This window comes from Rattus norvegicus, chromosome 13 (assembly GCF_021556685.1).
Source record: "Rattus norvegicus strain SHRSP/BbbUtx chromosome 13, alternate assembly SHRSP_T2T, whole genome shotgun sequence".
Lineage (NCBI taxonomy): Eukaryota > Metazoa > Chordata > Mammalia > Rodentia > Muridae > Rattus > Rattus norvegicus.
Window position 1 is genome coordinate 100,215,982 of NC_141546.1, and position 72,089 is coordinate 100,288,070.

The 72,089-nt window shown below is 42.7% G+C and overlaps 1 protein-coding gene and 1 non-coding gene across 2 annotated transcripts; one reads left to right on the top strand and one right to left on the bottom strand.

The window, feature by feature from the left end:
• Positions 1-3,681: 3,681 nt before the first annotated feature.
• Positions 3,682-34,955, bottom strand: Lyplal1 (lysophospholipase-like 1). The gene is made up of 5 exons (NM_001105986.3): positions 34,826-34,955; positions 31,566-31,665; positions 17,403-17,572; positions 5,170-5,285; positions 3,682-4,520 (listed from the first exon to the last, which is right to left on the bottom strand). The coding sequence occupies exons 1-5, from the start codon at positions 34,917-34,919 to the stop codon at positions 4,293-4,295; spliced, it is 708 nt and encodes a 235-aa protein (NP_001099456.2). The 5' UTR covers positions 34,920-34,955; the 3' UTR covers positions 3,682-4,292.
• A 1,077-nt stretch (positions 34,956-36,032) lies between these two features.
• Positions 36,033-36,094, top strand: LOC120096370 (U7 small nuclear RNA). Its single transcript, XR_015636398.1, has one exon. It is a non-coding gene; the product is annotated as a U7 small nuclear RNA (small nuclear RNA).
• The last annotated feature ends 35,995 nt before the right edge of the window (positions 36,095-72,089 follow it).

Here is a 72,089-nt window from a genome sequence, read left to right on the forward strand (position 1 = left end):
TTCAAATGCTTGAGACCAAGGGAGATATTTGTTATTCAAACCTCCACAACCAGCTACTGCAAAAAATGTCACTTATGAGTACTGATTGATGCGTTTGTCCAGGGGAATTAAAAAGACTTTAGAGAACAGTTTAATGTTGTGTCCATTTAATAGATTGATGAGTGGTATTAGGTTCTTGGCCTGTGATCGTGTAAGCCATGGCTTTGTGGCTCACTTAACAGTATCAGGCATGAGTCCCATCTTGTGGAACAGGACTTAAAACCAGTGAGAGATTGGTAGGTTTCTATCATGATGTTCATGCCACTCTAGGATACCAGTGAGCATACTGTGCCAGGCCAGATGTCATTCTGATTTGCAGGGAGCAGAGTTGGGTCAGACTGCTTGTTAATTCAACTGTGCCATTCATAGAACCTTCCAGTACTCTGAAAGCTGCCTACTGGGGATGAGGCTTTATGTTGATACAAGGTTGATTTTTCTGTAGTACCCTGTGATAATTATGTGTTCTCTTCAAAATATAAAGTCTTAACATCGAGTTCTGGAGAGCCATCAAGAGCAATAGCCTGTAGGTTGATGTCATTATGCAGGTGAAGGCAGGTACAGGATAGAACAAGGCCTGTCATTGGATGAGAAGAAAGGATGGGCGGGAGAAAAGATTTAGAGAGGGGGAGGAGACTGGAGCGAGGGAGAGCAGCTGGAAGAAGCAACAGGGAAGCAGACGTGAACAATCCTCGCTGCGCATCCTTACATAGGTACAGGTTGTTATGCATGTTCTTAAGGGATGGACGTGCACAGGATTTTGTGTGTCTAGATGAGCAAACTGTATCTTATCTAGGTGGGCGGTTTATATCCTTATCAATTGATTGGAAGTTAGTTGGGTGGATGTATTGTTGTGGTGTGAGGCCACACTAGCACGGCCCACAGAACGCGATGGTAACAGCCTGTTGAGGGGACAGTGAGTGAAAGCAGCTGACAGAGAAACAGCATGAGCGCACAGATCTGTGCAGAGTGGGAAATTTAGGAACCAGGTCGAGTGCCTTTTTTAATTTTACTGCAAATGACTTCAGTCTTTAACAGACATTTAATTTGCCTGTGTTTTCATCTTGGACTTCTTAGTCTCTTTACCTGTGAAATGCAAATTCCGTTCTCTAAATTTCCAGACTAGGACATTTTGTTATACAGTAGAAATGGACTAATGGCGAATACCTAATACTTCATGTGCAAAGAGGGGAGTTCATACCCTTGTTAGCCAGACCAGGAACAACACTGAAGCCACCTGGTTTACCTGATAGTGAGGGTGAGCAGCATATACAATGCCTCCAAAGGAGAGTCATCAACCGTGTCCCTCCTGTCACCTGTCAGGCTAACCAGAGATCATTCAAAGATGGTACCAGGGGCTTAACAGTCTTGCTCTCTCCAGTTCCTGTTATAGCAGCTGTGACCATTTCCTAAGACCTTTGGTCCTTTCAGAGGGCTCTGAGACCGACTGTAATTAGCAAGCACAAATGATGTGGCTGTTTTAGTCAGGGTTCCACTGCTGGGAAGAGACACCATGACCACAGCCACTCTTATGAAGGACGGCATTGAACTGGGGCTGGCTTACAGTTCAGAGGTTCAGTTCCTTATCTTCATGGCGGGAATGCATGGCAGCATGAAGGCTGACATGGCAGGAAGTGACTGAGACACACTTCTTCCAACTAGGTCTCTCCTACTCCAACAATGCTACGCCTCCTATTAGTTTCCGTGCTATGAACCTATGAGGTCCATTCTTATTTAAATCACCACACTAACATTACCCTCTGCCAAGTTTACAATGGAAATGAAGCTGATCTTCTGAAAAGTAAGGGAAACTCACCTCCCAGAGTTGAGTAGTTCTTTTAAGCAGCTGAACCCAGCTCAGAATGAAGTGTGGTTTTCTCCCTGCATGGAACTGCTCCAGTGCCCTGTGCTCCTCATCTGTCTGTCCCTCTCCTCTCAGAAGTTAGCTGTCTGAAGGAGACAGATTATTGGGGACCATTGGGGCACAGGGGACAGAAACAACTTACATCTGTTATAATAACCAAGGGAATGTTGGGAAGAAGAGAGTCTCACTTTGGGGGCTTGCTGGGTACAGGTATTTGTTCCATAGTTCCATGGAGAGAATGTATACCCGTATTTAACTGCTAGGGTGGGGTAGGTTTCCCAGTCAGGGAGAGAAGAGGATAAGTATGCCTGTGTGGCTTCACTGCTACTGCTATGGCTTCTATGATTAAAGCTGGAAATGCTACTGCGGCTTTATGGGCTTCTATCAAGAATATGTATAAGCAACCAAAATGATGTTACTTGAGAAGACCCAGGTATAGCAAAGTGTTGAGACTGCTGGGTCTTCACATCTTCAATGAGTCCCTGAATCACAAAACTCTGCAACTGAGAAAGTTATCAACATGGCAAAGGGAGGAGGCTTCTACTCAGAGGTATCCCATATTTGGACTCTGATTCCCTATAGTATCAGTTATTCCAACTTTTGAAATGAGGCTATCTCTATCTATCTATCTACCTACCTACCTACCTACCTACCTACCTACCTACCTACCTACCTACCTTACTGTTGGGCTTATGCTGAATTGGAGTACCTGACCCCTGAAGAACTGTATCCTACTGCCCAACTAGAAAAATCCAGCTCACATTCAGTGACTGGTAAAGAGAAAAGGATTCAAAGGACCTGTTTATCAAGTGGAACTGGTAAAACTGGTTTTTAATCATATAAAAACCAGCCCTTCTAGATGCAAAAGCTACACCACAATCACATAACACTGAGACTCCATCTCACCCAGGTAAGGGCAGCTGCCATCGAGAAAAGAAATGATCACCGATGCAGGCAGGACATAATCACTCCTAGGTGAAACAGAGACTACTTAAGCCACTATGGACATCAATACAGAGCCTCCCCTAATCACAGAGCTCCCGTGTGCTCCAGTGAAACCATTGCCGGGCCTCTGCCTGAGGGGTCTAAATCACTGCCAGAGAGAGCTGCGCATGAGTGCATCCCGAGGTACCATGCACAGTGGTTAAGAGATGGAGCCAGTGCATAGCCCTGATGGATAAAGGATAAAGGGATTTCGAGTATTATATGGATGTGAAAAGGAATTTTACTAATTTTCCATAAAGTGATAGAAAGTGGCGAGCACGCTAAATGTCACGGGCATGACATGCAAAGAAGAACTAGTGCATCATGTTCTCTCATATGAAGAGTCTAGGTTTACATACAGACCAATGTGAGAGCAGAATGGGACTATGTGGGGGCAAAAGGAGATCCAGAGGGGAGGGTGGAGAACCTGAGAGGGAAAAAAAGATCAGTGTAACATGATCGTGGGTTCTCTTACATGTAGTACACACACAAAGTACATATACACACATGTACAAACAAGGTACACACAAACACACAATGTACACACATAGAAACATGTACATAGAATGAAAGCAGAAGGCTAAGTGGACCAGTAGAAAGAGGTACAAGGAGGTTTTTGAAAAATGAGCAATACACACGTGTGGAAACCACAAAAGACTATTATCATACACTTACCTTAAAATACTTAAAAGATCTTTAAGTGTCTATAACCAGTTATCTAAAACACAATGCACAGCTATTGATCTAAATTAAGTCTACCTGTAATAAGATTAAATTATTCATTATAGGACTAGACATTTTAATAAGTCTTCAAGTCAGTAAATTATTTATTCATACTTTGTCATTATAACATGGCAGTAAATCACCTTCACAAAGATAATTCAGAAAGAGATTGGGGAGGGCAAACTGATTTTCACAAATCTGGGAAAACCCCTTAGTGTAGGATTCTGTACCACATCATTGGCACCAAGCAAACAAAACTCAAAACACTGCATGAACACTACACAACCACTAGAGTGGACAAGATAAAAGTCGGGCAGAACTCGGCATCAAGAGCCACCACACTGCTGCCTGGAATGGGTGGCTTCAGGAGATGCGACAGCGGGTCATCCAGCTCTCCACCCTTAGGGAGATGTTTACACTTCACAACAGCCCTATTTATGATAGCCTCACACAGGGAGTCACCCAAACCTGTGGTGAATGGACAAGCAAATCCCAGTGTGCCCTCTCAATGGCACCTGTGCAGTGACAAAATAAACAGTTGACATTCACTTTGTGATGATTTTCAAGACAATTCTGCTGAATAAAAATAGATAAGCAATTTCATTTGTATAACACGGGGGTGCTGGCTGTTTCAATGATCTTAACTTTTGTGAGGATAAGATAAACTATCTGGGTCAGGACTCATTCACTCTGCCCATCTGTCTCTCCTGGCAGCTTCGTGGCAGTTTAGCCTCTCCAGCTCAGGTCTGCTGAGCTCATGGTAAACATCTGGGAGACTGTGAAACGTTGTGCTCACTCCCAGAGACTTCAGGTTTGAGTTGGTCTCCTCACCCCACGCATGAAGAACTAGGTCATCCGCTGTGCCGTGACACTGGAAGAGCTCGGGGAACGCGCGGCCACCTTGCTGAAGATCCTAAAGGAAGACATGAGACAACCGGGTTAGGCAATCAGTCAGAGAAGAACATGCGTAGTTCACTACAGCGCTGTACGTGGTACAGAGCGAGGTGTGCACCGTACGCCAGTGAGAAGGCTTCTGTGAGGGATGTGTGGGTGTGTGCACTCCGTTTACACCACCGAGGACTCTTCAAAGGCCAGTGAAGCATTCCCATAAGAACTGGATGGAAAGGCAAGGACAGACTTCTTTGTGGGGAGAGTAGGACGAAGAAATAGAGGTGAGCATAACTGGAGAGAAAAGCCACATCCTACTACCCTGGTCAACTTTCAGTCATGAAGCTGTAGCGCATTATAGAGCTGCAGTGGCTTTATAATTGATTTTTGAGTAGACTTGTAACGAGCAAGTCCGACCGTAGCCTTTCCTTCTAGTTTGGTATAATGGGTTCATATAACACTAAACATCTTCCTCTCTGACTGTCCTTTCCATGGTGTGCTAGCTGAACACAGAGGCCTCCTGCACTCGACATGACTCACCTGGCCATGAGTTCCAGGCACCATCGATCTGTGTCAACTAGGCACCACATCTTATTGCTTAATTTCAACTTTAGTTTCATTGTGTTTGTTTCATGTTACATTTGCTTATTTGTTTTATGAGTTCCAGAACTTACCTGGTAAACAGCAGAGGCTTTATTCAGAAAACCAGAAAGAACAAATACTCCTGCCACTCCTGGGTGTTTTCTGTAGGCTAAATGCATCGCCATGCAGCCTCCCATAGAAAATCCCCCTAAAGGAAGGAATACACAGGCTCATCAGAAGAGGAGGGGTGCACACATGGTCCCAAGGCCCTTCAGAGTAAAACAGGTCAGTACCAATCTTTCACGAGCATTTTAAAGGCTCTGGATGTATGAAGGAAAGACTCCTAAAGAGAACTTCAGTCTCCATCTCAGGCACTGCTCTTTGGCTGAAGAGACACCATAGCATGGCAGCTCTTCTAAAAGAAAACCTCAACCTGGCTTAGAGTCCCACAGGTTAGTCCGTTATCGTCAAGGTGCAGAGCATGGTGGCAGGCAGGCAAACAAACATGGAGCTGGAGAAGCAGCTAAGAGCTACACTCTGATCCTCAAGAGGAGAGATGGGGACAGGGTGTGGGGGAGTGTGCCTGGGCCTGGTGTGGACACTTCAAACCTCAAATCCCACCACCAGCCCAGGGATACAGTTCTTCCAACAGGGCCACATCTACTCCTCCTCATCCTTTCAAATTGTTCCACTCTCTGGTGACATAAGAGCCTGTGAGGGTGATTCTTATTCAAACCACAGGTCGTCTTCAGGTCTCAGAACAGGTCCTGTTGTGAGTGAATAATGCCAAGGCTGGTGGTAAAGAGATGTATTATACAAAGAGACAGACTTAGGAGGGAAATCACATACATCAAGAAAAAGCAGACACCTGACTTAGTTACGCTTCCAGTGTCTACTTTAGTTTGGGTCTTATTTATAGGAGCCCTCACACCACACCTGCAGTTAACACGTTCCTCTCTGTACCATTTGCTGTGCTCCACCAATAGTCATGTTTCTGCTCTCTTCCCCATAACAGAGCCTGGTAACGTCTGCATTAGGAATGAATGATGGTTAGAAACAATGGGGAGCTAGCAAAGCTTTTTTGGAATACGATATTAGTTTGCAAACTGAGGAGATAGAATAAAATAAACTCACTCATATGAGAAAAAAATCATTTACTTAATAATTTTACTTGATCCAAGGCCTGAGATAACTTAGCCAGCCCTTGGTGTTGGAACAGAGTCTTATTATGTGACCCAGGCTGGCCTGGAACTCATGCTTCTCCTGCCTTAGTCTCTTTTAGTGCAGAATACTGCACTCGTGGCTTGAACTAGGCAACTTAAGGCACACAGAGACCCTGCTATTTCAGAGCACAGCTGAGGTAACATATGTATCACGGATTAGGGATGCTGTGTTGGGAGTGAGGCCTTGCATGGCCAGAGCTCAGAGCTCCACAAGGGGTCCTAGCCTTCAATGAGAACTGGAGCCATCTCATTTGTATCCTATGAAAAATAAACAAAAGGAAACCACACATTTACAGGCTTTAAAATTACATCTGGTACACAATTCAGTCTCCTAATTTTCAGCCTACTGCCCTACTTCACATAATAAAGTACTATCTGAAACTCATTGGAAACCATTATGTGAATTTATGAGATACTCCCTCTCTACATCAAGAAGACTGAGGCCTGAGGAGGCAGGTATGTAAAAGTACACTTTATCTGCCTGAAGCAACTGTTGTCTTACTGACTCCATCTGCTAACCTAGGCCTAGTCCTGGAAGCGTCTAGTCTCTGTACAATCTAATCTAGGCCTAGAATATTTTGTCTATCTTGTTCTCTCTCTGCAACTGGTCTCCACAACTCTCCCAGTGAAACTGCCTCTCTCTGTGCTACCCCTCAAGTCGCTTCCCTTTCTTCTTGTCTTGTGAGAGCTGGATGTATCTTATTCTGTCAAATCTACCTCTGATTCATCACTTTGTCTGCCACTCAATTGGACATCACTTTCAAACATGGTGTTTCCGTCTACAGATTAACTTTGCTTCACTGTTTGTGATTAAAGGTGTATGCTAAGGGCTGAGCCATACCACAGCTAGAAACAGGTGTTTCCAGTTCACAGTCTCGGGGTTCACAATGTAGTCAAACATCTTGCAGCACAGGTGGCCTGCTTAAAGGTGTGTCCTTAATTTTGGGTATAAAGTAAAGCTTCTGGGTTGCAAATCACTGTGACAGAACTAATGAACTCCCTCTCAGCCTTCGAACCTGTTCTTCCTCTGGGGAAGGCAACTGCCATTAATTAGGGCCCAGGATTCAAATATATATAAGAAGGCTAGCAAATTGCGAAGTTTAGATTTCTCCTAAAAGGCACAATCTGCAAATAATAATCATGCATGATAAGGATGAATATTATGCCTGTACTTTTATTTCTCCAGGAAAAAATGAGAGGAGCTCACCAGTAGCACGGCAGTTTTGAGGTTTAGTGACTGGACCTGCGCAGACAAGAGACACCTTAAAGGATGATAGGACCAGCGCCATCCCCAGATGCAAGACAACAAAGGAAGTTTTCGGAGCAGCTTTGTGCAGGAAGAAGGAATGTGCACACCTCTAGCTGTGTGTCTGTACAAGGCTGCATCCTCCATGCGTCTCCTTTGGACATACAGACTCCACACAGACCTGGTCAGCATCCCCAGCATGTGAACACTCGTGTGCAGAGTGGAGCCAGGGACTTACTACTTCATGCGGTTTGTCGTGGTTCTAGCTTCAGGCCTTGCCCGTCTGAAGTCTCTGCACAGTAGCTGAGCAAATTCTCCTCTGCTGGGACACTCTACTGTGCTGGGGGCTACGAACGTCAGGAGGAAGAGGCATCTCTTTCCTCAAGTGTCAGAATCCGCCTGAGAGTCTGCAACCCACTGAGAGGCATCCCTGCCCTCCTTTGCGTATACTCATTAGCTCTTTAAACACCCAGCCACGTACAGTGCCCGCACAGGATGGCAACTGAATCCTTAAGTCTGTATAACCAAATCCACATTTGGTGGTAGGCCTCCATACTGCCAGCTCAGAGAGGGAGGCAGGATGATCAGGAGTTCAAGGTCGACCTACGCTTGTCTCAGAAACAACCAACCAAACAAAAATGTGATGATTTAATATCTTAGAAAGCTTCTCTTAACATTTTCCTATCTTAAAATTTGGATTAAAATGAGGATTAGATTGAAAAGGTGGGAAACTAACTTCTAGTCTGCCTGAGACATAGCCTACCTAAATGTATGAATGAATTCACTAGAATCTAGGACTTACTTTCCAGGAAAACTGGAGAGCTACAGTACATAGGCTTAACAGTTTCCACCAGGCTTCTACACAGAGTGTGACGTTGGTCAGCACTAACTCTTGAGTCTTCAAAGGCTTCAAACGTTTACATTTCTCTTAACTATACAAATCCATTCTTCGATGGGGAGTGATGATAACTCTCCCTCAGGAGAGAATCACAGCTGTCCTACCCTCATGGACTGATGCTGGGAATGCTCACTTCTAGCTCTTCCTTTGTTCTCATCCATTTATAGATATTGTAAAGGCAAACGCACTGCTAAACACATGCTGTGTGTGTGTAGGGGTCAACAGACACACAGAGATGTACACAGAGAGACAGAGAGGGGAATCTGGTGGGTACACAAGGCTCAGAAGAAGAGGGAGGAGGCAGGCCATCTCATTGACACAGTGGTAAATCAGTCATAGATGGAGGTTTAACAGTTCCCCTCTAGCAAGGCAATATTCCTTCACAGGAGGAACCATAATAAATCATACTAGAAACTGTTCCTAGCATTAAATTTCTTGCTGGAATTTATTAAGTGGATCTTTATTAAACATAAAATTCAAAAGCCAGACATTGTGCACACGGCCACTTCTGCGACTGACACTTTAATAAGGTCTTCAGTAAAGAGCATAAGGACTTAGCATTCACTGGAGAAGAAAGATCCCCCTATGCTTAGAACAGGGCTGGGCACAGCAGGATCTTCATAAATATTCACTGGATAAATGAGGTTCATGTAAACTGAACTTTGAAAAAGATACTTCTGCAAGGAGGCAAGTTTACTGTCAGGAAATGACATTTCTGGCAACTTAATTTGATAGGATAATAAAGCTGTTAAAACTATGTATGGTTGAAGCTGGATAGGAAGGGTGGCCCTCAGGTAGAACTGAAGCACTTGGGAAAGGGCAAGGGAACTGAATTTCACAGCAACTTGAACAACAATGCTCACAAAAGAAAAGGAAATCTGGAATGGGGAGAAAATGACTAGACTGGAAAAGTAGACTAAAGATAAAAAAAAATGAAAAAAGAATATGAGACTCAGTCATGGACCAGTAGAAAAATCTCATCACATATGTCTGATGTCTAACACTCTTTAACCATGAATTGGATATTTGGGGACCTCAGCTGTCGGTGAGTAATTCCACACTAAGCATTATGGGTTAAGTACAAACATGGTGGTGACTGGAGAAGGATCAGTCTTCTGTGGACAACAGGACTACACCAGGGCTAAGCAGCTGTTCTTTCCTGAGAAACACAAGTCCCTGAATCAAATTTTTCCCCAAACACTGTTCATGAGTGTTTCAAAGACAGCCACTGTGGCGTGGGAACCAAATTTTTGTGTTTAATTGTTAGGTAGCTTAAATGTGAGCGTAGAGAGCCATGGCCGGCGGTGGCAGCTGAACGTTACGAGGGATAGCATCTAACTGTACCAGAGAAAACAACCTTTTTAAAATCCAACTCACCGATTCATTAAAAGATAATCCCGAGCCTAAGATAAAGATCTAGAAAATAAAATACAATAAATCAAACAAAGAGGCCCAAATATGCTTTAAAGTGATTATAAAACTTTACACATTAGGCCCCATTGACAGTTCATTTGCATTAAGTCAGAAATCTAGTGAGTTTGTGTGACTTCAGTGTCCTTTGATGAGACTGAAAAAGAACAACCAAAGAAAGAGGCTGGGGTGGGGGTGGGACAAGAGGGGAGAAGAAGAAGAAAAGGGGGGGGAAGCACATAAAAGTTTCCTCTGAGCTTTTCACCCATGTTTCTATTTATCACAATGGAGAACATATGCATATTAAAATGTCATTTTAAGTCCCTAACCCATTTAACTGTCCAGTGAGGTAATCATAGCTCCCCACTTGCTAGCTTTGACAACACTGTCACCTTTAGCGTGGGTCCCTGTGAAAAGCAACTTTGTATATTTTCTCTCAAAGAAGAAAACTGAACACAAAGGACCGGTTATGTGAGTCGATTTTCCATCTAGAAGTCTAAACTCCAGCCCACAATATACTACTCAGTAAATAGAAAATAGTAAATTCATTGTCGGTAATGGTTATGGTGGGTGTTTATAGTTGCTGGTGAAGTATTTAAAGTAGTAAGAGGCAACAATTTAACAGAGACTTACGATTAACAAGCTGAATAAAACATGTTAAAAATAATAAACTTGGCTTTATGAACTCTTTGTATAAAATAAAACAGAAACAATCTATAAAAAACTCTATACTGGGAAAATTAACATGTTCTATCTCAAAGCAAATTCCTTAGGACAAAAGCATGAAGTTTGCTATTAAGGGGACAGAGTTTTTTTTAAGGTAATAAAATTCTCAGTCCCTCTATTTCATTTACATGGTACTCTGCAAACACGAAAAGGCTCAAACATCCTGGGAACCGACATCTCATGGTCACCGTCTTCCTTTCTGCACTCCCCCCTACAAAGCTCCCACGTTCTGACACTTCCACTCCTCTACAGACGCGTGCTAGGGCGCCAGTCCCAACTAAGCCGTTGGAGGCCTGGTAAATGTTGCTAGAAGATTCTGAGTTGTTTTTAATAAGTAAAAATACATTTATCCGCACATATATAGAATGAACAATATTATCATTTCACATGTTTGCCCCAGGAAGGCCTTGGGGGCTCAGAAAATGATGTTGCTAGGCTGTATCCTGGGATTCCAGATGCCCCTCTGTTTTAATTTTATTTAAAAGCCTATATTTTAAATCCTATTATAATGTTAACATCGAAACTACAAGTCATTCTGTAATGTGTTTCCTCCATAGACAAAGCAAAAAAAGAAACCAATCCTGAGATTCTTAGTATCCAGGAGGTTTTCTAATGTTTTAACAGCTGAATACGCTCTACATTGGATCCATAATGTGAGAAGCCTTTGCACGTGATTACGAAACCTATGAAAGTTAAAATCTAAATTCATAATTTGATGAACACTCGTTGAGTGACTTCTATGTGTAGTGAATTTATGCAGTTTTATGATTGGACCATAATTATTTAATTGTGCCATTCATGGTGAGTATATAGGTCACACATGTAACATATGTGTGGTTATGTAAGAACATACTTCACCGTACTGTGAAATTTTGATCATACACTTATAGTACCAAAATTCTGGTAAGAGTCAGATTCTATACATCCTGGATCAAAATTGAACCTAAATTATATCAATATCTTCTCTTAACAAGTTATCACCACCTAGTGGCCATAAACAGATTCTGATCATGGTAGAAAGCGCTTGACTAAATTGTGGGGCTTGGGTTCTAGGTTTCCTCTGTGCTGCCCATAATCTCTGAATTTTAATCCCTTCCCTGGTGGAATGGAAACAATTATATCCTAATTTCCTCACTGCAAGGCTAAGCAGGACAGCTGCATATGGAAGGAAAGCTTATGAAGACCTTCCGTACAAACAAGAGTGTCTACGACGGCTGCTATGTGCTAAGCTGGAGTCACCATCATCTCTAGACTTGGCAAGCATAACGGCGCACACTGGAGACTCTCGCTCTCCATTTTGATTTCTCTTCTTCAGTAAAAACATACGAAGTCCACGATGTAAATCTGAGAGGTATGGCCTGGCTATGAAATGTGCTTCTATTTTACACATGGGCACTCATGGTGGATGTGTGAGAACTGCAGAAGGCAAGCCGCGCTCACTGTTGGGCTACCTCACGGTACAGGAGTTAGAGCTGCTTCTACTGAACACATCTGGTCAACTTTCAGAAAGTAACTGGGAAGTTCAGAGCTGCACGCTTGTGCTTCTTCTAAGTTTCATCATAACCTTTATAGACTCATATGCTAGATATGCTAAAAGCGAGCAAACTAAACACTGTCTTACATCCTTAAGTCACCCGACGAGGATCTGTGAATGTCTCCAGAGACCACTCTTGCACTGACGTACCTGGGTATGCAGATGTGCACCCCTGGCAAAGCTTTATCTACTTCCTCCTTTACAACGGAAGCTTATTCATGCTTCCTGTTAAGGCAGTAACGCGGGTCTTTGCATAAAACTTGGAAAACGCATCCCTCATGGCTCATTCCACAGTCAGCTGAAACCTCCTTTGGAGCCATCGTTCTCTGTCTTCTCAATGTTCTGGTGTCAGTTCATTGGTCCATGACTCCTTACCTGGTTGTTTCCTTTCTGCTGTCCTAGTAACCTGCACATGTCACCTCCACATTATGGTTGGTATTCCTCTATAGTGGACATCCCATCACGGCTGACATCCCTCTGCAGTGAACATCCCATCATGGCTGACACCCCTCTGCAGTGAACATCCCATCATGGCTGACATCCCTCTGCAGTCAACATCCCATCATGGCTGACACCCCTCTGCAGTGAACATCCCATCATGGCTGACACCCCTCTGCAGTCAACATCCCATCATGGCTGACATCCCTCTGCAGTCAACATCCCATCATGGCTCACATCCCTCTGCAGTCAACATCCCATCATGGCTGACACCCCTCTGCAGTCAACATCCCATCATGGCTGACACCCCTCTGCAGTCAACATCCCATCATGGCTGACACCCCTCTGCAGTCAACATCCCATCATGGCTCACATCCCTCTGCAGTCAACATCCCATCATATCATCCTTTCTCTATGTCTCACTTGGTGATGATAAGTCCTAGGGTACATGCCACACTTTTCCTTTCTTCCACAAACAGGTTTCTCTTTTGTTTACCAAATCCTTTCCTGCTTTATGATCAGGTAGAGGTCTATTTTTCTAGGAGGAAGATGTTTTTAACCACTAAGGTCTATTTGCTGCCTCCGTACTACCTGCCCCACATCTTCCACTCATGTCGCCAATGATACTTCTACATTCGAGTGTTTGACTTCTGTTCCTAGCCCATTAGAGTTTCTGAGAAATGTTACTACTCCAACACTTAAGTTTTATGAACAACCTGGGCATAAAAAGTTAGTCTACATACCACTCCAAGGCAGATGACTCCCTGGGAGAAGCGGCAGACCACATACAGTACAAAGACCTGTTTCTAACTAAGCTCAACACAATAAGATAGCATCAATCAAAATGACACACGAGGAAAGGATGGACCTTTCCTCACCTCCTCAGACCTGGAGCAGCATTGGTTACAAAGTGTCAGAGGTTGAAGCTATAACCTCAGAGACACATCTGATTATACACATTATCCCATACATCAGAACCCTGGCCATTGTTACACAGGAAGGATACGGAAGCCGTTTTATAGCTAGTACTTCCTTTTTGTATCGAAGAGATTTCCTACTGTACAACTACCTGCTTTGACAACATAACTTCAATTTTCAATATGGAGTGTGTATGTCACCCAGACACAAGTGAATGCATGCTCACTTGACTATATTTAATAAAAATTCTTTTGAATCAAAGTGCACAGTCCTGATTGCCCACTAAGTCCTTCTACCACAACGTTACAAAAAGCACTGAGATTTCAACAGTTGGTATACACTCTAACAGATACATTAGAGTAAAGCTAGCAGAAACACATTTTGTAGTGATTTGTGTTTAAATGATCACTGAACAATGACAATGGTAGAGGGTAGAAAAGCACGTATACACCAAGGGACAAGGAAATATCCACAAGGAAGAACTGGTGAGCCATCTCCAGGTCTCTGAATGGCAGGCAGTGTCATGCCAGGACAGCCACTCAGGCTTCTAATGGCCATCAGAGTAGGTGGTTAAGAAGGACAGACAGACAGGGTCCTATCTGCACTTCTGATATCCCCCACGCGCTCCCTCTCAAGCTAGGAAAGCAGTTTCACGGAAGTTGACTGGCTCGTGTTACAAATTCTAACAATGTACTCTTTCTGTTTTAGATTTTCATAAGTTATATTATTCTACAAATGTTATGCCATCATTATAAACTTTAAATTTTATAAATGTATTTATAAACTTTCCAAAGACATTTTTTTCTTTTCTCATAAATTCTATGGAGTCCTGATGAAATACTAATTTAATCACAGACTGTCTTATAATTATATATGAATTAACTTTTTAACAAATTTCTCTTTCTGCTTCAGGAAATAATAAAAAAAATCATTCTATGGAGGAAAAAGAAACTAAATTCCAGGTAAATCAAGTATTAAATGTAAAAATAAATTACAGAAAAATAAAATTAATTTGAATGAATGTTCATTAAGTTATAGAGAACGAAAGAAAAAGGTTATAAAATGGATAAGCTAATAAATTTTGTTAAAAGTCTTTTTTTGTTAAACTAAAGCAGAACTGAAAGTAAAATAGCAAATTAAATGTAAATTAAAATTAGTTATTAATACTTATTTAAACTTCTTATGGAAAAACCCACTCAAGACTGGACCCTTCAATACAGATGTAGTAAGTAAGAAAGAGTTCTAATGTAGATGGTGGAATTTTTTGTGAAGAGATTTTGACAAATACTATGAAGTTTTAAAAAAATACTTGGGTTTTATGGAAGAATTATGGCCTTTAAATGTTCTTCTAACTTTTTTTTTATCATGGGGCATTACATTGAGTAATAGACATAGATTCAAAATATTCCTTGTTTCTCTGACCTTAACAAAATTCACTGTCTTCATGGCACTGAAAAATGCCAGAGACAGGCTACTGGGCTCAATGGCGCATAGGAAGGGCAGCCAAGTGATAACCGGCAGAGGTGAGCATTTGATGAGACATGCGCTCCAGCTGATGGCTCCCCAGAAGTGCGCAGGGTATTGTTCTAAGTTTCTCCTCCCAGAGGTTCTGTGGTCTTATTTTACAACCTAATATTCTCAACCCAACGTTATCCTCCGATTCCATTACTAATACTGGTAAAGTGGAGGACTGGTTCCGTGCTTAGTGTAGAATGCATATCTAGTATTATTTAACGCTGCACATGTGGGTGCTTTGCCTACATGTGTGTTGATTGCTATGTGCACGCCTGGTGCCCATGGAGGCTGGAAGATGGCACCCAATCCCCTGGAGCTGGAGTGGCAGATAGATGTGAGCTGCCATGAGGGTGCAGGGAATTGAGCCAGCGCCTCTGGAAAAGCAACCGGTGCTCTTTTAACCAATGAGCCACCTCTGGCACCATACCTAGCTTGTCACTGCTTTGGAGAGAACATTGTCTAATGCACAGAATAGTCCTAAGAGGACCTACTAGGAGTCAAGAATGAGCCAAATACGTCCTAAGTGCCATTTCCCTACCAAATAGTTGTGTTCTCTCCACTTTACAGAGAGCACAGGTATCTACAGTACTTGTGGGCTGGTCTAGCCAGGCACGTTGGACTTCAGTCTTGGACACATCTGTGTCATTCCTATCCAACTATACCACTTCAGACTCTTAACCTGGCCCAGTTGGGCAGCTAACTTCGTTATGGTGGCTTGTGTCCAAGACCTAACCAGCAAGCCTGACCTTTTCCACTTGCTATTTACGGACTGCCTGGACTGAGCCTGGACTGCACAGTGTAATGGCTAAGTTTTAACAACTGACACACCTCCTGTGTCACTGCCATCATCCTCTGGTCCTCACCTAAGGTCCCCAAGTGCACGTGACCTTTCCTTCATCTAAATTCCTACAATTATAATTACTCCAGTCAGGAGTTTGCTCACCAGTCATCTATGGAGTATACATTTGTAATGTACTCGGTGCTAGACCTCGTGCTAGATGTTCAGGGCAGGGAGTGTGATGGGGCACCGTCCCTGACCATTCCTTTTGGATACCTGTGGGTCACAGCGGGCCCGGGTGCTCATCACAGACAGCGGGATCTGTTACTTCCTTAAGTAACTTAGAGGAAGGAATCTGTGATACCCAGCTTGCTTTATTTGTCTGTCTGTCCCTTTATGTATCCAGAAAATGTCCTGCCACCATGGTAGGGACATAGGGGACTAAGCTGAAGACCGGATGGTGGGTCTGTGACTGCTCCCTGCTGTTTGCTGAGGTTACAGGCTGAGTTGTGTCTCCTCCGTGCCCTCCCCAGGCTTCCCTCTCTTCCCTGTGGGATACTCAGTGCTAACCACGAAAACACAGGAGAACACGGGCTAGGAGCCTGGGGGTTAGAGAGATGGAGATGCTGGCCTGGATGCCGTAGCCATTCTTAAACTGAAGTGGAAAGCAAAGGCAGGCGAGGGATCGCATCCCCTGTGCTATGGATGCTATGCATCCCCTGTGCTATGGGGCCCTGGCTACTGACTGACAGCTCGGCACCGGGAAGGCTTCAACGGCTGCCGAGGGACTTTACAGTACGAAAACTGCTCTTTTTGTCTAGTCTCTGGGAGATTTCTCGGTATATTTTGATGTTATTTAGCACATGATGGACATATTTAATTTATATTGTACTGGCTACAAGTTTGTACACTGTGCAAACCATTTGTACAACTGACATTCTACACATCTTGTCTTACGTTTGCACTTATTAGAGAAGTAGAGAATTTTGCAGGTTTGCGTATGTGATAAGTTCAGACAGGGAAAGTATTCGATATGGAGTTTACAAGAAGCTTTGAACGCCCTTGGGAACGGGGCCCACTGTGACATACTTAACACAAGGTTACCAGTGTCTTCTGACGCCTACCGAAAGGCTGTGCTCATGAGTCTGACGGCACACTGTCACCATGCGCCCTATTTTATCTCGGTAGGAGCGGTTTAATCTTATGGGCATGAAGTCCCAACTGCATGAAAGGAAAAACTATAATGGTCATGGATAATCTCAGATGAAAATTAGAGAAATCGTTATCATTAAAACAACAGTGAAATAGCTGGGGTGTGCTGGTACATTCCTGTAGCCCAGCACTCGAGAGCTGAGTGCAGAAGAACTGGAATGTTGATGGAGTCTTGGTTCTATAGTAGTACCTTGTCTAAAACAAATAAACAGGCCAAAGAGAGTTATTATTAGAAATGAAAATCAATGAAAGATTCATGAGCTGTTTTTTATGACTCTAATATGTTTGAAAGCTGCACATGTAGCTTATCCAAAGCTGCGAATGGGTCAAGCGATATTCACGCACTTGTAAACAATGCTACAAACACAACTCAGAACATATAATTGGTCTACAGTGAAATACATTACCAATGTCGTAAAGTCCTCACCTATTAATATCCTGCTTTTCTCGATGCCATTTTTTACTTCGTCATCAATCAATCCGGTGAGCACTTGACACATGCTATCGATTGATTCGAGGTGCTCTGGGCAGTCGTTAGATATTTTAAATCTGTCAAACCACACATTGGAGAACCCTCCCTTCAGAGGAGTATATGGCCTGATTAAAACAAAGGAAAACAACAGGAACAATTTTAAAAGTTGGCTTAATTTCTGAAGGATTGGTAAACGATTTTTTTTTTTTGCTGAACCTTAAAGAATTTATATGAAAAAATGCCCTATAAATATGTCATTAACTTTCTTTTCTAAAGCTGGTTCACCATCTTTACTCAACTGTCTACTTGGTGTACTTGTTGACTTGGGGGAGGTGTGGGATGGGCTATGTGGAAGTCAGAGCACAACTGGCAAGGGTCAGTTCTCCCTTCCCACCTTGAAGATTCCAGGGGTGGAACACAGGTCTTCAGTCATGGTGACAGTGCCTTTACCTTTGAGTCACCTCGCAAGCCCATTAACTATTTATTTTTAGGAGAAAGAACAACTATGGTGCCATAATTCTTTGTCCATTCATGTACATTAATGCTACACAATGAACTTCATGTTCTATACACATACTGTGAGCATTACAAATATTCCAATTATAATGTGGTTAAAGATTTCAGGTCTAAGTTCTATGTTAGCAGAGGTTTAAAAAGTGTGTGTGTGTCTGTGTGTGTGTGTGAGTGTGTGTGTGTGTGTCTGTGTGTGTGTGTGTGTCTGTGTGTGCTTGTGCATGCACGTGCATGCATGTGTGTGTAATGAAGACAATTTTGGAGATGCTGTGTTGTGGGTCTAAATGCTCTTCGGCCATAAGGTCCACAAGGGCAGTAGGAGCAGAGAGGACAGCAGTGGGGTTCAGAACCCTGTGAGCATGAACAGGGAATGACCACAAGAATGACCACAATGGGAACAGCTATCAGCACACAGATCAACTTTACTTAGGGTGATTCAGGGCTTATAAAGTTTTCGGGGACTAAGAGTAAGAACATCCAGGCTGGGCAAATGTCATTGGCTGAAGGTTTAGGGTACCGAAATGACTCCTTAGCATGGGGAAACATTTCAGGAATCCTAGGTGTTGGTTAAATTGATTTTTATAAAAAAAAAAATTAGTTCTGTAATCTAACTAAGGCTATGGGAAATTGCTCAGGTAGACACATATGTACAGGCTTAGAATTCCCTAACAGACTGGATATGTAAACAGGACACAGCATTTTGCTGCATACAGGAAATGCACCTCAGTAACAAATATAGACACTACTTCAGAGTAAAAGGCTGAAAAAAAAAAATCCAAGCAAATGGTCCCAAAAAACAAGGGAGCAGCTATTCTAATATTGAATAAAATTAACTTTCAACCAAAGTTATCAAAAAAGAAAAGGCAGGACACTTCATACTCATCAAAGAAGATGAACTCTTAATTCTGAACATCTATGTTCCAAAGGCAAGGGTACCCACATTCATAAAAGAAGCCTTACTAAAGCTAAAAGCACACATTGAACCACACAGAATAATAGTGGGAGATTTAAACATCCCATTCTCATCAATTGACATATCATGGAAACAGAAACTAAACAGAAACACAGAGAAACTTACAGATGTTATGAACCAATGGATTTAACAGGTACCTATAGAACATTTCATCCTAAAACAAAAGAATATACCTTCTTCTCAGCACCTCATGGTACCTTCTCCAAAACTGACCAGATAACTGGTCACAAAACAGGCCTCAACAGATACAAGAAGACAGAAATAATCCCATGCACCCTATTGGATCATCAGGGACTAAGGCTGGTCTTCAGTGACAACAAAAACAAGAGAAAGCCCACATACACATGGAAGCTGAACAATGCTCTACTCAGTGATAACTTGGTCAGGGAAGAAATAAAGAAAAAAATGAAAGACTTTTTAGAATTTAATGAAAATAGATGCATAACATACCCAAACTTATGGGACATAAAGAAAGCAGTGCTAAGAGGAAAACTCATAGCTCTGAGTGCCTCCACGAAAAAAATTGAAGAGAGCACACACTAACAGCTTAACAGCACATCTGAAAGCTCTAGAACAAAAAAAGCAAATATGCCCAAGAGGAGTAGACAGCAGGAGATAATCACAAACTCAGGGATGAAATCAGCTAAGTAGAAAGAAAGATAACTGTAGAAAGAAGCAATAAAACCAAGAGCTGGTTCTTTGAGAAAATCAACAAGACAGATAAACTCTTAGCCAGACTAACCAGAGGACACAGAGAGAATATCCAAATTAACAAATATTGGAAATGAAAAGGGAGACATAATGGAATCTGAGGAAATTTTTTTAAAAAAAACATCAGATCCTACTACAAAAGCTTATGCTCAACAAAACAGGAAAATCTGGATGAAATGTATAATTTTCTAGACAGATGCCAGGTACCAAAATGAAATCAGGATCTGATAAACCATCTAAACAGTTCCATAACCCCTAAAGAAATAGAAGCAATCATTAAAAGTCTCTGAACCAAAAAAAGCCCAGGACCAGATGGGTTTAGTGCAGAATTCTATCAGACCTTCAAAAAAGACCTAATACCAATACTCTTCAAACTATTCCACAAACTAGAAATAGAAGGAACACTAGCTAATTCATTCTATGAAGCCATAGTTACCCTGATACCAAAGCCAAACAAAGACCGGGCAAAGAAAGAGACTTTCAAACCCATTTCCTTTATGAATATTGATGCAAAAATAATCAATAATATTCTCACAAACCAAATCCAAGAACACATCAAAATGATCATTCACCATGATCAAGTAGCTTTCATCCCAAGGATTCAGGGATGGTTCAATATACGAAAATCCATCAATGTTATCCACTACATAAACAAACTCAAAGAAAATAACCACATGATCATTTCATTAGATGCTGAAAAAGCATTTGACAAAATTTAACACCCCTTCATGATAAAAGTCTTGGAAAGATCAGGAATTCAAGGCCCATACTGAAACACAGTAAAAGCCATATACTGCAAACCAGTAGCTAACCTCAAACTAAATGGAGAGAAACTTAAAGCAATCCCACTAAAATCAGGGACTAGACGAGGCTGCCCACTCTCTTCCTACTTAGTCAATAGAGTACTTGAAGTCCTAGCCAAAGCAATCGGACAACAAAAAGATACAAATTGGAAAGGAAGAATTCAAAATATCACTATTTGCAGATGATATGATAGTATACTTAAGTGACCCCCACAAATTCCACCAGAGAACTCCTACAGCTGATAAACAACTTCAGCAAAGTGGCTGGGTATAAAATTAATTCAAACAAATCAGTAGCCTTCCTCTACTCTGCTTAAGGATAAGCAGGCTGAGAAAGAAATTAGGGAAATGACATCCTTCACAATAGTCACAAATAATATAAAATACCTCTGTGTGACTCTAACCAAGCAAGTGAAAGCTTTGTATGACAAGAACTTCAAGTCTCTAAAGAAAGAAATCGAAGAAGATCTCAGAAGATGGAAGGATGTCCAATGCTCATGGATTTGCATGATTAATATAGTAAAAATGGCCATCTTGTCAAAAGCAATCTACAGGTTCAATGCAATCCCCATCAAAATTCCAACTCAATTCTTCACAGAGGTAAAAAGAGCAATTTGCAAATTCATTTGGAAAAACAAAAAACCCAGAATAATGAAAAGTATCCTCAACAATAAAAGAACTTCTGAGGGAATCACCATCCCTGACTTTAAACTGTACTACAGAGCAATAGTGATAAAAACTGCATGGTATTGGTACAGAGACAGGCAGGTATATCAATGGAATAGAATTAAAGACCCAGAAATGAACCCACACACTTATGGTCACTTGATCTTTGACAAAGGAGCTAAAACAATCCAGTGGAAAAAAGACAGCACTTTCAACAAATGGCGCTGGTTCAACTGATGGTCAGCATGGAGAAGAACGCAAATTGACCCATTCTCATCACCCTGTACAAAGCTCAGGTCTAAGTGGATCAAGAACCTCCATGTAAAACCAGATAAACTCAAACTAATAGAAGAGAAAGTGGGGGAAAGGCCTCAAGTACAAAGGCAGAGAGGAAAATTTCCTGAATAGAACATGAATGACTTATGCTATAATATCAAGAATTGATAAATGGGACCTCATAAAATTGTAAAGCTTCTGTAAGGCAAAGAACACTGTCAATAAGACAAAATGGAAAACAACAGATTGGGGAAAGATCTTTACGACTCTCCATTAGATAGAGGGCTCATATCCAATATATACAAAGAATTCAAGAAGTTAGACTCCAGAGAACCAGAGAATCCTATTAAAAATGGGGTACAGAGCTAAACAAAGAATTGTAAACTGAGGAATATCAAATGGCCAGGAAGCACCTAAAGAAGTGTTCAAACATCCTTGGTCATCAGGAAAATGTAAATCAAAACAACCCTGAGATTCTATCTCACACCAGTCAGAATGTCTGAGATCCAAAACTCAGGGGGCAGAAGATGCTAGGGAGGATGTGGAGAAAGAGGAACACTTGTCCATTGTTGGTGGGATTACAACTTAGTTCAACCCTCTGGAAATCAGTCTGCAGGTTCCTCAGAAAATTGGACATTGCACTACCTGAGGACCCAGCTATACCACTCCTGGGCATATACCCAAAAGATGCTCCAACATATAACAAGGACACATGCTCCACTATGTTCATAGCAGCCTTATTTATAATAGCCAGAAGCTGGAAAGAACCCAGATGCCCTTCAACAGAGGAATGGATACAGAAAATGTGGTACATCTACACAATGGAATACTACTCAGCTATTAAAAACAATGACTTCATGAAATTCACAGGAAAATGGATGAAACTAGAAAATATCATCCTGAGTAAAATAACCCAGTCACGAATGAACACACATGATTATGTACTCACTGAGAAGTAGATATTAGGAAAATAAATCTTGAAATACCCACGACACAACTCATAGACCATATGAAGTTCAAGAATAAAGAAGACCAAAATGTGGATGTTTAGGTCCTACTTAGAAGGGGGAACAAAATACTCAAGGGAAGTAGAGGTTGAGAGGGACTTGGGAAGAATAGAAGAGGGGGAGAGGGAAAGGGGGTGGGGGCAGGATCAGATGTGGGAATAGACTGGGGAGATATACAGAGGGTCAGGAAATTGAACAGAGGTGTGTAGCAGTGGGGGATGAGGAACTGGGGGTAGCCACCAGAAAGTCTCAGATACCAGGAGAGCAAGAGGCTCCCAGGACCCAGTGGGGATGAGAGTAGCTGAAATACCCAACAAAGGGGAGAGAGAACCTGTAGAGACCAAATCCAAAGGTCCCGGGTTAGACACAGGTGAGGGATGGGGCCACCCACCCATCTCAAAAATTTTAACCCAGAATTGTTCCTATCTAAAGGAAACACAGGGACAAAGAGTACAGCAGAGACTGAAGGAAAGGCCACCCAGAGACTGCCTGACTTGGGGATCTATCACATATGCAGAGACCAAACCCAGATACTACTGCTGATGCCAAGAATTGCTTGCTGACAGGAGCCTGATATAGCTGTCTCCTGAGAGGCTCTGCCAGAGCCTGACCAATACAGATGTGGATATTTGCAGCCAACCATAGGACTGGGCATGGGGGCCCCAATGGAGGGAGTAGTTAGGGTAAGGATTTGAAGGAGCTAAAGAGGTTTTCAATCCCATAGGAAGAACAATGATATCAGTCAACCAGACCCCTTCAGATCTCCCAGGGACTAAACCACCAACCAAGGAGTACACATGGAAGAACCCAAGGCTCCAGCTGCATATAAGCAGAGGCTGGCCTTGTCTGGCATTAATGGGAGGGAAGGCCCTTGGTCCTGTGAAGGCTCAATTCCCCAGTATAAGGGAATGCTTGGGTAGTGAAGCAGGGGTGGGTGGGTGGGTGGGTGAGTGGGGGAGCTCCCTCATAGAAGCAGCGGGGAGGGAGGGATGGGATTACTGGTTTGTGAAGGGGAGACTGGGAAGAGGGATAACATTTGAAATGTAAATAAATAAAGTAACCAATAAAAAATTAAAAAAAAAAAAAGAATTCCCCAGATAAGGTCAGAGAAAGAGAAGCCCTGCTAAAGAAGGGAGTCTCCATATTGTGTGGAGCCCCAAAGATATCCAGTCATGGTAGACTTCGACTTTAATTGGCAGGATTTTCCCACACTTTGTGGAAATCATAAAATATCTTTGGTAAAACATGGAGAAGGAAGGGCTGCTTGAGACTAGAGACAGGCCGCTGCCCATTCCTTAACAAACTCTCATTTTCTCACCTAAACAGCAAAGTTTGTAGTTTGCTTTATGTGCAAAAATGCCACAGACGAGCTAGACAGCAACACCAGGACTGAAAAGCATCTCAACCAATCACAGTGACTCTCATCTTACCTCTTCCCGTCCTCTCTTAACTCAGTTGTGCACTTGCTTTACAAGCCGTGTAGGTAAAAGCATGGAACTTGTAGCTTAGAGAAGTGAAAGGCAGGGACAAAAAGACACCAGCCAGACCAGGCCTGCTTCTTTGCCCTCTCTGAGACCACCACAGGTGGGGACAAGCCACCACTTCCCACGCTGGTAACAGCACAGCAGACAAAGGGACCTTCAACCTGGAAGCCTGGTTGTATTTAAAAATTTCCCGGGAAAAACTGAAAGAAATCTAGAATCAAGGAAGATGCCTGACTAAAATGTAACAAAATCCCATAAATGTAACAAAAACCCATGCACCTCTAAGGTAACAAAACCCCACACACCGCCTTCGGATTATTAACAGAGCCCTTCAGTAGATGCTGCTTTGGAATGAGCCTTCTTGTATCATGATACATGCACTGAACATCCCTGTCAACGCAGAATACCAAAGTTCCCCTGCCTTCTGCATGTATGGAATTGTTACTGATATGGGAGTGTGTTATTGTATATTACTAAGTGTATACATACATATTGTTTCAGTCCCTATATATGATTTTGGTTTCTGAGAAAACAGATTCAGTTTGATTTTTGCTCATTTCCTCACCTCTGCTCTTACAAGACCCTTTCTCCGTGGTAGCAAACAATCTTAGCCAATCGGAACTACACCCTCAGTACTTTCACATATATACTAAGACATAACCTTTCGACACCACTCTTCTCCTGAGCACTATGGCCTTCATCCCTCTGGACAATCCTCCCTGTGCACCTTCTCGTGGTGAAGGCTGATCTTCCTCAATTCCATCGGAGTCACCGGGCATTTTGGTCCCTGCCAGCCCGACCAGCCCCCTTCCCTATGTATCAAATAATTACATAAATAAATGTTGTTTATGCTCACAGATAAAGCTATTTGACAATTGAATTGCTCTTTCTCCCCATAATGTAGATTCCAGACTCTGTGGACAGGGTCCAAGCACCACCTCTGGGATGACAAGGGGCGGGGCACTCCCTTTCCTAATTGCGCCCCCACCTCCCACCCACAAACCCATTCAGACAGCAGAGTGCTCCCATCCATCAGTGCTGGTTAACCTTGCCTATGCTAAATCATCATATCAATGGAAACAATGACTGATACCATTCATTCTTTTTTTCTAGCAGGATTTAAAGTTTTTCTCATTAATTCAGAAGAGCACTTCTATATTATTGGCAAAGACTTGCCTTCTGTTTCAAGAGATTTTTTTCCTAAATGTATTTTTCGCATTTAAAGTATCCTTTAAATTATTTTATAATTTAATTGGAATATGATGACATCATTATAAAGTATTCTTTTTATCAGATAAAAGAATTCACACTTGAAAGAATTAGAAAGGTCTTCATTAAAAGGTTCATGTTCTGGTTTCCCTGATTTAAATGCTTTTTCCAAGCACACAGATCTTCACACAGAAATAGTCTTATCTAAAACAGTCTTATCTTGATAATCTTGTGTTTCTATTTTTCACTTTTCAAAAGTTAGGGAAACCTTTTCACATGTGATATGACTCAAATTCAAATTCATTTTATCCAATTTGGACAGGTAACTGTGTAGAGAGAGAGGGGGAGGGGGGAGGGGGATGACGGAAGGAAGCAGGCACCATTCTTAGACAAGTGGAACCTTATACCTAAGGTACACTCTATATACAGGGAATGAACTACTTGTTTAATCTGCTAGGAAAGTACAAATTCTGTACTAAGCTTAGGAAAGTCTATAAAAGCATCTCTCAAATAAATTCCAGCATTCCGTGACACCGCAAGGGCAGACTCCTCTGCTGATCTATGCATTTGTCCGTGGGTGCTTCCTGTCCCCTCTTCTTACCACCATCACACTGGACGTCATATACTTACTACATTAGGCAGTCATTCTTTATTTAGTCAAGAAGTCATTCAAAACATTTAGAAAGTTTAAAATATTCATAAATAACTCCTTTTTAAATGTCTCTGGAGATTTTTAGTTAATCTACGTTATTATCCGAGGTTAATGTTTTAAGAGAAAAGCTACGGCGGAGCGCAGGCTCCTGTAGACCGAGCCCTTGGGCTTCTCCCGGCTGTTCTCTATCCAGGTCCTCACTTTCTGTGGGAGAAACAAAAGTGCATAGCTCTGCTCTCACCCCACTAAGTCACCTGACCCCCGAAGCTGCTCCGCTCCGCTCAGGAGACATCTCAGGTACAGTGAAGGCAGAAGGCATCCAGGCCTTCCTCCTCCCAGCCCACTGCACAGGAAAGCAAGGGTTCTGTTCTCAGTCACTGTCACACACGGGGAAGCACCCGGTTCATTGAGACTGAAGTCACAGTGAAGCCCAATTCTAGAGCTGGTACCCAGCCCTCACTCTGGAGTTCCAGTCCGACTGTTGACCTCTAGAGTTCCGTCGACTTCTCTCTCCATTCCCTGCTACTTCCCTCACTGTTTGTCTGTCTGTCTAAGCACTTAAATAAGGATGATATCATAGGCTAAACTGTGAATCATTCTGGGAACTCGGCCATTAATGGGAAAAAATGATACTCGCTAACTCTGTCCCCTTTGACAATGCTTTAGTTGATTAATCTAGGTAGATGCTCCACTGGGTAGAGCCCCGTGTAAATTCCCATATACTTGTCTGTACAGCTTCGGGACTCTCATTTCTCTAAGAAAAAATTAAAACTTTCTGTTTAAATGGGATCGTTAAGATAATTTAATGAGATGAAGAAGACTTTAGAACTCTTTTTGCTAAGAAAACAATCGAGCGTACATAAATCTCCAAGGATGTTAGAATAACCTTTAAATAAAGCATAAAAGATTGTTATTTAAACAGCTAAAAGACTTGGCACATGTGTTATATTCATTCACTTTCTTCCTCAAATAAATCACTTTATTAGCTGGTATAAAAACAGTTCAGACATTACCACAATAAACAAATATGTTCGGCAAAGAACATCTGTGCGGCTCCTAAACCAATCAATCAGTCAGCCCGTCACACTGGTGAAGCTCTGGACTAGAATACATGTCCAAAGCTTTTATTTTTTTAAATAAAAAGGCCCTCAATTGAATACCCACTTCTGTTTTAATCTGTATTCCCCTAAAGTTGTAAGAGCCAAAAGATTATCTGCATCCTTTAGGATAGCAATCTGGCTCTGGTCTCTCTTTGTCCCCATTTCTGAATTCCCCCAGCATGCTCTAGGCTTGAGTGCCATTGGACCAGCTCGGCAGTGACTCGGGAGCATTACATCAGTGTCCTCGCCCAGCCAGGAGCTCCCCATCATTCCCTGTGCTGACTCTAGGCTCCAGTCAGATGACGTCATCAGACATCCTCTCCCGGCCAGGTGCTCCCCATCATTCTGTGTGCTGAGCTCCCACCGACTGAAAAGTCAGCTTCTAAAGGGATCCTTTGACTCCTCGTTGTGGCTTCTATTCTGCAAGGACTCTGTCTCACTAATGTCACCGCTCTTCACAGCATTCATCCCTATCTGAGATTATAATGGTTGCCTTGTTCAATTCAGTCCATACATGAGCAGTGGGCCTCTGGCCTCCTCATGTACACAAATACAGCTGCATGTGTATACCCTTATATGTGCATTCCCCTTGTGAGCATGTGTAATAAATAAGTATCTAAATCTACTGTAGAGTATACGTTTACTGAAAATGACACGCACTCGTTTTTAGGTGGGAAAATGAACAATCCACATGTAGAGGCACACGCAAGTCTGACGGGTTTTAGGATTTTTTCAAATTATCAACAGAATTTATATCATAAAAATTATAAATGGACTATAAAACATTGTTATTTTTTTTAATGGAAGTTCTGTTATTAAATCCAAACTAAGAAAGCCTGTGGTTGTAAACACAGTTAAAATTATGCCATGGAGTAAAAATATTTATTGGGTACTTCCAATTAAAGAGTACAAATCAACATAATGAAAAATACTATTCTAGTTTTCCATTTTAATTAATACAACAAACTATTGTGGACTTGCATTTAATATACTCCTGCCTACCAATTTATAGCTAAGGGAAAGGAGCACTTACGAACAAAAGTGTGACTAATGATTTAATGAAAACACAAGGATAAGCCATTAGAGGCTACGCTGGACAGCATAACAAACAACTATTCCGCTCTTAGATTCTCGGTGGCACTTATGACTATGAAAAATAAAATTATACCCTTGTTTGCCAGCGTTCTGAACATATGTAATGAAAGACATGAGAACCGTAAAAGGGAAGGGAAATGAGGACCTTGTAATTGGAAGTTCTAAAGTTCTGTTAAAGTGGTAAATATTTGCTCTAAGACGGAGAAAAGTCTGTAGTTTGTATTCTGCCTTACTGCAATCAGGGAACAAGATGATTAAATTGAAATATTAAAATGTTTAAATAGTGCAAAAAATGAGAAAAATTGAACACAGGAGAAAAGACAACTGATTTGTAGTCAAGCCTATAAAGTCAATGTTACATTAAATATAAATGGCTAAACAAATCATTTAAAAGACAGAAACTGTTAAATAGATTGAAGATATAAACAAAGCCCAATTGCACGTTGCCTACAACAAACACATTCTAAATACAACTGATAGACAAGCTAGAGATAAAAAGACTGAAAGTTTTCCGTGAACACTAATCAAAGTAGCAAAGTGACAGAAAATAGAAAGTAAGTGTAGGGAAGCTGCTGTGCAGTATACAATTGTTATACAAATTACGCTTTGGGTCGTTATGAGAAGAGTGATGGTTTTGTAAGAAAAAGGTGATTATTAAAGTCCTTTGCTCATGACTCCCAGAACCACTTAAAAATAATTATCGACCATATATAAAATGTACGTTAATACTATCAGCCACCTTACACTATCCCAGTATTTTTAAATGCTGTAAATAACAGCATCAATGAAGAGTCACCATGGTAAAATTTATGAAAAAATTCTTGCCATAAAGTCCTGGCGAGAAGCCAAAGACTGGAATTATATAGGATATTTTATCTGATAGGAGTGAAATGAAATTAGAAATCAGCAACCGTAAGACAACTGAAACAACCCTCAATGTATGAAATTACCAACAGACACCTAATAGCTTCCTGGTTAAGTGTCCGGGAATTTTTTTTTTTGGGGGGGGGGGTCGAGTTAGAACAGTAACCACACAAGCCCTTACCATAGTCACTGACATTTGCTGAGAGGCCAAGGCCTACACTCTTCCTTTGCATCCAGGCTGCCTTCTGCGTTAGCTCTACAACTGTTACCTTCCTTACTCTCCGAGGATTATCTACTCTGGGAACAAGCTTCCAGGCTCCTACAGAGCCCGAGACTACAAACGGTGGGCTGGAGAGATGTGTCCCAAAGGTGTGTGGATCTGAGTGCAGGAGTGTTGGCCCTTGTCTGTACACCCAGGGCTGGGAGTTGGGAAGAGGTCAGAGAGGGGCTGCTAGGGTCTAGAGCTTGCTGGCCTCAAAAGCAGTTTAGTCAAATGGCTGAGCTCCTGGTTTGGTGAGAGACTGAAAAGAAAAGGTAGAGAGCCTTTAGCCTCTAGCCTCCAGGCACACACACGTCAACATGCACACACACACACGTCAACATGCACACACATGCAGCAATAAAATAAAATGAACTCCAAAGGGTAAAGCCCAATGGAGATGTCCCAGTGCAGAGACTGCAGGAAAGCCCCAGCCACGACCAGCATCAGCTGTTGGCTGTGTGACTAGGCCCTCAGATGAGGGATCCAGTCCCCAACAGACAAGTCAGGAGCCCCACCCAACCTTCAAGCTTTTGCAGGAGAAGCCCCAAGAACAACAGAATGCGATTGAGTCACCACTGTCGTGTCCTCTCTGAATTCCTAAACCACGAAATTTGTGACCTTAATAAAAGTGTTGCCTGGGGGTAATTTGTTACACAAGAATTACACAGGGAACACGAAGGTGATAGAAAACCTTCCAACAAAAATAAAACAGAAAAAATAAAACATTGTGAGATTTGGCTAGAGTCGTGATAAAATTACTGCTCTGATATAAATGGGAGGGAAAAAGAAAATGGGCAGACATAAATGAGACAGAAAATGAAAAGTAAGAGAAAATGGTGCTGGGTAAGATGGAGACCACCGGCCATTCCAGCACTCAGGACACAGAGATGGGTTCCAGGCCAGCCTGGGCTACATGAGACTCTTGTCCAAACTAGAACCAATCAGAGAAAAGAACCAAGCCTAAACTGGCTCTAAAAAAGATTCATGAACTGGTGACCCTGGCAAGTTAAAACATACACACACACACACACACCCCTACTACTACTACTACTACTACTACTACTACTAATAATAATAATAATAATAACAATAACAACATCAAATATTACTATGAGAACTGAAATGAAATACATGAGCAGAAATTTAAACATTAAAAATAAGTATCTTGAAGTCAGTGACAAATTCCAGCAGATACAAATCACTGACTTGAAAATACATAGAAAATCTGAAAACGTGGATTCCACAAAAGAAAACAAATTCATTGCCAATAACTCACCCAAGAGGACCTGAGGTGCAGGTGAGCTCTCTAAGTTCTATCAAACATTCAAAGACGAGGGACACAGGCCTCTAAAGACCGGGACGGATGAACTTTCCAGACATTGGAAGAGGCAGCACAAGCACCACCGGCAGCCCCGAGCACATGACAATATGGAGCATAAAATACTACTGGTTTAAAATTTGAAGAGCAGGGATACAGAATTCATGTTACAACCAGTAATGCGTGAGAGCCAAGGCATGAAAACCATTACATTCTTAGCAAGAGATGCAAACAGACAGATAAGTTCTTAGAATCATGTCCCTAATGTCTTTCTTATTATTTAATCACTCACATTTATGATTAGCCTAAAACGGTCCTTCCAGTGTCCACAGAAATGTCAGCATTCCCTTTTAACGCCCTGGAAACTAACGACAAACGAGCTCTTTTGGAACTTGAGGTGCCAGGGTTAGGGAACACCCAGGAGGGCCCCACCCTTTCAGAGGAGAAGGGGAGAAGGGATGGGAAGGGACTCTGTGAGGGGGTGACTGGGAGGGGACAGCATTTGGGATGTGAATGAATGAGTGAGTGAAGCAACAGAAGAAACAACAGAAGCAAAAACAAGACTAGACTATGAGACATCAGACTTGGTTGCATGACACGAGACAATATTTGGTTATGCAAGAAATAAATTTGTAAATAAGGCCATGTGGATGGTTATTTGATATTTATAAAAAGCAGTTCATTGCCTCAAAACTCCTTCACTCCTGTCTTTATAATTTCCATTAAATGCACCTGCAGGCATCCGTGCCTCATGTCTATCCCGGTTCACTGATTCAAAGAACCTGGGTACTTAGTTAACATCCTTTGAAATTTGGAAACAATGTTACAAAGTTCCTTTCCGGGAATGGGAACCCAGGTCAGAAAGACTATCTTGGCCCAGGTTATTAAGTTTTGGGGTGTGTGAGGTGGAAGGGGGTGTCTGAGAGATGAGCTTTATGCAGACTCACGGGAAGCAGGGTCAGTCAGAACAGCTGAGTTATTCCCAGAGAGGAGCGGCCGGCCACCTGGGAAAGCTTGGCCAATGAGGCCAAGATCAAAGTAAAGTCTGCATTTTTACAGGTGGGAGGTGAGGCCCCCTAATTTAAAATCTCAAATACGGAGTCAAAGGTAAAAACATCAAGCTGGCACACTGATATATTTCATTCCATGGAGTTATACCTCGAGGCCAAATTGAGCGTAGCGTACCTGGAGGGAGCCGTTGGATAAATAATCTTTATGTGCTGGAATGTTAGGTCTTGGTTTAGTACCTGCTTGATCCACTGTCTCAGTCCTTGGCCAGAGTCACCTGACAAAATTACAAAATCCACCGTCAGATAAACATCTTCACAGCACAACGCATTTGAAGGTACTGGACATCTCAGGTCACTGGAGGGCTGGGACAGAGAACCCAAAGAATCCCCACACCACAGGTCAAGGAGAGCTGCTCTTACAGCGGAATGAGTTGACTAAGCTCACAATCTTCATTACTACACGTCTGGAGGCCATGTTTATCAGTTAGAAGGCGCTCCTCATGCTGAGTTTCATTTCTCCTTGTTGACAGTAGACATAATAACTTCTTAGAGAGCGGAATTGCTTTGAGCTGTTGTTTGACACTCTTTGTTTCTCATCTTACCCTTAAAAAAGAATCCCAATGTGACTTACACCGCTGTAGCCGGCATGATCTACAATTTTCCCGGTGAAAACAAGTCTTCAAGGGGGTGGGTAAGGCATTCACTGTACTTCAAATTTAAATGTGAAGGAATCGGATTTTTAACTGTGCAAGACATACTTACATAACCTAATATCACGAGTCTATATTACTCAAGGCCGGAAAGGAAATACTGTAAGAATTAATGTATGCTTATCTGCATGAAGACAGGGAAAGAATCTAAGTGAGCCTTATGTATCACTCAGGAGAATGGGTGAAGGGAGGTGGAGAAGGTAGTGGTTACTGGATGAGGCTTCCACTTCCTGGGGTTTAAGTTCAGCAAGATCTGACTGAGCCCTCTCATAAACACAATATAAGGAGAGAAAGTGACCAAGACACACACAGAACGACCTTTATCAGCCTTAAGGATCAGTGTGGGGCGCAGACATCCATTTAGGAAATCACAAGTATGAAGGAAATAATGGAGCTAAGGGACGCATGTGGGAGGCTGAAGCCAGCAAAGGGACGACCATCCACATCCGTCACCATAAAAGGCACCGTCCCCCCCACCCCCCCAGTTTGGAAGTAGAAAAAGGTTCAAGTACACGTGGTGCAAAACAACATTCATCTGTCCACTCACAAAGTTCTCTTTCTTAAAAACTCGTACGCATTCTACAAGTAGGAAATTCTCAAGAAAAAAATTAAAATGACAAAAAAAAAAAGTTTGTAACCTTATTCCAAAACCGTGGTAAAACTGTGTAATTAGTTTGTTTATATTTGGATTACCTAGAAGCCAAATACTTCCTATTCCTGTAACCCGGACACAGGCTCAAGGCCACTGTAAAATTGTTACCCCCTAATCTAGAGGGCCAAGGCCTTATTCCAGCGAGGTCTCTGATGCTGTAATGAAGCACAGAACCGAACCAACTTGAGAGAAAAGGGGTTAAGTTACTCTCCTAGGTAAGAGTCCAGGACCGAGGGAGGCCGGAAGTTAAGTAGGAGCAGAGGCAGCAAGCACAGAGCACAGCTGACACTGGCTTGTCCCTGTGGCTCATGCTCAATCAGTTTTATACAACCCAGAACCATACGCCTAGGGGAGGCAATGGTGGAGCCTCCTAGTCAGTCAAGACCATTCACCACAGACATAGCCACAGGCCAATCTGAACTGGGCAACTTCTCAACTGAGACTCTCTTTTCTCAGGTGACTCCTGATTCCAGGTGACAATAAAAATTAACAGAACAGGTCAACTCCTAAAAATCCTTTTTTATACATCAGCGGAGATGCAGTTATATAAGAGTGATATACCTGAACATCTGGAAGAATTATTTAGATGAATTTTCTTCCTAATGTACAAAAGCAAGTTTTATAGACACACACACACACACACACACACACACAAAGTATAAAATTCAGAATGGATGACTTTGATTTCAGACATGCATTATAGGTTATAAAAATGTCAGGAAGCAGTAAGTAAAGTGGTCCTGAGGGGGAAAAAGAACAAATTCTAGTTCTTTCTAAAGACACCAAATTAATTACGGGAAGGAATTACAATGTGGGACTTTTGGATGCTCATCACTGAACGCTCTCGGGTCCTGAATCAGTAGCCAGCTAGCTATAAAGGTGTAAGTCACCAGCCAAGTCTTCCCCGCTACACAACTTTTATTACTCTATTTCTAAAATGATACATCCTAGTTGAGGGTTTCCCTCCCCCTCCCACCCAGAATATTAATTCCGAGTCAGACATTTGGGTTTAAATCCAGGCACACAACCAAACAGCAAGTAAACATTTCTAGTCACGTTCTTTCAAAATGAAGAGAACGTCTCACAGTGTCGCTGGGAAGACTCCCCCATCCCCTCGTGTTCTAGTCTGCCATTCCCTTTAAGCCTACACGCGCCTCAGTTCAAATACGGTGTTCCTGAAAAGCTCTGACAGGCCCTTCATTCGCAAACACCTTACTAATATCCAAGTCCATCTTTTCCTTTCCTTACTATTCACTTGGCAGTAGCTCCTGCATCATCTTGTGATTTCCTATCCACTGCTGACTCAAACTAATTGAATTGTTTTTGTTTTTAAATTTAGGTAGGCCCCTTGAGGACACCGGCTGGATCTCATTTCTTTAAAAACAAGTTTTTCCCCCTTTCCTGGGAACTTACCCTGGCCAAGGAGCACTGTGAATGCAAGGATTAGGACAGGAATTCTTGTTTTTTTTTTTTCTCTAAGGGTGCTCCCTAAATGAAGCCGACTTTATACTTACCTCAGAGATTTCATGAGAGGGCAAAAGGGGAAACCAGGGAGGAGGACCATCAAGGATAGGTGGGAGGCGTATGGAAAACCCCGCTGGTGGTGCCAAGCATAAAGGACACAGTGTAAATATGATCCAAGTTCACCGTGAGAGTCAACCTTTTCTATGACACAGGGAAGGCAGACAACAGCTTATGACTCTGTGTGTGTGTTGGGGTGTGTATGTCAGATCACTGGTGGTCCACCCTGAAAACAGTGGTTAATCCATGTATCCATGTGCCTAGAGAAGGTGGTGTGCCTGAACCTGAACCTGGGGGTGGGGTAAGGACAGCCGGGAAGGCTATGCTGTGGGTGGAGAGGTCAAGGACACCAAGGAAAGTGAACACCCTCGGGGAGGTGGCACAGGGAAAGAGAACACCCGCGCGCAGGTAGCACATGGAAAGAGGACTCCCTCTGAGAAGTGGCAGCCTCCTCCCGACCCCGGGCGCTGGCACTAGGGACCTAGGGGACCGAGAAGAGGGTGCTTCCCCAGCTGTAGCGAACGGGGCGGAGACCACGAGACTGTAATGCACCTGAGCCATGCAGGAAGATCAGCGAAGCACTGTGTCTCCCGGCTGGGGACACCACACAACGCCGAAGGTGCACAGCGCTGGGTAATGCAGCCATGGCGGAAGAGCGAGAGCAAGGCGCCCGGCCACGCCCCTAGCGTCACGGGGCCGCGCACGCAGGCGAGCTGCGCCGGCATGGGTGTGCGCATGCGCTTCGGAAGGCGTTCTGCCCCTTTATCAGGCCAGGAGTGAGCTGCCCTGTGTTCTGCTGTGAGATGCATTCCATAGGTCAGGTTCCTCCATTGTAATAACTGAGAATAAACTTCTGCCCCGAGAATTCGCAGCAGGTTTTAAACTGCAGTTCTAAAGCTCAGGATCACCCCGTTTGGGGAATATTACTGCCTTTAAATTTTTACAGATATAACCATATTTTATATAACCATCCACTTTGGGGCTTGCACCAGATGTTCGTAACTTTTTGCACACAGGGTGAGCCAGCCATATAATAATTTTTTTGTGCGTGTGTCTTTATTTTTCTTTTTTCTTTTTTCCTAATAGTTAACAGACAGATCTAATTGAATGAGCTAGAACTTCACATTCCTTGGCATGGCTGTTAGCAATAATGTGGGTAATGACTGGTGGGAATGAGTACAAGCTGGAGATGGTTGTGCGTGGCTGATGGGAGCAGGAAGTAACGTGAAAATAAGTATGGGATCAAATGACCCACAACTTCAATTTCTGGATGATCCCCTCCCTAAAGAGATCAAATCAGGCACCTAGAGAGAGGCTCCTACATCACTGTCCGCCCTGGTATTCACAGTCCGCAAAGGATAAAGTAACCTCCGTGCCCATCTACATAAGGGTGGACAGGATACATGGTATGTGTACCAGTAAGTACTGGTTGGCCACTGCTAAAAAGGACAGAATTCCAATTTGTGTACAAAATAGTCTGGCTTTGAAAATACTGTTGGTTAAAGGAGCTAGATAGAAAAGGAGAAATTAACTGACTCTGTCCATTTGTCTTATTAGAGTGGGCAAATTTATGAAAGACAGGCAGTAAATGAAGGCTTTCCTTGCCCGGGTTGACCACAGTGGCGTGGGGGGTGGAGGGGTTTGCAAAGCTTCTGTTTAAGGTATTGACATCTTTCAGGAAATGGACAGTGGTGATAGTTACCTGAATTGTTGAGTTATTTAATGCCACAAAACTTTACCTTTAAAAATGGCTACGACCAAGTGTTACAGCTCTTTTAGAATTTGTCTAGCAGGTTTTCTGACTTTGGTCGGAAACCCCCCCCACCCCCAAAATGGCTATGACCGTCAATTTTATTGTAACTTTTCACTAAAAGTCTAATTATAGGCAAAAGAATGAAATTATCTCTTGCATAAACATTAAAAACAAAATTTAATAATAGGACTGCAGCCCCAGCGAGTAGTTCTCTTTTTTTTTCCATGCAAAATTGGACAAAGCAACCCCGGAGAGAGTTTATCGGACTAAACTACATAGTACTATCTAGCATCTTTAAGCAATTATAAATTACATCTTACTTTTTAAGGTATTTGCCTGCTCCTGAGTAACGAGCCTGCTTACTAGCAATCCCCAGTTGCTAGGATACACTTGATGCTCTCACGATTCTGTACTGTACCCCACCAGTGCTGTTGTGGGGATGCCCTATATGCCATTATTGCTATTAATCAGCTAATTAGAAAGAACCTGAGTCGGTTCTCTTTATACCACAGATCTGCTACTGGGAGTAAGAGAGTGAAGTCTTTTGAGTTCAGAACAGGGCCAGCTCTGCTCTGAGAGCTGGGTGGAAGAGAACTGCTGTCTCTAGGCCTGCACTCCTTTCAACAGTTCCAGAGAGCACTCAGCAGGCAGGCAAGAAGAGCAGTCTGGTACACCTCACACTCCATTCACTCCTGCAGAGCCTTTCTGTGACCTACCTTGTAACAGACAAATAGTCAACTAAGAACAGAACAGTTTGGTAGCCGCCATCATCGTCGTCGTCGTCTTCTTCTTCTTCTTCTTCTTCTTCTTCTTCTTCTTCTTCTTCTTCTTCTTCTTCTTCTTCTTCTTCTTCTTCTTCTTCTTCTTCTTCTTCTCCTCCTCCTCCTCCTCCTCCTCCTCCTCCTCCTCCTCCTCCTCCTTCTTCCTGTTACTAAGTAGGCCTGTGTACCTAGTCCTTACGAGGTGCTGAACCATGACATAGGTAAATTCCCACAACTGAACTGTGGCTACTGACGCATGACAACGTAGCTCACTGGATAAGGAACTTGTCCCAAGATAATCCAGAGTCGTTGTTAGACCCTGGGCTAACATGTGTGCTCCACCAGGACCCTGGTTCTTAATCCTTACCCACACTCTCCCACTGGCCCACAGAAGTAAGCCAAAAAATACCCTAATTGTCTTCCTTAGTTTTAATGGTCAATTTGAAACAATGTAGTGAGTCACCTGGAAAGAAGGAAACTCAATTGAGGAATTGCTTAAATATCTTTGGCCTGTCAGCATGCCGGTGGGAGATTTTCTTCATTGCTAATTGACATCAGAGGACCCAGGACACTGTGTGCCACTGTTTCCTGGGAAGGTGATGCTGGGCTATGTAAGGAAGTTGGCCACACATGATCCCAGAAGCCAACCAGGACACAGCATACCCTCCTGGTTTCTGCTTCCATTCCAGCTTGCATCCCTGCCCCTGGCTTCCTTGAGGATGAACTATGACCTTGAAGTGAAGTCCTTGCTTCAGACTTGCTTTTGGTCAGAGTGCGTCCTCACAGCCACAGGGAGCAAAGGAGAACACAAGCCATCATTATTTTTTTTTAAGCATTTCTTTAGTTCTCCTCGGATGTCTTGGTGCTAGTTGCTGCTCTTTCTCCAAGTGAATGACTATCAGTCACAACAGGTAGGTAATAGGGACTGGATTCCTACCTGCAGGCTAAGGGTTGGCTCCTTGCCTGCAACTTGACCCTTCCTGGAGTCCCAGTCACTGTTAGACGGAGCCAGATTCTTCTGAACCTAATCACTGCTCTCTTTCGTCTTTCCTCGATTTGAATGGCGAGCTATGGTTGCTGTCCCTTTCATCTATAGCTACAGAACAAACAGAAGGGTTTCTATTCCTGTATTTAGAGATGCCATCTGGTAGGCACACTGTTGGGGCTGTGTATCTTTCAGGTCCTGTCAGACTTTGAGACGTAATTAGGTTTCAGGCTGTCTGACTGCTTCTTTCACCACAGATCTTTTGCTCTGTTGCATTGGTGATGGGAAAATCTCTGGAGGGTTTTCGCTGCTACATTCTTTCCCTCTTCCCACATCTTCTTGTCTCTTTGTTGCTGCTGATACACTTTTAGCCAATCTGTTCATACCCCGTATGATAACAGCAGCAAGACCCAAACAGCCAGCATAGAGCACACAACTAAAGCAAAGAAAAGGAGCTGGGCATTGTGGCACTCACCTTAGTCCCCCCACTGGGGAGACACAGCAGGCAGATCTCTGAGATCCAGGAGCAACCCCCTGGTGGTGGTGGGAGACACAAGGTCAGGGTTTAATTTCCTATGCTGTGTTTAGGAATTCTTTAAGGTGAACATGTTATCTTTACAGAGCATGGGAAGGTCCGGCCCTTGGAGTGCAGCATCTGATGTTTTAGATGGTGGCAGTTACATGAAATTCAGTCAATCACACCTTTACTCATTTATGAGCCTGACTTTGTCTTTTCTGTGGGTTGGGGTTTTTAATTAATTAGTCATTAATTTTACTTGTTATCACTGAGCGCATTATGTGAATAACATTGTTGGTGTGTACACATGTGGAGGTCAGAGGACAACTTTGTGGAGTCACCAGGCATGCATAGTACGTGCCTTAACCAGCTCAGCCCCCTTGCTAACTTGGTTGTTATTTATCTACTGCTGCATTTTGCAAAAACACAAATATATATAATAAATACACATTTCTCAGGAGGCCCCAGACACAGGTGACTTAATACATTTATAAATTGGCAAAGCAAATTCCCTTATCCATCTAAGAGGGAAACTAGGAGAATCTTAAAGGTCCCGATCCTTATCAAATAATAAAGCATTTTCAACCTTTAATGTAATCCTGGGCTTCACTCTAGGGGGTTTAAGCTTTAGAGTTTAGGCCTTCTAGATGCAGGTGTGTGGACTTCCCTTCCTGACCACTGTGGCACTCTCTGGAGGTCTCTTTCTCTTTCAATTACCCAGGGCATCATAAGCTGGGCTGGGAAGCATTGGTAAAGGAGAGAGAGAGAGAGAGAGAGAGAGAGAGAGAGAGAGAGAGAGAGATTGCTCACACAAAGCATAAAGCCTTGGAGTGTTTCTGGTTTTTCCTGTTTGGTTATTAACAGAGTGATCAATGCTGAAGCAATGCCCTGACTCTTGGGGAGGATTGGAAATGGAACGTTTGTTCTCGTGTTAATTGTTCTCTCAGAGTCTTACTGCCTCAGTCTGCAAACGTAGCCCTAGCCTTAAAAGCTTCTAGCCTCTGTACAATCTAATCTAGGCCTTGAAGGTTTTCAGCCCCTGAGACTTACTACTGAATAAGCTCACCCTTCTAGTTCTTTCTGAGCTCTAGCCTCTCTCTCTCTCTCTCTCTCTCTCTCTCTCTCCCTCCCTCCCCCCCCTCTCTCTCCTCTCTTCTCCTCTCCTCTCCTTCCTTTCTTTTCAGCCTGCATTACTTTCTTAAGTAGCTTCCCTTTCCTCTCTCTTCTCACGAGAATGGGGTATATTTTATTCTGTCAAATCTTTCTCTGATTCGTCACTTTGTCTACCCCTCAATTAGACATCACATTCAAACATGGCTGCTTCCTTCTGCCAACTAACTATACCTTCATTGTTTGGGATTAAAGGTGTGTACTAAGGGTGTGTCTGTATTCCAGCCAGAGGGATTAAAGGTATTGCTAAGGGCTGAGCCACAACTAAAAACAGTTTTTTTTTTCAGTAACTAACACAATCTTGGGGTTCACAATGCAATCAAATATCCTGAAACAGAGGACAGTGGACATTCCCAATCAGTGCCCTTAGCTCAATCAGTGCCCTTAGCTCAATCAGTGTATAACCTGGGCTCTTCACCTTGCCCCATGCCTCTTCTCTACCCATTTGGTCACTTCTAGATTCCTGAGTTACTCCTCTAAGTCCACCTACCTTCCCAGCAACCTCTGCATCTACTGTACTGTCCTACATAGTTGAGGATTATTATTCCATCCCTAATGACAGCTTTTGGTGGAACAGTCAAATCCAGAGGCAGACTCAGCAGAAATTACTAATCAGGCCCTGTCCCCTTGAGGGAAGGAAATCTCATCCTACAAATCACTGAAGCTGTAGCATCCCAGAAGTTAAATATAAGAGAGAAAAGCAGAAGACGTATCACTGTCAGTACAGTTTGGGCTCCCACACTCTGCCTGATTTGTTTATTAGTTGTGTAAGTCCATGAATATTGTAATGCTGTGATGGGAATAAGGATTTCCGGTCCCTCACAGGGATGACAGCTGTGTGCCATTAGACAGTCTACTGCGTCTCACTGGACGTGTTCTCCAGCTGCATAGTAAGGGAGCCAGGCTTAACAACCTCGCCAATTCAGTGATTTCAGGACTGTGAAAAACTCACACGTTCAGCTGTCTCCATCGCGTTCCCATGGCGATGTCTACAAGTTTAAAAGAAGAGAATAGAATGATGGCTGATCTGAAAGTATCTTTGCTGTTCATTTTATTCTAGCATGGACTACTTTCAGAGAGGTGGTGTGTGTGTGTGTGTGTGTGTGTGTGTGTGTGTGTGTACACCATTGACCCTTAGACAACAGTCGATGTGAGGATATGATAGTGGGTTTCCTGTATGTACAGCTATGAGCTCATAACTGTATCTTCAGACAATAAAGAAGCTTTGAAGCTATTGCTGACTCTCATTGTGAAAGCAAATCAATACCGCTCCTCTTTTAAATGACTTGCTTTCTTGTGAAGTGGTGTAATGTCAGTCTTTAAAAGCAAGTAGATATTCTTGGGCCAGTGAGATGGCTAAGTGTGTAATGGTGCTTGCTGTCAAGACAACTAATTTATGTTTGATTCCTGGAACCCACATGGTGACCAAAAAAAAAAAAAAAAAAAAAAAAAGTCTGCCACAAGATTTCCTAGGTGTAACCCCTGGTATGCATGTATCTATACCCACACAGACAATTATTAATTAATTAATGTGATAAAATATATTTTTAAAAACAAGCAAGTAGTCTTTGGGTAGATTGAAAATAAATGTAAGGCAATATGTCTAAAAGAATTCAAGGGAGGGTCTTTGAGAAATATGTATATTTTCATATTTACATACCTAGTAACCAAAGGCTGGAAGGAAGCCAGAAGTTCACAAATGAACAGAGGAGAATAAGAGTGAGATGTTATTTAGCTTTAAAAAGGAAGTGAGTCAGGGTTGGGGATTTAGCTCAGTGGTAGAGCGCTTGCCTAGCAAGAGCAAGGCCCTGGGTTTAGTCCCCAGCTCCGGGGCGGGGGGGGGGGGGGGGAGGAAGTGAGTCTTGTCACATGCTCTAATAGGGACAGATTTATAAAGTCATTCATTAGAGGACAGTTTATACTGTGTGACTTTTTCTCTCGGGTATCGGAAGTAATAAAATTCATAGAACACACAGAGTCTCACAAGTCCAAGCACAGAATGGAGAGGCTATGAAGTCACTCTCGTGGGAAAGCCTTCTTTTTTAAGAAAACATAAGTGTCTCCAATGTCTAACCTTTTAAGACTCACAAGTTATTGTATAACATGAATTTTATTCATGTACTTCTTAACTTTCCTACACACACATGGGACATTTTTTGTCTTGCTATTGCTAGTGTCCAATTTATATGAAAAGATTTGTACAGGATTACATTTTTAAAATATGCCTTTGCAATGCCTCTGCTGCCAGGAACCGATGCCAGTTTTCCAAATGTTCTTTAGGAACAGCCCTGCTGATCTTCCCTGTTGTGTCTGCAGCCCTGTCTCCTGTCTTCTTGCTACATTGTACACCAACCTTGGGCCAGATACAATGCCCTACCTCCAGCTTTCTGCTCCCCTCCATCTTGCTCTGCCAGCTCGCTAGCTCGCCAGCTCCTCTGTTTCCCTGGCTGGCTTGAAACTTGCTCTGCAGACCAGGCTGATCTTGAACTCACAGAGCTCCTCCCACCTCTGCCTCCCGTGCTGGAATTGAGGGTGTGTACTGCCACCCCCAGCCTTGTCCATTTTCTTTATGGTCTGCATTCTGTGCCTGCATTGGTCCTCTTTTGTTTGTTTACCAACATGTAGCTACCTGAAAGCATCACGGAATAGGCAGTACACAAGCAGCTGCTGAAACCTCTGAGCCTTACTGCTTCGGGATGAAACGTAAAAAAGAAAAAAGAATAAGAAATGCACCGCTCAATAGGTTTATTTTTGGATTTTTACCAAATTAATTTTTACCCAATATAGTGTTTTTATTAAGTATTTGGGAATCTTATACAATGCACCCTGATAGAAAATCTGAACACCAGCTTTTGGAACCTTAACTAGCAAGCTCAACTGTTTGTTTCAGCTTGTATCAGTGATGGTTTTGAAAAAAGAAAATAAATGAGATCCTACCCTCTCCTCCTCTCTGCCTCGCATCCACCTTTCTCCCCTCCCCTCCCCTGTCCTGTTCTCTCTTCTCCCCTTCTCTTAGATCCTCCCCAACTCTTTCCCTCACTCCATCCTTCCCCTCTCTACCCCCTTCCCTCTCTCTTACCTCTCTCCTCTACCTTCCTCTCTCTCCTCCCAGTTTTCTTTCCTCTTTTGTTTCCTCCTCTCTCCTTCCCTTCTCCCTTCCCCTTCTTCCTCTTTTCGTCTATCATTTTCTGTGTGTTTCTATGTGTGTATGTGTCTCTGTGTGTGTCTGCGTGTGTCTGTGTGTGCCTCATTCTGTCTCTCTGTGTGTATCTCTGTGTATGTCTGTGTCTCTGAGGGTATGTCTATGTATCTCACTCTGTGTGTCTCACTCCATGTGTGTTTGTGTGTGTCTTTGTGTGTGTCTGTGTGTATGTGTCCTTGTGTATATCTGCGTGTGTCTGTGTGTGTCTGTGTGTGCCTCACTCTCTCTGTGTCTCTCTGTGTGTCTCTGTGTATGTATCTGTGTGTGTCTATGTGTCTCATTGTTTCATGTCTTCCTAGGAAGAAATGCCATCCCTGAACTACCCTAATATTTCCTGCTTTTAATAGTAGGTCAAGAAGGTCATTAAAAAGTAATTTCATTTTCATGAGCATGCAGAATTGAGTTTTCTTAATGGTAAATATGAGCTGCATCCATGTTTTATCATAGCTGAAAATAATTTGTTTATTTTGACTATATTATATAAAGAGCACTCAAAGAACTGTCCATCAATTAGCAGAGACAATAAGATATAAACTTGCTGTATAGACCAGGTTGGGCTTAAACTCAAAGAGCTCCACCTGCCTTTGCCTCTGTCTAGATCAATGGTTTTCAACCTTCTTAATGCTGCGACCCTTTAATACAGTTTCTCATATTGTAGTCATCTCCCCATCATAAAATTATTTTCATTGCTAGTTTATATCAATAATTTTGCTATTCCCTGAATCATAATGTAAATATCTGAATTTTCCTATGGTTTTAGGTGCCCCCAGTAAAAGGGTTGATAGACCCCCCAAAGGGGTCATGAGCCACATGTTGACACGGTATTTAAAATACGAAATACAAAAATCATTAAAGGATAAATTATAATTAGTTTTTGTTCATTTATTTGTTTCTTCTCTATTCAAAATAAAGTGTTACTGTACATTTGATAGGTTTAAAGCTGGCTTTCCCTGCTGGAAGGTACCTTACTTGCATAGCTCACATGGGAGTTTCACATCACATAGGTGAAGTTGAGCATTGGAGCAATGCTGGTGATCATTGAAATAATCATATATGTGAATAATTGCCTCGCTGCTCTTGTTGGAGACTAGTTCTGCCAATTGCATGGCTAACATCTGAAGGTCACATGAGGTAATAACTACCAGCAATCTGAGGCATTCAGACATGCTAATAGGAGAGGAGAAGGTAAATTCCATGCCTCCTCTAAAACTCTCAGATTTATGGTCTCATCATTGCCTTTAAGTCATTCATTGGGCCATTGAAAAGATTGAAAGGTTGATAATATTGTGATAATTTGGTACAGGGAGTGGCAGTATGGGGAGGTGTGGCCCTGTTGGAGTAGGTGTGTCACTTTGGGTGTGGGCTTTAAGGCCCTGATCCTAGTTGTGTGGAAGCCCGTCTTCCGCTAGCAGCCTTCAGATGAAGATGTAGAACTCTCAGCTCCTCCTGCACCACGCCTGCCTGGATGCTGCCATGTTCCCACCTTGATGATTAATGGACTGAACCTCTGAACCCATAAGCCAACCCCAATTAAATGTTGTCCTTTTAAGACTTGCATTGATCATGGTGTCTGTTCACCGCAGTAAAACCCTAACTAACAACTATGTTCATCATCACCAAGCAAACCTGCAGAGGACTTCAATGAAGTCTCACCAAGGGCAAAGTTTCCAGGTTGGCCCTTGATGCAAACTCGGATACATCTTTCATTCCTACAGTCAGAGCTTTGCGACAGAGCACCTTTGTTTCTCAGGAATGTCATTTGAGGCTTATAGTCTGTTTCTCTGGCCTTTGTCTCCAAGGACACTATTGGTTTTAATTACTGTTTTTCTTTTTGTTTGTATGTGCATTTCTGAACATAGAGGTAAAACAATACTGTGATAGAAAAAAAAAGGTCAGCTAGACTCTGACCAACCAACAGCCACTGTCTGAGCTGAGCTCTGCAGATCTCTCTGGTATCTCTGATATCATCTATCAGAGGTGTCTCTCTGGGGATTTCTCTAAGACACAGTTTGCTAAGGATGATATGTTCTCAGTCTGTCCTTATGGTCCTGTGGTATTTCAAAGGTGACTGAGTGAAAGAAGAGAGTGAGATAGAAAATGCCTAGCCGTTTTCTGTCCCAATACCCAGAAGGGAGGAGCTTCATGATGTAAATACTGAGGAAACCAGTCTAGAGGTGCATCAACAATTTAAAATAGAACTGCTTGTGTTAGCCAAATGGCTCATGGGTAAAGGTTCTTGCCACCAACTTGGTGACCTGAATTTAATTCCAGGAGCCACATGGCAGCAGAAGAGAACTGATTCCTACGTGTTGTTCTATGACCTCCACACCCAAGTCATGGCCTGTAGTCCGCTCCACACAGGCACATAACTGTACAGGTATAAACATAGGCATATACCCTAATAAATAAATTAACATTAAGTAAAGAACAACTGTGTGATCAAACTGTACAACTGCTGAATATATATATATATTGCAAGGAATCAAAGTTTATACATAAACACCTGTATGCCCATGTTTGCCCCAACAACCAAATTGTAGCATCAGGATAGGTGCCCAAGAATAGACATAGGCATGTGTATGCATTTGGCATATGTATGCAACAAGATACGGAGACGCAAAGAGGAATTAAATCATGTGGTTTCTAGGAAAATGGATAGAGCTAGAGTCCATCCTGTCAAGTGAAATAAAATAAATTCAGAGAGACAAGTGTCATGTGTTTTCTTTTATAGAGCATGTCTGAAAAAATGGCATAACCATTGAAGGAGGCGATTAGGGAAGAAAGGGGACCAGGGGCATGGGCAAGGAAGGTGGAGGGGGATAGGATTTGGCCTGAGTTTATTTTATGCGTGGATAGGACCAATCTGGTGAGAACTAGCATTTACTACATGTATTACCGTGTGTGTGTGTGTGTGTGTGTGTGTGTGTGTGTGTGTGTGTGTGTGTGTGTGTTTAAGTAAGAACAAAACCCAGTTTTTCTTCTTTTAATTGGTAGTCTCTCTTGAAGGTGAATAGACTGTCTTTTATGGTCAGAGATTGTGAGGGTCATGTCAGTTATTTTTGAATCTGAAGAAAGGCTTATAGTCTGTTTCTCTGGCCTTTGCCTCCAAGGACACTATTGGTTTTAATTACTGTTTTTCTTTTTGTTTGTTTGTTGTTTTTATTTTTAACCTATGGTTAACTAAATCCCTTCCTCACAGATGTCCTTACATTGCCCATTGTGAAATGTCGAGGTCCCTGTCTTACACACCTGTCCCCCCATTTCTGCCCCCACTCCCTGGCCATTCTTGGCCAAACCCTCTAACAATTGCCTTAGCAACCCTCTCATGCCATTGTTTGAGGAAGGAGCTCTTTTCCCATCTCTTTCTGGTCTTGCTGTTTACGGCTGGATCCCACAAGCTCTCTAAGGTCAGTGGAATTGTGTAGCTATGAATGTCACCTGATTTCAAATGCGAGAAAAATCACCATTGTAGTGCTTCAACATTGGCACTTGCACAATGTAACCAGAAATGCAAAATTTGTCTCTGTGGGAAGCCTTGTTCCCAGTTGAGCTTAAAACCCTGATGATCCTGAAGGGATGATAGGCACTTTGCCTGGTTCCCAGGCACCAGGCTCCTGTCACTAGCCACAGCTCCCATAGATTTGTGGCCTTCAGTCACATAAGTCCCAAGCCCCTCCACAGGTAGAGGACATGACCTGTGGTCATGTAGGCTTAAGACAGATCTCCATTTTAATGAAGTATCTAAAGTCCTGGAGGACTTAACCAATAAACTCTCCTTCTCAGACTTTCCTCCCTGCAAAAGGTATTTATTCTCAGGCCCACCCTGAGAAGTGGGGTATGGTTTTATTCATCCACTTTCCACCATGACAATAAATGCCTTAAAACTATGGACTGCCTCCTTTCATCAGGATCCACAGTGGAGAGCCACTGAGAAAGCCTCTGCCTACAGAGTCATCTAGTCTCCCATAGAAGGCCTCTGAGTGCTCCCAGCCACGACTGCCAAGTTCAAGCCTGAGCTCAAGCCAACCACTGACAAGCCAAGAACTCATCCCATGGAAGCCAGAGCTTCCTCTCTTTTCCCACTTGGCCCCAGGCTAGATCCACTCCATTCCTAGCTCTTCTGCATCATTCAGAGGTGCCTGGGCATTCAAGAGCCTGGGAACCAGACTTCCCCGGGCTCCTTGCATGCCTAGGGACCCCTGAGTCTGCTCCAGCTGTCCCGTGCTTTGGGCTGTGCTTCCCCACCCCTACATGATGTCCCAGGGCTTCACTATAGCCTGACACCTGCCCAGTGATGGGGTGGGGTAAGCATGGTCAAAATTTCACTTGTCCTGCATCCCTGAATGGCCAAGCCCTGTGGTGGAGTGGATGTGGGACCCCAAAATTCTATAACTGGCACCCAAAGTGGGGCCTAGGTACAGGATGGAGGGGCCTGCTCTGCCGTGCTGAGGCTGTGTGTTCTAGCAGGCAGGTCTCCTTGTTTTTCTCGTTTGTTTTTTCTTGATTGGTATACCCTAAATGTAGAGCAGAAGGAGATGAAAGATCAGCTTCGAAGAAGAGCTCAAAGGAAGAAGCATAGAGGCTTGATACCAGGGCTAGAGGGAGTGAGGGGCAGTACCCATAGTTGTGTTCTGTCTTTGTTTCTAGCCCCAGGGGCAGCAGCCCCCTGGCCAGTGCAAGAGGGTCAAGGTGGATCTGGCTTTCCGGCCCGCAGGGAAGGCTGGGTTGGATTGCTCCCTGTCAGGCAGGGTAAGAAGAGAGTTCAGTGCAGCTGTCCTGTTAACTGTGTAGAAGCCCTTGTTGTGGGCCTGAGGGAGGGACAGAGAGTGAAGGCTAGTGCCCATGATAGTAGAGTGAGTTAAGTCCAAAATGAGATTTGGAAAGTGAAGCTAAGAGTCAAAGGGGGTGAGGGAATCTGGCCAGGGGCATGGGGGAGGATGGAGAGAGAGAGAGAGAGAGAGAGAGAGAGAGAGAGAGAGAGAGAGAGAGAGAGAGATCAAAGGAAGGACTAGGTCTTTTGGATTAGGTCAGGAGTTACAGTCTGGAGTTCTGTTGTGGGTCTCTGTGGTCACCAGCTGGGGATATACTTCAGCTGCATTTCTGGGTTTGTCCTACATTGGTAGCACCAGTCATAGGGTTTATTTACAATCTTCTAAATGTGAATATCCCGTGTTAAAACATATTAACTCATTAACCATTCCTTCTGGCAGAAAGTTGGGATCTGGTATTAGTGTTCTTGAGATGACATGAAAGCCTAGTAAAGCGGCTCTCCTGTTGTCTCTCATTTGTTCTGTGTTCCCACTGCATAACTAACCTTATCATTACCTGAAGATTGGTTAAACTTAAATCAAGTTGGATAAGCTGTTAGTAGAATGAGCTGCTTCCCAATTATGTCCTGTGTTGTACATTAAGCTATAATTGAAAAGTATGCACTCTTAAAGGACTTCTATTGATTTTAAGTCTTTCTTTATAGTGTGGAGAAAGCTAAGGGAGAATCACTATTCATTGGAGACCAAGCTATGAGAAGATGGTTCCATGGATGTCCCCACCCATCTACGTGCATATGAGCAACACCAATCTGACTCAAGGAGAATGTGAAGTTGGGAGGATGCTGGGGTTAGTGGTCCTAGGAGGAGATGGAGGAGGGTAATGGTGGATGTATATGATAAAATGTATGAAATACGATGATGGATAAAATGCTATAAATGGGAAAAGAAAAAGAAACTTCATGATGAGAAAAGGGCAGGATCTGTATTATCTCCTTAATAGTTGGAAATTGTTACAGACACCAAAATCATTATGTTTACCATTTCTAGGACACTTTATGCAACATTAAAATAGAGCAGTGAGAATAGATTTGTCCCTGAGAGGCCTCCACCATGTGCAGGACTTGCATCTGTATTTGTGGAGAAAGTTGTCTAGCAATGCGTGTTATTAAATTAAAGAGAGATAACAGGAGAGACAGTGTCACACAGTTCATGTCCCTGCCATCTTCAGTTGCACACTCAGATTCCTCTAGGAACTCAACAATGGCCGCTGTGCAGAGACTTCTTCTTATCATTTGTTGTACTCAAACCTACGGAAATTAATTAATTAATTCCAGCATGGAACAGGAATCCTCACAGGATTTGGACTACCCAAATGCCCTCCATGCAAATGCTGGTCATACCTTTCAAATTTTCGACTACACATCCCTGTAATAAGTAATGCTATGGTACAATGAGTACTTGGTGATGCCTCGCTTGAATCTGTTGAAAACTTTATTCAGTCAATGAACATAGACTCTCCACTGTTCCGATGATTTGTGTTAAGCATTGTTGGTGAGAGACAGTTATGGAGTTTGTATTCAACAAGGAGACAAGTGGTGAGAAAAGCAGTGTGGTGGGAATAATAAATACTAAAGGAGGGGACAGGGCAAGTCTTAGAGGTTCTAGGAGACATACTTTGTTTATAGCCATGGAGAAGGGTGTGATGCAGTAAACACCACAGAGCTCAGAGTCAGTGCTGCAGTAGAAGTTCTCAGACAGTGGAGTTTCAGAGAGCAGGGCTGTCCACATGCCCTCTTTCCACTAAAGCTTGGTGTTTCTCTATGTCACATCAATGTGCCTAGCAACTCTGTTGTCTCTCTTTGCCTCTTTTCCTTATTCTGGCTCTGTCTCATTTTATCCCAGGCCCAAGAATAAAGCAATCCCATCTCTAATTAACTGGTGAGATCTTGCTATGATATATTGGGGTTGTCCTCTTGGATTTATTAGGCATGTGTGGCTTAGAGAATGTGCACTGGTCTTAGATGTGAGATGACTGGATGCTCACTGGTTGACTCGTGAGGGACTGAATGTGTCGAGTGTCATCAGTTAGGAAACATAGCAGCCAAATTAAACAGCGGGTACTGAATGTACAACTTCATGTCAGTTAAGGAGTGTTCTGAGCATAGCTATTTGAGTGTTGAGAAGCTGAACTCAATGTTCCTTGGAAGTCTCAAGCCCTGTACTTGGGTGCCAGTATTTAGATAATTAGAGAGAGATCAGTCACTGTGTGGAAGGGACAGTCCTTGTTCTCCATGGATAAATAGAACATTGTGTAGCGTTTCCAATAACTTTCCTAGAAAAGACCCCTTTGAGGTTAAAAACAGCAATGGAAAAGTGATTCCATCTTATAAAGGCCTTACCACTTCTGCCTACGTATACTACTCGTTCACAAAATGAAAGAAATCCCACACCACAGCTCTCTGTGCCTCTAAGTCTGCTACTCTGGAGCCCCCCCTCACAGTATTTGCATCCCGATGTTTGTAGGCCTGGGATAGGTTGAAAGACCACTTTGCCAGTTTCTGAGATGCTGTGAGGCAGAACTTTCACTTTTCAGCACTGATTAGCTCAGCTCCCCAGCTGTGCAGCACCACACCCTGCGGTGATACTGAGAGGGAGCACCCAGACACGTTAATATTGGCTTAAAGGTGTGGCTTTTATTTGGGAATTTTAGAAATTACATTATGATGGTGTGACTTTGCCATTATAGCCTGAATAACACGAACAGTAACTTAACTGGCGTGTTATGTTTGGCTCCTTTAAAGAAATGTTAACAGTAAAGAGAGGAGAGGTGAACCGCAGCAGGAAGTGAATTAGCCAATTATCTAATGAGTGAGTTCACTGACTCGGATTCCTGAATATATCAATGAAAAAAAAATATGTTCAAAGTTGTAAGCCAACAGATAAAAATGCAACAGAGTCAAACTCCTCTGAACTTTTAACACACTTATCCCTGTAATCAATTGATTCAGAACTCCATGTCAGTTTTCAAACAGGAAAAGCAAGTTCAAAAGGATAAAACTAGGGTGACATCACAGACGTTTGACCTGTCTAGAAAGAAAGTGGATAAACAGTTACCATGGTGTGAGACCTTTCAATAACTGATGACAAGTTCACAAATTTAAGATGAAAATCAAATCCTCGGCTTCTTCTCTGTTTTTAAGCCCACTGTAATATATGGGAAACAAGGAGGAGGATCTTAAAACCATGCGTTCGTCTCTCGAGGGAGGTAGGATGGATACGTTCGGGTAACACTGTGGCTATGTGTTGTGTGAAAGGCTTACAGTGGGAAGGTAGAGCTCTTTGTCAAGACTTGCAGAAAGCCCCTGCTGGCCCTGAAAGACAGGAAGCACCTTTCAGTCTGGTCAGAATTAGCTGGAGTTAGAGTTGATTGTCTTGAGTGATAGTTTGCACATGTGCAATGCACACTAACAGTCAGAGATCTTCGAAGGTTCTCTTGAAAGTCCAGGTCCTATTTAGTTAGGGAATTGTTTTGATTGTAGTAATCATAATCTTTGTCTAGGGCAATGGTTCTCAACATTCCTAATGCTGAAGACCCTTTAATATAGTTCTTCATGCTGTGGTGACCCACAAGCATAAAATTATTCTGTTGCTACTTTATGACTGCAATTTTGCTACTATTATGAATCACAATGTAAATATCTGATATACAACCACTGCAGAAGGATGGTGACTCACAGGTTGAGAACTGCTGGTCTAGACAGAAAGACAAGACACAAGGTGGTTTGGGAGACATTTCCCAAAGCATCATTAATTTTTTTTTTCCGGAGCTGGGGACCGAACCCAAGGCCTTGCACTTGCTAAGCAAGCGCTCTACCACTGAGCCAAATCCCCAAACCCCAAGCATCATTAATTTTAATGCCAAATGAAAAGACTATTCTTTATAAATAAATGTGGAATGTTTAATAAAGTGTACAGAAGTGTGGATTCTATCTCTTGACTTGGTTGGTAGCTGTAAGAAAGGGTAACCAGAGGCAAGAGTAGCTGGTCTCTTAGCTACCCTGAGAGGTATAGGTTTGTGTTTGAGCAAAAGACTGAATGTGGAAAGATCAGAAAGAGGCTCCCAGGTTACATAGCACTTAGCCAATAGAAACAAATAAAGGCTACTGCCTCAGTTAGGGTTTTATGCTGTGAACATACACCACGACCAAGGCAACTCCTATAAGGACAACATTTAATCGGGGCTGACTTACAAGTTCAGAGGTTCAGTCCATTATCATCAAGGCAGGAACATAGCAGCATCCAGGCAAGCATGGTGTAGGAACCGAGAGTTCTATATCTTCATCTGAAGCCTGCTAGCAGAACACAGACTTCCAGGCACTTAGGATGAGGGTATAAAGCCCACAACCACAGTGACACACCTACTCCAACAAGGCCACGCCCCCTAATAGTGCCACTCCCTGGACCAAGCATATACAAACCATTACAGCTACTTCTCAATGAAATGCATGTGGGCCAAAGTCATACGTGGACTCTTTAACTAGTTTTCAAGTCTATACCATACTTGGGAAGACAGAAAAGCAAGCTAAACATTGAAATTTTCTATGAAATCAAGCTGCTTTTGTTTTTAATACAGGGGTGACATGTTCATGCATCTAATGAGCTAGCTTGTAGAAAATAGAAAATATATTTAAAGACAATATATGGGTGTTGCAGTAAAAACAAAAAAAAAATGGCAGAACCAGTTCCCATGCACAACCTGGTGGTCTCACTCTCTTGCTAGCTCTGGCTCCAACAGGCCAATGGAACTAGCACTAATTTATCTCCGTGGCTCCACGCTGCACACATCTACTTTCTGACCCACTGTCCATGAGCCATTACAATAAGGCACCCTGTCAGACACCCCACCCTCACTCACAACTTTCTTGGTTGGTTTCACTACACCAGACATACACATCCCAATTCCGTGGTGGACCCAGTATATTCTGCCACCACACACTCTCTTGAACTAAATTAAGTTGCCACATGAAAGAACACACCACACAATATCCTCTGATCCAATTGATAAGATATAATTTGCCCATCTACACAGCACAAAATCCTGTACACATCCATGACAACCTGTATTATGTGCAGAGAGGAATCTTAACATCTGCCACCATGTTCTCTTGGCTGTCTCCTCCTTGCTCTGGCCTCCTCTATCTCTCTGAAACTTTTCTCCCACCCATTCTTCCTTCTCATCCAATGACAGGACTTGTTCTATCCTGTACCTGCCTTCACCTACATGACCTCAACCTACATATGGGTGCATTGAAAGAAGCTGTGAGAGAATCATTAGAATTCTGTCTCAGCAGACCAGAGGGGAAAAGAGAAGGTGCAGATGGAAAAGGCCGAGGGATGGTAGGACCCAGTGCCCTTGGGGAAATTTAGAAATTAGCTCTAAAAGCCTGTCCAACAAGTTCTGGTAAAGGAATCAACAGGCCATAGTGCAAAAAGAGAAAGAAAGGACAGTATGGATAGCATGCATTCAATTGTTGTTGTATTGTTTGAGATGCCAAAGAGCAATTGAAGGTAAGGAATAAAAGTTGGAGCTTAGATTAATAGTGGAAATAAAATGTAGTAGTTATTAATCTCATCTGAAGAATGTAGGAAGGCAGAGGGGTTGGGCTGTCATGAAAGCAGACAAGTGTCTTGACAAGTGGGGAACAGCTGGTAGGTGCTGAAAGTGGGAAAACTGGGGCCATTGGGATTGGGAGCTGGAAACAAAGTGACCTAGAGAGCTGTGAAAAAAATGATTAAGTACAGCAGTCAAATGGCAGCCATTGCTAAAATCTGTGAGCAAACAACAGCAAATACAATTGAGGCTTCAATACACATAAATTCAAGAAATCGACAAGACTGTCATGTTAGTTATTCATCTCACTGCTGGGACAAAATATTCTACAGGAAGCAAAGATAATGAAGAAAGAATTTGTTTTGGCTTGCAGTTTGAGGGTACATCTCACAAAGGAAGGAGCTTGGTGGCAGGAACTTGAGGCAGCATTGCATCCACAGTCAGAAGGAACAGAGATGAATGCTTGTGGCCAGCTACCTTCCCACTTTTTATTCAACTTAGGACCCAAGTACAGGGACTGATGCCACACTCCTTTAGAGTGGGTTGTCAGTCCTAAAGGTATTGGTCCTACCTATCAATCCTTCATAGGATGCAGAGAGACTAACATAATAAAATCAACCCTGGCATCTGGGCTTGAGGCTTGCCTCCTAGGTGACTCCAGATCTTGTCCAGGTGACAATAAACACTAATTGTGGCTGGGGAAAATGGATACTTACAAATATGATTTCATCAAGTAAATTGTCGGGAGAGTTCATGGAGTAGAGAGAAACACAACAGTGACAAGGAACAAACCAGGGAGCAGCAAGCAAGGAACTGAGAAAGCAAGGGGGTTTCTAAGATGCACACACTGTAAGTAGGCTGTAGCTCTCTTACGTGTGAGATCAGCATTCAAGAGGCAGAATTGGAAGAGCCATGGGTTCAAGTTAAGCTTGGTCTATCTGGCGAGTTTGAGACTAGATTAGGTTATATACTAAAACCCTATTAGAGATAGATGGAAGATGGCTCTATCTATCTATCTATCTATCTATCTATCTATCTATCTATCTATCTATCTATCTATCTATCTGTCTATCTTTATCTATCTGTCTATCTATCATCTATCAATCTATTATCCTCATCATCATCTATCTAGCATCTATTGACCTATCATCATCATCTATCTCCCTATCTAGCATTTATCTATCTATCTATCTATCTATCTATCTATCTATCTATCTATCTATCTATCTATCCACCCATCCATTGTCTTTTCTAGGAAGAAAACGAATGGAAAAGAGGTTGATGACTTAAGAAAAACAAAGGATTGAAGAAAATAGCCAAGAGAAGGAACCACTTCTGCTTAATCAGGAGTGTATATAGAAACCGCAATGAAGGTAATCTACATTGCCCTCAAATTCATAATGAAAAGAGAACTTGAACCAGAAAGAATGCAGGATTTGTAGTTCTCGTGTTGGAGATTGTAGATGTGAATGCTGAGAAGAGGCGAGGTGCTTGGTTTACATGGGTAAGAGTATCATTAATGTGCTGTGGACTCTACACAAGGAAAGGGTTAAATAAAAAAATGACAATTATGCAGGGCATATTTGAAACAGTTTGGTGGGGAGAAGATATTGAGAGAAGCAGAAGGACAGGAAGTGAGGTGTGAAATAGGACATGAAAGATCAGAGGAGGGAGAGTCAGGGCAGCATCGAAGGCTTCCTCAGAGACGGTATGTGTGCTAAGACTCAAGAACTGGTCAGATTAATAAGGGTGGGATAGGAAGATGATCTGTGCTTCATACAAAAGAGGAGGTAGACACTGAAAGAGTTTTCATGAAACTCGAGAAAGGACATCTGGATTTAAAGCAAGTGAGCTGAGCAATTGCGAAGCTGTGTGGTGTAGTGAAGGGAGATGGATCTTTCTCACTAAGAGTAGACCATTCAAATGGTCTCATAGAATGACAGCCTTCATCTATGAACCAGTCTGGGAACCACAAGAGAACGCTGAACTGGGAATGTCACAAGGTGCATGGTGCTTTTGACAGTTACCTAGACAGAGACCCTGGTAGTCATTGCAGTGATAATCATCAAAAAACTCAGGCAGTGAGGTAAATGGAGAGAGTTTCAAGCAAGAGATGGCAGCACGAGGGTATAGGAAGATGGCTCAGTCTTTAAAGTGCTTTCTGGACACGCATGACAATTTGAGTTTGGACCTTCTGCAGCCATGGAAAATGCTGGATACAGGTCATCCCAACACATCTCCAGCTCACTGGCCAGCTGTTTCAGCCAACAATAAATTACTGGTTCAGTGAAGGAGCTTGTCTCAAACCATAAAATGGGGAGATAATTGAGGTAACATCTGAAGTGGATGTCTTTGTCTCTGTCTCTCTCTCATCACCACCACACACAAAAACCCACACACAAACACACAAACACATCACCAGACACATACACATACATACATACACATACAGTGTACACAAATACACTACACATGGCATGCAAATACACACTATACATTCACACACACACGAAGGGGGGGGGAGAGAGAGAGAGAGAGAGAGAGAGAGAGAGAGAGAGAGAGAGAGAGAGAGAGAGGAGTTGTAGAGTTTACAAGACAGCAGAAAAAATCTTTTGACTGAAGACTGAAGAAACAAGGGAGGGTAGAGCCAATGAGGGAAGGGCTTTCCCCTGATGCTGCTTGTTTATGTTGTGGGATGGGGGGGAGTCTCATAGGAAGTCACAGGATGTGAAAAAGCACACAAACAGTTTCTGCCATGTTTTCCTTTAGTAAACTGACATGTAGAGAAGCCTTAGGCTGTGGAAGGAGCATCAGTAGCTGACTTTCATAAGGCATGGAGAAGACGGGGCTTGGTCCTTTGAAGTAGTGGCCTCTGGTGAGTGGATTCTGTGAGCAATGGCTGTGCTCCAAGTGAAGACTTTCAGGAGATGGTAACAGGAGAGACCATTTAATCACCTTGAGCTGTTTTCAGCCACAGCCATGCCTGAGTAGCAGACACCCTGCTGAGGGAACGACCCTTGATTGCCAAGCCCAAAATTTTCAAAGGCATTTTTCTTCTTCCTAGTAAGTTAAAAACCAGGGTCTTTTCCTGTGTTTATCCAGGAGAATATACCCAAAAGCATATGAATGGACCTGATGAAAACTTTTAATTAGTTAATGATTCCTACTTACTTAGTTGTGGATTTGTGGATATTTTAAGTGAAATTTACTGTGCAGTAGGTGTATAACTGGACCAGGCGAGGTAGACAAGCGGTTACTAAGAACAGGGAAGACAGTTTCTGAAATGGTTACTTCATGGAGGAACTATGAAAGAATTTTATGATATTTTTCCTAAAATATTTCCTTTATTTTCGTAGAACTAGAATGTGACCTTGAAGAACAGTTGCTTCATAATTATATGAAACTATGCTAGGGGAGGGGGGTGCTGTGCTTTAAGACAACTTTGCTCTAATTAGTAGATGACCTTGCATCAAATGCAAGAGTGGATGGATGTCCGACTGCTCTTGCTGGTGTTTTCCTTGGTTACCGCATGATTCACACTGGGTTTCTCTGTGTAGAGTGTGATCTACCATTTTACTTTGGCCCTACGTTTGCATCTCTGACCCTTAAGAGGATTACAAAGTCTGTGAGCGCTCCTCTTTACTTTTTTTATGTAATAAAGCAGTCTTGCTAGGCCTTAAATTCTTTGAATTGCCTTAAAGCATGACCCCTGGAAGATGCCAGAGTGACTTATGCGTTTGTTCATAGACCCAGGGGACTAAAACTCTGAAAGCCAAGTGTCACCTGGCCCCTAAGACCAAATGTACAGAACTATGCTCATTCTTTGCACAGGTCATGATACTTTAGGGATTGTATATTACGGCAGTGGCTGGATCTGTTCTCATATCGTGTTCTTCTTCTCTGTATCTCTGGTTCTCCCGTGTCTCTACGCCAAAACCTTTACTCTCCTTTTCGAAGGACTCCAGTTGTCTGATGAAGCTCCTACTCTGAATCCTAGATCATTTCTACTTAAGATTCCCAACCTGATTCCATGAGCAAAGACACTGAATCTATCCAAATAGTGACTGATTTGGGGGTATTTGGGGTAGAGGCATCCATTTGGAAGAAATGGGCAGGATTCAACTCAAAACAAGTGACAATTAAATGTCTCAGGCATGTATTATTTTAGTTTGAAAATTGTCAGCCAGACCAGCTGTAAAGGGAAGGGCTTACTGAAGAGAGAGGCCAAAAAATGTGGAGGCCTCAGGATGTAACACAGGAAGTGGTCTGGCAGGGGAGTCCTCCCTTAGGATCTTTGTGTCCCAGAGCGGATTTACGGGATGACTTTGCAGCAAGCCCCTTGGCCTCGTGTGTCTCCATGGTCTCCTGACTTTTCGATAAATGGGAAAGGATAAGGAAGCCCCACCCTGAGGGCTAAAGCATAACTTTCCATCCTCGAGACTGGACCAAAGAAAGGGTACAATGAGCGTTCAACGTTCTACTCAAAAGCTGTCATTCACTAGCCAACATGTGAACAACACATAACACTAGTGTCACGTGAATGCATTTGCTCACCGAGCCTTACATGTGCCAGCAAAGCCAGCAGGTACACAAGGACTTGGACATTTGTGGAAAATATGTAGCTCAAATTATCTGTGACTTCCTGAGGATAGTGAAGTATTTTGCAAACATCTGTTTGGTTCCAGGCTCTGCCTAGGAAGTCACTGAACCAGGAAACAGAATTTTTTTTTGCTGATCACTGGCTCAGAAGTCATGACCAAGCCACACACTTGGTTATTCTTCCTGTTCTTACCGTGAAAATTTAGTTGAAGATGATTCTTTAAATTCTTTTATTTGCTTATGTGTGTGTGTGTGCGTGCACACATGCGATCTTATCCCGGCACACCAGGGAGGGTAGAGGACAACCCACAGGACCTGGTTCTTTCCTTCCACCACCTGGGTCCACAGAGAGAATTCAGGGCATGTGGCTTGGCAGCCATGGCTACTGCCCACTGATTCTTAATCCCACTGGGGAAAAAGTGGTTCTTATTAATAATACTAATGTATTTGTACACTGTTTATAATTTGTAATCCTCTTAGACATCTTTTAAAACCTCTTCAATTGACCCTCCACATAGTTCTAGGCTATGAAACTGGTTTAGGAAAATTTATCAATAAATTTAAATCCATGGTGGCCAACTTGTGGACTCCAATTTAAGCTTTCAGTCCTACATTACTTGCTTTATCAGTGAAGGAAAGGGGAAAACATTGGCAGGTACAGACTAATCATATCTCAGACTTCCGCGGTGTGGAAGGCTGAGCTAGGCATGCAGTGCAATGGGAAGCAGACTGATCTCAAAGTCAGAGACCTGGAAGTTCATCCCTCCTCCCTCATTCGAGCTGGAAAAAGATGCTGACGATTCTGGGAAGTCAACAGTGCACGGAATGGGCCCCCATTCTTCATACTCACGTGCTATGTTTCAAATGAAGGAGCTCTGAGCTGTAGCACACAGATCGTACTTGGTACGATTCGATTGCCTGGAAATCAGCCGACTCAGGCTCGTGGAGCACGCACGTTTGCATAACCTGCTGGTTGCCATGTGTTTGGGAGATGTTCCCATGTGCTATTGTTGACACAACAGTGATGTGGCTTTCACATGTTGAGACTATGAGAATGTAACATGATTGGACTTGGACAGGGGCCTGAAACAGACCACCCATTGTATTTATTTGGCTGCCAGGCAGGACAAACAATTTCACTGGTAGAGCTTTGAAGCTTCTTGATAGGAATACCTCACCTTTCACTTTAAATATGTGTGGAGTGGTGCCGAAGTATCCATCTTGAGAACTCGATTCCTGCTCATTTTTCCCCACTTTTGTCAATCATATTTTAAGGATTTATGTTGGAAAATAATGCATTCTATTGGGGGAAAGAGGCTTGGTTAAAGTTTACCTCAAGAATTTAGTCAGGCCTCAGTCTGTCCCCCGGAAGAGCAATGGATTTTATAACCTGAGTTTGTTCACCAGATCTCATGGCTAGAATCTGCCTTGTTTCCTTTCTTCTTGCCCAGTTCCACACTCCTTCCACATGTCTTACAGACCTACACCACACGTCAGGGATTATCCTGATGTGTGGCATGAAATGGGCCTTCAGGACGTGCTTGAAGAAGATGTGAAGTGTGTGGTCCATGTCAGTAACAGGAATGAAACTCCTTTCTCAATTGCTCCATTCTCTTGGTTGCATACATAGGCACTCCTCAAGTCTTACTGAGACCAAGTAGATTGTAAAACACACGTGGCATGTCCCCATGTGTGTTAACTAGGTGTCACCATTGTAGCTATCATGTGAGTTTCTGTCAAGACGACAGGCATCTCAGGTCATTTTCTTGAAGAAAAAGAGGTTTATTTGGCTCATGATTTTGGAAGGTTCGCCCATGGTTCCTTGACTTTTTTCTTCTGGAGAGGTGATGAAGCACAATCCCTCATCTCATTGCCAGGAAGCAAAGCAAGAAAAGCACAGTAAAAGATAAAATGGCTGCAAATGGAAGGTACTGTGTCCCCCTTGTCCTCTTCCAAGGCCTCTCAGCCACTCACCTAAAGACTTCTCAGGCTACACATCTTGAAAGTTCCATGATATCTCAGAAGCATCACCACAAGGACTAAGACTCTGGCAGATGAAACTCTGGGAGACAGATAAGACCCTGGTGTATTCGAGAAAAACAAGTGAATGGAGCACAGTCCTCCCTGTTCAAAAAAGAGAAAGAAAAGCCCCTGTCAGCGGTGGGCCTGGCTGTCCTTCTAGCCAAAGCCTAAGAGAGTGAGTTGCCCTAGTGCCCCAGAGATCTCATAAACCCGATTCCAGGCCCATCAAGATGACACAGTATGGAGTCACATTTTTTAATTTCCTTCTGTTTTGGTAACTCTCATAACCTGATTCAGCACTCAGATGGATAAGAAATTCCTTGTTCTGACACTCACTCCCATAGCCCACAGAGAAGAAGAGCACAACTGACTTTTCTCACAAACTGCCATCTTTCTATATGAAATTCTCAATTTGCCTCATGAGTCTTCCAACTCAAATCCCCAGGCACTCCAATTTCTGTTCACTTCTACACTGAGACTTCAAATTCTTCATGTGACCGTTTGTGCTAAGATTTACTAAATATGCTAGCTCTAAGAGCTGCCATTATGACTGGAAAGTACAGATGAGTACTACTGGGCAATGGCTGTTCAGGGAGAGGCTCTCAGAGCACCAGAAATGTCTCAGAAATCTTTTTTAAAGATGGCAAAACGGTCTTTTCCCCCACTGAACAGTCTAGATATCCTTTTATTTTTCTCATGTCTTTGCATGGTGTGTGTGTGTGTGTGTGTGTGTGTGTGTGTGTGTGTGTGTGAATGGTATGTGATTTTGGTACATATATGGGTGAATATGTGTGTGTGTGTGTTTGGTGTATGTATGGGTGAGTGTATGCATGTGCATGCCTGTGTGTATTTGTGTGTGTGCATAGTATGTTTGTGTATTTAATGTATGTATGGGGTGTTATGCATGTGCATGTGAATGTATGTATGTATGTGTGTTTGCAGATGTGTGTCTCTGTGTGCATGTGTGTTTGCAGATGTGTGTGTGTGTGTTTGTATCTGTGTGTGTCTGTGTATATTCGTGAAAGTGTGCATGTGTGTATATGTATACACATGTGTAATATTATGTGAGAGAATGTGGGTATATGTCTGTATATGTGCATATACATATATTTGTATGTATATGCATGAGTACGTGTATGCATGTGTGTATTTGCTGAGTATGTATATGTACATGTGAGTATGTGTATCTGTCCATGTTTGTATGTGTGTGTGTGTGTATGTATGTATGTATGTATATCTCTGTGTGTCTATAGATGAATGAATGCATGGTGAGTCGTGGTGTGTGTGTGTGTGTGTGTGTGTGTGTGTGTGTGTAGGCATGTATGCACTCAGGTCAACCTATGTGTAGTGGCTAGAGTCCCACCTTAGGTTTCATTTCTCAGGTGCAATACATTTGTTAATAGAGACAACATCTCCTATTGATCTGGAACTCTCCATGTACACTCTCCATGTACACTGGCAGGCCAGTGACCATAGGGATCTCTGGTCTCTAACTTCTAGCACTGCGATTGTAAGTGTGTGAAAGGACCACACTTAGTCCTTTCACACGGGTTCAAGGCATTAACGTCAGGCTTGCACACTTGCTTGCTGTGATGGCTATTTTCGCTTGTCAACTTCACTATATCGGCACTGAACTACAGTCCAGAAAGGGAGGGCACATAAAATCTGGATCTGAAAGCAGGGGGAAAAACAGGTTTTGTTCTGGATCAACACATACCTTTAATCCAAATCTTGATGCATAGTGGTCATGCTTATAAAAATCTATAAAGAAAAGGAATTAAAGAAAAGCTTAGGTCCATGCGTGGTAGTACATGCCTTTAATCCCAGCACTTAGACATAGACATGCAGATCTCTGAGTTCAAGGACAGCCTGGTCTACAGGGCATGTCATGACAGCCATGCTGGGGGAGTGAAGGAAACCACTGAAAACAGAAAGCTGAGGAAGATATAATTGAACAAGGAAACCACGTTGCAGCCCCAGCAAACAGAGAACTTGGCCGCGTCAGCCATGTGGTTCTGACTTTTTCAAGAAATCTTCCTCTGTGACTAAGGAAGGTTGCTGAGGCCAGATGTATGGCAAGGGCGTCTCTGCGTGGAGGCCAAGAGACACCATTTCATGAAGTAGTGAGAGCGAAGTCTGGGTTTCACTGGGGACCTCAAGATGTTAGAGATGCCAGGGTTGTGGGATACCTGCTGCTGACAGGGAAGGGAACCCGCCAGAGAAGAGAGCTGCAGTCCACAGAGCTGAAAGGCCTTGCAGGTCCGAAGAGCACTTCAACACCAGACACGCGGAGGTGGAGTTTGGAGTTTGCTGAGCTGTTCTTCAGTCTTGCTTTGGTCCAGTATCTACTCCCTGTGCTTGCTTCCTTGCTAGGAACATTAGTGGATATCCTGTGCCGTGTATGTTGGAAGTATGTGATTGCTCTTTGATTTTGGGTATTGTTTTAGGGGATCACAGTTAAGAGATTGCATGAATCTCAGAAGAGACTTTTCACTTTGGACTTTTAAATGTTCCTGAGACTGTGGTAGACCATGGGGACTATGAAGTTGGACTACATGTATTTTGCATTAAACTGTGGATCCAAGCCTGTGGGGGCTGGGGAGTGGTTTGAATAGACATGGGCACCACAGACTCCTGTGTTTGAATGCTTGACCCATTGAGAGCAGCACTATTAGGAGGCGTGGCCTTGTTAGAAGAAGCGTGTGACTGTGGAGGCAGGCTTCGAGGGTCTCCTATAGATGCTCAAGCCACAGACAATATTGAAACAGTTTCCTTCTGCTGACTTCAGATCAAGACACAGAACTCTCAGCTCCTTCTCCACTACCACATCTGCCAGGCCTCTCGCCATTATGATAACGGACTAAACCTCTGAAACAGTAAGGCAGCCCCAATGAAATGTTTTCCTTTATAAGCGTTACCTTGGTCACAGTGTCTCCTTACAGAAATACAACCCTAAGACGTATATCAAGTACTTTACTGACAGGGCTATCTTCTCAGCCCTGATGTTGCAATTATTAATAAGCATGTATATAGCTCTAACTGCCATCCCTGTGATGGGTAATGCCTTCTTGGACCTTGGTATAAGAAAGCAGATCTGGAAATCTAGATTAGGGTAGAGTGCCTGACCAGTATACACGAAGCCGTGGTTTAATCCCTAGCACTTCAGTAAAAGAAGAGAGAAAATGGATTAGAAATCAAAATAAGTTGTGCAACAGAAGGCAGCTGAGTGGTGAGAGGTCTGAGTCCCCATCTCAGGGTTTCAAGTTCAGGGCACTTTTGGACAGGTTCTGTAGGTGGGTCTCAAACCTGCTCAAACCTGCTCAAACCTGCTCTGACATCTCTTCACCAAAACCTAACAGAACAACCAAAAGATTCTGATGCTGCCTTCCCACTACTGTGTGCCACGTGTATGATATTCACGTGTGCGGTGGAGTGATTTTAATCACATTATACAATACATCTTTAAAATCCTTTTGTAAATGACAAAGCTAATAACATAACTTATCAATGTTCTAGAACTCTCTTCTCCCTATTTAGAAGTGGGGCCTCACAGAATCTGATTTTAATGGGGTGGAATGATTTACGGAGACAGGAAATAAATGTCCTCAATGATTATAAATGGAGGGTAGTATACATCCATCCATGGTGCCTTAGTTTTGGCAACACCATGGGCCAGGAATGTTTACTACATGAGGTGCTCTGGCCTGTTCCCGCAGTCTCCACTGTAATCACACACACAGCTCCCTCAAGCCCTTACGTCTTCCTCTCTACTTTGATAAAAAAGGAACGATCAAGACCTTCCTTTGTGAAACTCAGAAGGTAGGTTTTATCCCATGTATTGAAAAGTGGCTTCTTCTTCTGGTCTTTGTCTACATAGCACAGATACCTGGTTCATCTTTCTTTACTTCCTGGGAGAGTTGATGAGAGTTTCCTTTGGATTATTCTCATTCAGTGTGCTCATCCTCTGTTTTTACATTTCTTGTACAGAAATTACATACACAACTAAACCAGTGGCTTGATTTCTTTTCTTTCTTTTTTTTTTCTTTTTTTGCCTCTGATCTGCAGAAGCAAAGGAATGCTTTCAGACCCCAGATCTTGTTTCCAAGGACTTTTCGGAAGCACCAGAGACAGGTTGCAGGTCAATCATGGAGGAGGTAGTGGGACTGGGCAGAGAAAAAAGCAGATATCAGTAGAAGCAGATGTTCCTTACTGTTTACAGGGTACAGAGAAGCTGAGATCTATAGCTGTTTGAGGAATGTCCATGAGGAAGAAATAGAAACAGAAGTGAGTTCTAATGGTCTAACCACCAAGGTGCCAGCCATCTTACTGAGAGGAATAAAGTTTTGCAAAATGGTAGATGGTAGAGAATGAACAGCCATGTTCATCATACCAGGCCATTAAACACCCAGACATGGATCTTAGGGTACTTTCTCCAAAGCTGACAGAGAAAGGAAATAGACTAGTCCCATGCCACGTCAATGATGTTGAGTCAGACGGGAATAATCAACTTGTAAAAACAGCCATTAAATAATTTTCTACTCATTCAAACAGACACCAGAGGAAGCCAGGTAGTAATTTTTGTCTCTGTCCCCTTCTCTCTGCACACACAAACAGACTGGAGCGGGTAGGGCATGACCGCGATTTCTCACGTGCTTTGCTTGATTCTCTGCATTGCGGGCGGAGCAAGCCGAGCAGGTGCAGCATTTATCCGTATAAAAACAAACACAGCTGACGGGTGTCGTGGAGCTCCGACTCCACAAGTGCTACAACATCAAAGACTTACTTACATTCTCTAAAGCGAAAGTGACACGAGCAGAGTGAACTATCAAAATAATTTCCCCCAGCTGTGAGATTTGGAGCAAAGCTCTGTCAAAAGCAAAGTGTGCCTGGTCCAGTTAAAACCTCCCTTGTTCTTGATGGCCGGCGTCTGAGTATTAAATGAAGACCCAGGATCTCTGGGTTCGGGTTCCAGTTGTTTACCGTGAAATGAAAGAGCGGGCAGAGAGTGTCGGGAGGCTTTTGTGCTTCACATTATTCTCCCCAAACATGTTGATGAGTTAAGTATAAACGAATTCGAAGCATATGGTTCAAATTTCTGTGGAAATCCACAGGGCATATTAAGGGAATTAAAGGGAAACGTGTTAGGCCAAACATATTTAAGAATTTTACAAAACCCAAATCCAGCAAAATATTTTAACATTTTTCTGGTCAACCTGTTCCAGTTTATTCTTCTGTAACAGTGTGTTTTCTCAATTTCCTTACTCTCTCGTTTTGATATGCTGTGTAGAGCCCAGATCATTGTAACGTATTACAATGAGGTTACCAGTCTAGCTCTTTAATCTCAAGTAATCAAATTCATCACAGAATAATTCAAATACACTTAAAACCTTAGGGAATTTGGACCAATTACAAAGAAGCTAAACTCTGAAATGTTGAGGTTGAAGCTATTCAGTACATTGAATTTAGATCATTTTAAGGGAACATATTCTTTGGATTCATTTATCATTATTTAGTTTTGTTTAAAGCACTTTTCTTACATGCCTAGGGTTCAGGCAGATTGAAAAATAAATAAAGTATGTGGTTCATGACTACGTGGAGCATGCCCCTGAATTAAATTATTACAAAATTGAATGTATGTTATATTTTTTTAACCACACTTTAAATATATGTAGTACTGTAGAGATTTGGTTTTTGGAGTTGGTTTTCTAAGGTAGAGAAGACTCTATTAGAGGACATCTGTATAAATGATGTAATTTACACAATTAGTATTCAGCTAACAGCATATTTCAGAAGCTAATCATGTTCACTCTCAATATATTTGGAAACTATCTTCCCTATAAATTCTTGATTCAGCATTCCTACTAGTAGTCCTCCATGGGGGGAAAAGAAGTCTGGGTTAACTATACTTTGTAATTGGTAATTTACAGTTTTCTGGTGACTATTTCTAATTTCACTAAAGCCTATGAGGTGACCACACGAAGGTTTGCTCAGCTCTAGCACATTCTGACTAAGCATGTGGGCCTGAATTAGGTCCCAACACCATTGAAAGGGGCGGGGGCAGGGCTCTGAGATGACTTTATATGTAAATAATAGCTTAAGGGTCATAAAGACTTGAGTTTAGTCCCCACGATCCTCATAAAAGCTGGGTGACAGTGATGCTCCCTTGGGATCCCAGAGCTTGGAGTAGGAGAAACAAGCGGATCCCAAGGGCTTCCTGCCCAACCAATCCAGCCGAAATGGTAATCCCAAGCTCAATGAGAGATCCTGTTTCAAAAACTAAGGTAGATAGATAACTCCTACAGTGGACAGGCCACAGAATCAACATGAAAAAGTCAAGTAGCCTTTCTGTGTACAAACAACAAATACATGGAGAAATAAACCAGGTAAACATATTCATTCACAATAGACAAAAATATGTACTTTGGAATAAATATAACAAAGCAAGTTGAAAGACTCTCCAATGAAGATGTAAAACTCTGAAGGAAGAAATTAAAGAAGACACTAGAAGACGAAGGTATGGCCATGGATTTAAAGAATCAATATCATGAAAATGAACAAACTGGCAGATGTAATTTACAGATTCAGTGCTATCCTAATGAAAATTCTCATGATATTCTTCCCAGAAATATTAAACAAAACCCCCAAATTCATATTTTAGAAGTACAAATGACCCTGGTTGGACAACACTAGATCGTGCAAGAAGAATGCTAGGTCATCTGAAGCTACGTTACAGAGCTAAGCTTTGTGATGGGTAAGAGAATCTCATTAGTTCATTCTTCCATGGGTCGCTGTCCAACTTTCCCAACACCATTTGTTGAAGATACTATTCTTTATCCAATGTGTATTTTGGCATCTTAAAAAAAGAAAATAAGGAAAGAAAGATGAAAGAAAGAAACAAAGAAACAAAGAAAGAAACAAAGAACGAACGAACGCACGGGTGGCTGTGGTTACATAGGTTAATAGCTGAGTCTTCTATCTTAGTCTATTGATCTCTAAGTCTGTGTTTGTTCTGTGCCATGTTGATTTTATGACGATATCTCTGTAGCAATATTTCTCTTACTGAGTACTGCTTTTCCATTTGGGATCTTTTGTGTATCCTTATGGACTTAAGGTTTTTATTTTGAAACTGCTAAAGATGAAGGTACAAGACATAGGAAAAAGTAAAGACTTTTGGAATAAGATTCTGGTTGCTCAGGAAATAATACTGACCAACAATAGACAATAGGGTACATTATGAGAATAAAATGGGTTGTATAGCAAAGGAAATAACTGCATGGTGTGGCTGTCTACAGAATGGAAGGAAATCTTCACTAGCTTTATGTCTGACAGGGAATTGATATCTAGAATATGCAATGGACCCCAAATCTAAACATCAATAAAACAAATGTCTCAATAAAAAAATAGCCTATGGTACTAAACAAAGTGTTCTCAACAGAAGAAGTAAAAGGAGTTACTAAACACTTAAAAAATGTTCTACATCCTTACCATGGAAATGCAAATTAAAATTACTCTGAGATCCCCTCTCACCCAGGAAGACTTAGTTTATAAATTAGTTTCTATATGAACTTTTCATCCATCTGTAGCTTTCTGTGGACTTCCCTCAACCCTTACTTCTCCCTGCTCTTTCTCTCCATCTCTCTGCCTTTAGACCCTTTCTTCCCAAGTATTCCCCTCTTTGACGTCAATATTAGATGTGGTCTAGTATCCCCTCCCTTTGGACTTCTCCCTGCAAACATATATCTCAGCTCCTCTCTTGCTATGATGTGAGCATAGGGAGGGGATTAGTTGGGAAAAAGAAAGTGGGTCAACAGAAGTGCAAGGGGGGTTAGAGGTCAGTGGAGGGTGAACAGACTCACAGTGCACTTTGTTCAAGCATGGTGTTGTCCAAACTTACAGATAAGGTGGTTTAAACACAAGGAAGTTGTACTTGACTCCACACAAAATCCAATGGTCCAGGAGTCCTGGAAGGACCAACTTCCTTCTCATCTCATACTACATTTTTCAAAAGCAACACTATAGATTAACAATTTCCACCAGTCAAGGGCCTATGATAGAGAACAGCCTCTGCATCTGAATCCCTTTAGGTGTGTGTATGTGGTAATTCAATCACACAATGGGTGTGGGAACTTTCTCTGGAAGAAAACCAAGGCATGGGTAGTCTTCTGTGGAAGACTGTGCTGTGAGCAAGGACAAGGTTAAATATAGAGTGCTGTGTTAATAGGCCTAGAAAGCAGGAACGAAGAATGAACCAAAGATTTTATTCTCCAGATTTACAGCCTGTGGGGCTTACCTTATTAGGTTGGGGACTTGTTTAGAACTAGCTATCTGTTTTCCTTTCCTTTTCTCCCTTTTGGAATGGGAGCATTAATCCTATGCTTGCTGTCACCACCCTGTTTTGGAGTCACACAATTTGTTTCACTTCACAGGCTCATAGCTGAAGATAAATTGTGTCTTAGATGAATCATGCTCTTGTGCTATTCATGTCTAATTGAGGTGATAGAGGAATGAGAAGCTGGATTCAACATGAGCATTAAAGTCAGAGCTGGTGAGATGGAATAGATGTATTCTGTGCATAGAAAACAGTTGAGTTTTACTAGACAGTGGGGGATTCAGAACATGTGTCTATATCCTACCAAGTTTCACAGGCAGGATTGGGATATAGCATTAGTGTAATAGAGTTACAGGTTAGGAATAGAATGTAATAGATAGGAAGTAATGTGATAAAGGAGACCTGGGAGAGCCTTTTCCTTGCCTTTTCATCAACCGTAGATACAAGAAGACACTATGAACCAACATGCAGAGCTTTGCCAGGCAACAGATCTTCCGCAATAAACCACTGAGTTCATAGTATTTTGTTATAGCAAAACTGCTTGACAAGATCTGATCTTTGTTGACATCTAGGCAAACTGGTGGTCATAGAAGTCTATGTTCTGACTGGTTCATCTCTCCAGAGAGATGATAATGTCATGGAAACCCCTTATGGGGACCAGTAGCTTGAGGCTGGGCTAGGATGTTGGGGACCAAACAAGGGGCAGCTCTACAGAGTGATTGGGTGGCGCCCTTCAGTTCTCAGTCTGTGGAGAGAATCAGAAAAGAGGCTGGATTTTTGTTTATTATTTTTTTCATTATAACTATTGGACAGCTGTGGAGTGTGTAGGAGGCCGTGTTGAGAGGAAGTTGGGTAGAAGTTCCTGTGAATTGGTAACTAGGAATTTTCCAGAGACAGAAATAACCCAGATTCTGTTTTCTATGCCTAGACTGACCATCGGCATAGATATGGTGACTGAGGAGAGCAGAGCCAAGAGTTCCTGTTTGGAGGCTGCACTGCCCTTGGGAGACCTGGAAGCAGGCAATGGTGACCAACCTTATCTGAAATAGTGTGAGGACGCAGAGGAAGATAGCACATCCCACCCACATCTTGCATTCAAAACCAAGGTCCAGCTTCATTCCAGGCAAACATCAGTGAGTTAAATAGGAGTGGTGTGTTGGCAGACTTTCAGGGAGTGATGGGAAGTAAAAATTAAATTTGCTAAATCTCAGTATCAACTGTCTAATTCATTTAATTCTGGGCACCCACCGTGCACCAGAGCATTAACCGTTAGGTCTTCTTAGATGAGGCTTCAAAGCCTGTCAACTGTTTTAGTAACCATATAATCTCATATCTAGGAAAAATGACATGAAACTCTCAGCATTGTAAAACATGTCAAGCGACAGATTTTAAAATGTTAATGGATGAGCTTAATATGTTGATACTTAATCTATCTCAACAATCTGTCCTCACTGTGGTGTTATCTGTAAGGTTAACTCTTATTAAATATCACAAGTGGATATGGTGGTGCGCGCCAGTAGGAAGAGGTATAGAAACCGAGGCAAGGAGATCATGACTTGGAGGCCAGCCTGAGCTGGATTTAGGCTGAGGTTGTAGCTCAGTTGGGAGAGTGCTTGCCTATCCTGACAGAGACCTTGATTCTACCTACTGGAGCCTCATAATTGGGCTTGATGGCACTGGTGGTGTCTGTAGTCACAGCACTTGGGATGAGGTGGCAAGAGTATTACAAGTTCAGCATCGTCCTTGGCTAGTGAGTCAGAGGACAGCTGGGCTAAAGCAAACCCTGTGCTTTCTTTTTAATGGAAGATGAATTTTTATTGAAAATAAATATTTTCCTACCGTCTCTCTTGACCATGGTTTCCCTTCCCCTGACTCCTCTTTCTCCTCCTTCTCCAACTCCTCCCAAAGCCTCTCCACCTCTCCACTCACCCAACTCCATGCCTCCATGTCTCTGGAAAACAAAGAAGCAGATAAAGCTGTGTGTGTGTGTGTGTGTGTGTGTGTGTGTGTGTGTGTGTGTGTGTGTGAGAGAGAGAGAGAGAGAGAGAGAGAGAGAGAGAGAGAGAGAGAGAGAGAGAGAGATCTTGTCTTAAAAATGTTTGTGAGGAAAACAGGCCATGCCGCAGTGTATTCAATATTGCTCACATGATTTGAAACCGGAGGTAGTGAAAAGGCATGAGAGTTAATAGTAGAAAAGAATCTGCATTCTGTAAGATAGCAGAATATTCCCAAGATGGAATTCTTCAGATAAAAAAATTAACAGATTTTTAAACCTAATTTCAAGTATCTTAAACTGATGAACCTGGTTCACTATTTTATCTCGTTCACTCAGTCTGCAATGGTCAGGTGATCACGTTATCCGTTTGTGGATTTGCCTCCAAAGCAACACCAGTCGTTTAGTCTCTATAAAAGTTGACGGGCCGGCCTAGTGCACTTGAGTGGGATGTTTTTTTTCCTCCATCTTTATTAAATTGGGTATTTCTTATTTACATTTCAATTGTTATTACCTTTCCTGGTTTCCAGGCAAACATCCCTCAATCCCTCCCCCTCCCCTTCTCTATGGGTGTTCCCCTCCCCATCTTCCCCCCATTACCGCCCTCCCCCCAACAATCCGGTTCACTGGGGGTTCAGTCTTGGCAAGACCAAGGGCTTCCCCTTCCACTGGTGCTCTTACTAGGATATTCATTGCTATCTATGAGGTCAGAGTCCAGGGTCAGTCCATGTATAGTCTTTGGGTAGTGGCTTAGTCCCTGGAAGCTCTGGTTGCTTGGCATTGTTGTACATATGGGGTCTCGAGCCCCTTCAAGCTCTTCCAGTCCTTTCTCTGAATCCTTCAATGAGGGTCCCGTTATCAGTTCAGGGGTCTGCTGCTGGCATTCGCCTATGTATTTGCCATATTCTGGCTGCGTCTCTCAGGAGAGATCTACATCCGGTTCCTGTCAGCCTGCACTTCCTTGCTTCATCCATCTTATCTAGTTTGGTGGCTGTTTATGTATGGGCCACATGTGGGGCACGCTCTGAATGGGTGTTCCTTCTGCCTCAGTTCTAAACTTTGCCTCCCTGTTCCCTCCCTAGGATATTCTTGTTCCCCCTTTAAAGAATGAGTGAAGCATTTCCACTTTACGGAGGAAAATGTGACAAGTGAATGCTCATTTCTTCTCCAAGAAGCCATGAAAATAAGCTAATGCACAGTCGGAGGTGGCTCAACTGCTTAAGTGCTTACACGTAAGAGCCTTAGGGTCTGAGTAAAAGCCAGGCACAGAGGCAACTGCCTCATAATGCCAGTGATAGAGGGTAAGTGGGTCTCTGCTGACCATTGTCCAGCCACCCCAGGCAATGAGAGCTCCAGGCACAGTGAGAGAACCTGGTTCAAACAAATCAGGCAGAAAGTGACTGAAGAAGACACCCAGAGCTGACCTCTGTTCTCCACACACGTCTGTATGCCCGTGCACAGGCACTGTATGGAAGCATCACCTGCCAATAAAAGGCTGATGGCCTATCAGCTGAGGCAGGGAATGGAAGGCGGGGCTTCTGGCGGAGAAGGACGGGGAATCTCGGAAAAGAGTCAGACTGGAAAACTCGCCCTGAGGGGTTGGGGATTTGGCTCAGTGGTAGAGCGCTTGCCTAGAAAACACAAGGTCCTGGGTTCGGTCCCCAGTCCCGGGGGAAAAAAAAAAAGAATGAAGAATATCTGAAAACTCGCCCTGAACTGAGGAAATTGGAAGCATGAATCTGAGGAGAGATAACCAATCATCTGGCAGACATAGACTAGAATAAATGGGTTCTGTAAGTTAGTTAGGGAATGAGCCAAAGTATTCATTCATTCATAAATAATTAAGTCTCAGAGTCATTCTTATGGGAACAAAGGGGCCAGGGAGCAAAGCTTGTGGCTGTACTCATGTATCACACATGCATATTCTCTCTCCCTCACACACACACACACACACACGAGCACGCGCGCACACTGCTTTGTGTACCACGGATAACTGTTCATTATCTTTCTCTCTCTCATTGTATGCTGTCCCACACCCTAAAGGATTTATATTTCTATAAGAAATGTCTTGCTCCAATTTTAAGATGCTCCTAGCTTCCCTTAGC

Bases quoted from the DNA above. Each gene is read 5' to 3' on its own strand.
- Lyplal1 (NM_001105986.3), bottom strand. From the start codon at position 34,919: ATGGCTGCATTACCCAGCGCTGTGCACCTTCGGCGTTGTGTGGTGTCC. The intron at 17,573-31,565 runs GTACGCTACGCT...TGTTTTAATCAG, and splicing joins TATCCAACGGCTCCCTCCAG to GCCATATACTCCTCTGAAGG. The intron at 4,521-5,169 runs GTAAGTTCTGGA...GTCTTCCTTTAG, and splicing joins AAGCCTCTGCTGTTTACCAG to GATCTTCAGCAAGGTGGCCG.